Source organism: Castanea sativa, chromosome 4 (genome assembly GCF_040712315.1).
Source record: "Castanea sativa cultivar Marrone di Chiusa Pesio chromosome 4, ASM4071231v1".
Taxonomy (NCBI): domain Eukaryota; kingdom Viridiplantae; phylum Streptophyta; class Magnoliopsida; order Fagales; family Fagaceae; genus Castanea; species Castanea sativa.
In genome coordinates, this window is record NC_134016.1 from 15,091,305 (window position 1) to 15,163,393 (window position 72,089).

The 72,089-nt window shown below is 38.0% G+C and overlaps 2 protein-coding genes and 1 pseudogene across 2 annotated transcripts; 1 reads left to right on the forward strand and 2 right to left on the reverse strand.

Moving 5' to 3' along the window:
- Positions 1 to 18,321: 18,321 nt before the first annotated feature.
- LOC142632491 (uncharacterized) lies at positions 18,322 to 19,027 on the forward strand. The gene is made up of 2 exons (XM_075806880.1): positions 18,322 to 18,462; positions 18,548 to 19,027. The coding sequence occupies exons 1-2, from the start codon at positions 18,322 to 18,324 to the stop codon at positions 19,025 to 19,027; spliced, it is 621 nt and encodes a 206-aa protein (XP_075662995.1).
- Positions 19,028 to 34,334: 15,307 nt separating this feature from the next.
- LOC142632492 (uncharacterized) lies at positions 34,335 to 35,109 on the reverse strand. The gene is made up of 3 exons (XM_075806881.1): positions 34,918 to 35,109; positions 34,430 to 34,832; positions 34,335 to 34,378 (listed from the first exon to the last, which is right to left on the reverse strand). The coding sequence occupies exons 1-3, from the start codon at positions 34,963 to 34,965 to the stop codon at positions 34,335 to 34,337; spliced, it is 495 nt and encodes a 164-aa protein (XP_075662996.1). The 5' UTR covers positions 34,966 to 35,109.
- A 36,549-nt stretch (positions 35,110 to 71,658) lies between these two features.
- Positions 71,659 to 72,089, reverse strand: part of LOC142633110 (uncharacterized) — a 1,408-nt pseudogene continuing 977 nt past the window's right edge.

Sequence of the window (72,089 nt, forward strand, 5' to 3'; positions counted from 1 at the left end):
TCAATAGATAGGGTATTTGTCGAGGTTTATGAAAAACATATTTTCAATTTTGATTTCCATCCAATCTGTGAGTATGTGTTTGGGCTTTCTTTTCTCACAACCCTAAACACATATAAGGATTATTTTAAGGGCTGTCACAGAGAGCAAAATTGCACGTGTGAAGCAAAGTGTTGTTCATGCAAATTGTGACTGAAAAACTAGTTTGCCCTAGTTCATCTTGAAGAAGATGTTGTGTTTGTACACCTTTGTGTTTTGTGACCAAACAACTTCATGATCTTTATCGTGTGATGAATTGAAGAACTTCGCAGCTAACATCCTTCTCAAGTTGGTAATTAAGTTGCATACTGCAATCCTCGTATCTATTGGCTAGTCACGTACTAGGAGCCGTGCAATAAAAGGAGAAATTGTCACTACAAAACAAGTCCAATTGGGTATTGGGGTAAGGGTTCAACTGTAGATTGGTATAAGTTACTAAGATTCCTTTACTTGTAACCACTTGTTTTGATAATAGTGAATTATCAGCAGTGGTGACCTAAAAATCACTCGATGGGGTTTTTGCCTCGGAGGTTTTCTCCATTCGTAAACAAATTACCGTGTCAACTTTATTTTCCATTGCATTATACTTTAGTTGGTGATTTGTTTGTGTTGCCACGTACATTGCATGTTAATTTGATTAATTAATAAACTTGGGTAATTAATCAATTAATTCATCATAAGAAGTCAATACATTTTTGGCCTATCAAGTGGTATCAGAGCAGGTACACTCTAATTAGGTTTTAATCTTTGTTATATGATCCATTGACCCCGTTGTCATGGAAACTCTTGATTGTTTTGATTTGCATGATCTTGTGTTGAATTATGATGATGATATTCAAGATACCTATTGCAAGCTTTATAATTTTTGTAAGAAATCTCTTGAATGTTCTACAAAATTAAAAGCTAATTTTAAGAAGGTCAAACTTGAAAGAGATGAATTGATTTCAAAATTGGATGAAGCAAATAATTTGAATGAGAAATTTAAAAATCAAATTTCATCTCGGGTGGACAAAATTAAGAGTTTGGAAAAGCAACTAGTTGAATATAAAACTGAAGTTGAAAATTTAACTTGTGCCAAACTTGTTGTTGAGCCTAACTCAAAAGAAAAAGATTTTTATATTCCTCCATTTAAAAGGAATAATCAATAGTTGAAGGCTAATATTGCTAGGATACACAAAGGTAAACAATATGATGTTAATACTGAAATTTCTAAACCTATGTCTAAAAATCTGAATTTGTCCCCATTTGTCATCATTTTCATATTGTTGGTTATATTAGGCCAAATTGTCCTAAGTTGAGGTCCCTATCAACCTCTAAGATTAGACCTCCTTCTAGGAAGCAAAGTAGTTCAAAAACTACTCATGTTTGTCACCATTGTGGTGCTTCTGATCACACTCGGCCTAATTGTTTCAAGTTGTTTCCTCATAAGCAAGTGTCAAATAGGTCTCATCCTTTGACTAAAGGCTCTGTACCTATTCTTGGTGAGTTTTTAAAAACTTTGAGCTTTTTAACTCAATTTCAGGAGAATTCTAATTCTTCTATATCTTTTAGTAGACATACTAGGACACGTGCCTTTTCATCTTCACGGCCAAAGACTTGTGCTGTGTGGGTGAGAAAGGAGCCTAAGACTTAATTGTCTTTTCTGTTTGTCCTCTACTTTAATTCTTTCTATCTAAAGTAGGACTCTCTTTGCTTGATTTTTGTATCTAATCATGCTTTCATGCATCTGCATCTTTCTTTCATGCTTTCATGTTGTTTGTCTATTTTTATTTGGTTGTTTAGTCTTTATTTTGTTTGTTTCTCAAAAATAAAAAGAGAAAAATAAGAAAAATACAAAAACAGTGTGTGTTTGTGTACATTGGTACCTGTGTACCTTGAATGGCCAATGAAACAAAGTTTTCTAAACTTTGTATCTTTTGTAGCTTAGATGAGCATCTCTATGCACAACTAAGCAAGTGAGCTTTATGGCTCTTGTTTGTGATGAGTAAGATTAAGTTATCTCTTTCACTTAACACTCGTATCACTCTTTTTGATGGGAAGGACTAAAAAATCTTAAGAGAAAGGCATAAATAACCATCTCACCATTGTTTCCTGCCAATCATGGAACGACATCGATATACTTTGGCATAGCAAAAGTGCAATGTTAAAAAGCTTAACATAAGTGGGTATTTCTTTTCTTTCTTTTATATGCCTATTGTTAGGACATATGTAATTTGATGTTAGGACCATATGTCAACATTTTATATATTGGCTAATCCTTTGACAAAACACACTTTACTTGCAATTGGGTAGATCTAGAATGTGTTTAATACTTCAAGAAACAAGGTTTCAAGTTTAAGTGTTAAAGCCATGTAAGTCTGTTCAAGAATCAAGTAATAAAGTGCTAGATTTTAAATCTCGATAACTAGCTCAACCGCTAGTATCTATCGAGGTTTAAAAGTTGTTAAAGCCTATGGTCCGACAGCTAGCTTGATAGATGGCTATCTATAGAGGTTTATGAAACTCAGTTTTTCAGAACTGTTTTTCATCTAATCCGTGAGTATGTGTTCAGGCTTTCTTTTCTCACAATCCTAAACATATATAAAGATTATTTTAAAGGCCGTCTAGGGTTGTGCTAGTATTGAGAAAAGTCTTGTTCAAGCAAATTATGACTGGAGAAGATATTTGCCCAAGTTCTTCTTTCTCTTGAGAAAGTTGCTATGTTTGTACACTGTAGGGTTTTGTGACTAAGCAACTTCATGATCTTCATCATGCGATGAACAGAAGAACTTTCCAGTCAACATCCTTCTCAAGTTGGTGATCAAGTCACATACTGGGATCCGTGCATCTTTTGGTTAGCCACGTACTAGGAGCCATGTAATACAAGGAGAGATTGTCACTACAGAACAAGTCTAATTGGGTATTAGGGAAAGGGTTCAACTGTAGGTTAGTATAAGGTACTAGGATTCCTTTACTTGTAACTGCTTGTTTTGATAATAGTGGATTCTCAAGAGTGGTGACCTTAAAATCACCCAATGGGGTTTTTGCCTGGGAGGTTTTCCCCATTCGTAAACAAATCACTGTGTCATTTAATTTCCGCTGCATATTTAGTTATTTGGTTATTTGTATGTACTACCACGTACATTGCATGTTAATTTGATTAATTAATTTAATTTGGCTAACTAATCAATTAATCTATCACAAGGGGTCCATAGGTTTTTGGCCTATCAAGTGGTATCAAAGTAGCACACTCTGATTAGGGTTTAATCCTTGCTGTGAGATCTAATGACCCTAGTTGTCATGGCTGCCATTGGCAAGACAAGATCTCTCATTTCAAATACTTCTTGTTTTTCTAATCTCTATTTAATTGAGTGTTTCAGAAAATACAAATCTAAAAGTTATTTGAAAGCCATCATGATAATGATTGAAAAAGATTTTAAAATGACAAGGAAGAAACTAGACTACCTCAAAATGAGAATGTGCAAAGGAGTTCATCTGAGAGGGGTGAAGGTTAAAGGCCTTGGTTGTAAATGGTAGATGAAAGAGAACACCATTCCTATAGATCTGTCATCAAAGCATGAAGTGTGCTTTATGATGAAGTCTGCATTCAAGGTAATGGATACATGCTTGTGGTACCTTGATAGTGGATGCTCGTGACACATGACTAGAGATCGCTTTCTCTTTAAGGTCTTCTAGTCTAAGAAAAGTGGTAATGTCACTTTTGGTGATGAGAGCAAGTCACAGAGTAAAGGAAAGGGAGTCATTTCTTTACTTGGACTGCTAGACATTGCAAATGTGCTATACGTAGAAGGTTTGAGAGTGAACCTGTTGAGCATAAGTCAGATATGTGATCAAGACCTTATGGCGCTTTTTTCTAAAGGAAAATGTCTTGTGCTAGATGAATCTGGAAATAAGCTCATAAGTGGTGTTCACATTTTAGACAATTGTTATGGTCTGGTACCTTGGGTTATTCTTTGGGTTATTCTTCTAAGATCCAAGTTAGATGCTCCGGAGCACATTGAAGTCTTGTGCACAAGATTGCAAATTGAGAAGAGTTTAAAGGTTGATCGAATTTAAAGTGATCATGGCAAAGAATTTGAAAACTCATACATGGAGTCCTTTTGCACTAGATTGGGTATATCTCAAGAATTCTTTGCTCCTATTACTCTTCAGTAGAATGGTGTAGTAGAAAGGAAGAACAGGGTTATTCAGGAGATGGCTAGGGCCATGTTGTATAACAAGGGTGTGGCTAGAAACTTGTGGGGAGAAGCTGTCAACACTCGTGTCATACGGTTAACAGGGTATATTTTAGACCCGGTACCAAAAAGACTCCCTATGAGCTATGGAAGGGATGAAAGTCGAATGTCAAGTATTTCAGAATCTTTGGAAGTACTTGTTTCATTCTCAAGGATAGAGAGAATGTGGGAAAATTTGACTCTTGAAGCGATAAAGGAATATTTTTGGGATACTCCTCCACAAGCAAGGCTTATCAAGTGTACAACAAGAGAACCAAGAAAGTGATGGAAACTGTAAATGTTATTATCGATGAAGCTTTGGACTCCTGTTCTGAGGACGTCAGTGAGGAAATCCCCAAAGAAATTCTTCCTCCCAAGCCCAAGGACATTCAAGAACCTGTTGATCAAGAGCTTGCCTCTCCAAGTACTGCCAGTTCTCCAAGTGTTACAGAAGGTTCAGTAGACAGATCTGCCTCACCTAATTCTGAATCTCGTAAAGAGAAAGGACCTTCCTCTAAAATTCAGTTGAATCATCCTTTTGAAACAATTGTGGAAAATATGAATGAACTTACACTGAGGAAACGCACAGTTGATAAATATGTTGCTAACTTTGTGTCTTATTCTTGCTACTTGTCGCAGGTTGAACCTACCAAGGTTGAGGAAGCACTTCAGGATGAAAGCTAGGTTAAGGCTATGCATGATGAACTGCTTCAATTTCAAAGGAATGATGTCTAGACACTAGTGCCTAGACCAGAGGGTGAGCACATCATTGGCACAAAGTAGATTTTTCGTAATAAGACTGATGAAGAAGGCAATGTGATTCGTAATAAGGCTCGTTTTGAGGCTCAAGGATACTCACAAATGGAAGGAGTGGACTATGATGAGACATTTGCTTCAGTAGCCCGCATGTAGTCCATCAAGATTCTCCTAGCCTTAGCATGCCACTTGAAGTTCAAGCTTTCTCAAATGAATGTCAAGACTGCATTTTTAAATGGGTTCCTTAAAGAAGATGTCTATGTGGCTCAACCAAAAGGATTCATTGATCCCCATTTTCTAGATCTTGTGTTACATCTCAAGAAGGCACTCTATGGTTTAAAGCAAGCCCCTAGAGCTTGGTATGATTGGCTCACACAGTACTTAGTGTCACATGGGTTCACAAGAGGAAAGACTGATTAAACTCTCTTCATCAAAAGGGAATATGACGAGTTGATAGTTGGTCAAGTCTATGTTGATGATATCATCTTTAGGTCAACAAAGGATGAACTTTCTCATGGTTTCTCCAAACTCATGCAGGCTGAGTTCGAGATGAGTATGATTGGAGAGTTAAATCACTTTTGGATTGCAGATTTGTCAGCAAAAGATAGGTATATTCATATCTTAATCTAAATATGCTAGAAATCTTGTGAAAAAGTTTGGTTTGGAATCTTCTAGTTCTATTAGAACCCCTATGAGTCCAAATGTTAAACTCATGGTTGATGTCTTGGGAAAAAGTGTCGATGAATCACTCTGTAGAAGCATGATAGGTAGTCTTCTTTACCTTCCTGCTAGTAAACTTGACATTAGTTACAGTATGGGAGTATGTGCTAGATATCAGGCTAATCCCAAAGAGTCCCATATGACTGCTTTGAAAAGGATCATAAAATATGTCAAAACCACTGTCGACTATGGTGTGTGGTACAGCAAGGACACAAATGATGTCTTGGCCAGGTATTCAGATGCTGATTAGGCTGGGAATGGTGATGATAGGAAGTGTAGTTCGGGGGTTGTTTTTATGTGGGAAATAATCTTGTCTCTTGGATGAGTAAAAAACAGAATTCCTTCTCATTATCCACTACAAAGGCTGAGTACATCACTGCCAGTACTTGTTGCACCAAACTTCTATGGATGTAAAAACTTCTCAATGACTATGGTATTTGTCAAGAACACCTCACTATTTATTGTGGCAATACCAGTGCCATTAGCCTCTCTAAGAATCCGGCTCAACATTCTCAAACCAAAAAAATAGAGATTCGACATCATTTCATTTGTGAGCTTGTTGAAGATTGTACACTTACTCTTGAGTTCATTCACACTAATGATCAGAAGGCTGATTTATTCACTAAACCTCTTGATAGCAAACAGTTTGAATTCCTTCGTTAAAACATCGGTGTTATCTCCATGGAATGTTCTCCTCTTCCCCTCTTCCTTCCTCATGCATTTACATCTAGTTTATATGCATTGCTTTATTTGACATGTTTTTGTTTGATTGTTTTTCTTTTTTCTTTTTATTTATTTTTGTTTTTCATTCATAAAAAAAATTGAAAAATCAGAAAAATAAAAAAACAGTGTGTGTATGTGTACATTGGTACTTGTGTACCTTGAATGGCCAATGAAACAAAGTTTTCTAAACTTTGTATCTCTTGTAGCTTAGATGGGCATCTCTATGCAAAACTAAGCAAGTGAGCTTTGTGGCTCATGTTTGTGATGAGTAAGGTTAAGTCATCTCTTGTACTTAACACTCGTATAACTCTTTTTTTACGGGAAGGACTAGAAAATCCTAAGAGAAAGGTATAAATAACCATCTCACTACTGTTGCCCGCCAATCATGTAATGACATCTATATACTTCAACATAGCAAAAGTGCAATGTCTAAAAGCTTAACAAAATTGGGTATTTCTTTTCTCTCTCTTATATACCCATGCATGATATGCTCAATAAAATTGGGTATTTCTTTTCTCTCTCTTATATACCCATTAATGACATGCATGATATACCCATGCTTGATAGTCTCTATCAAGCAGTTTTGATTGTGTGTGAGTTAAATAGATTTACTCATATCTCAAATCGTCATAACATAGAGACACTTATGCAATCTTGCGATGTTTTCACACACAATACGCAATATTCTTTGCTACTTTTGATACATGTGTAGGTACAATATGATTTGGCCATTACAAGGTTTACATGCGCTAATGTGTGCTCACTAAACTATCTTAACTTGTTTTTGAAATATAAAATTGGTTAAACTTGTTTAGTGTGTGTGTGTGTGTGTGTGTGTGTGTATTTTGGATCTAAATGCATGACATTTTTCTTGGTTGAGAGATGATTTTGAGAGCCTAAAATGTTGGTTGGATTTTTGGTTGAGTAGTATGCTTGATTGCATTCATATTTGTGTTTTTCTCTTCTTTGAAAAACTATTTTTATGCACTCTCGATAGCTATCTCTATCAATCGAGCAACTTTCTGTCTCCTCGATAGCTTCTCAATAGCTACCTCGATCCATCGAGCTTCTTTGCTTTAGAAACCTCTCATTTGATCTTTGATAGCTGGTTCGATAGCTAAAAGGTGCTTTTTAGACCTTGATAGCCCTCGATCGATCGAGGTTTATTCAGTTTCTATATATACACGCCTCGCAATTTCAAATATATCCTCCTCAATCTCTCTCAACTGCTTTGTGTCTTTTCACCTCCCAAACACCTTTCACTCCCTCCAAACTTTATTCTCAAGCTTTCTTCAACCTTAATCTTGTTTTTCTTCACTAGTAGGTCTTTAATCCCTCTCTTCATCAGGCATTTCATATGGTTGACCTAACTTTTGGGATTTTTGGAAAGTTTTGAGATTTTTCAAAATCAATGAAGTTTTTGCTTAATTTTTGGGATGGGTTTTGTCAAAATGATCTTTAAACTTCATGCATTGCATCATATGTGCATTATAACAATGTTTCATGCATTTTCAATGTGTGTTTATTTTGTTGCTATGTTGTGTGTTGTTAAGTTTGAATTGGGCTGAGCCCATGAGGAATTTATATTAGCATGTCACATGTTCATGCATTCTCATGCATACATACCTTCAATTTTATATATTTTGATATATTTGTTGTTTGGTACTTTTCTGATTGTCTCCCTCTCTTTCTCTCTTTCTCTCCCTCTTGCGTTAGTTGCATCATGGCACCTGAATGTCAATCCATTCCTTCTCGGAACCCTCTTCATTCCGGGGCATCTTCTTCTTCTTCTCTTGCTGACCCCACTACTTTTCACATACGGTTCCATGATGAGAAGGCCAAATCGGACTTTTTGGAGAACTTTTCATGATAAGGCATTCATTCGGAACGCCAAGTCATTCTGTCAGATTTTTCTAACACTGACCTACTCATTGTCATTCACAGTAGGGGTTGTGAGTCACTATGTGGCGTCCCAATCATGTGTTGTTTTTTTTTTTCCTGTCTTTATGCAAATGCTTCTTATATTTTATGCAATCTTTTAATTCTATTTCACACTAAGATGCCTTGATGAGTTTTGTTTAAAGTGTTTCAGAAATACAAGTTGTCAAAGTCTTCCTTGCTATGAACTCTCTTCTTGCAAAGTTTTTCAATAGTTTGTGTTAGGATAGATTTTATTGTATTCAACAAGTGAGTATGAGTTGAGTGATTTATGACTTCTCTCATATGTTCATTTTCTTTTTGTGGTTTTGCCATAGATTGCCAAAGGAGGAGATTGTTAGGACATATGTGATTCATGTTAGGAACATATGTCAACATTTTATGTAATTGGCTAATCCTTTGACAAAACGCATTTTGCTTGTATTTGGGTAGATCTAGGATGTGTTTAATGCTTTAAGAAACGAGGTTTCAAGTTCAAGTATTAAAGCCATGAAAGTATGTCCAAGATTTAAGTAATGAAGTGATGGATTTTAAATCTCAACAACTAGCTCGACAGCTAGTGTCTATTGAGGTTTAAAAGCAATCTAAGCACAAAGCCCGATAGCTTCTCTATAGATAAGGTATTTGTCAAGGTTTATGAAAAGTAGATTTTCAGGTCTGATTTTCATTGAATCCATGAGTATGTGATTGAGCTTTCTTTTCTCACAACCCTAAACATATATAAAGATTATTTTAAGGGCCGTCAAAGAGAGCACAATTGCACAAGTGTGAAGCAAAGTGTTGCTCATGCAAATTGTAATTGAAAACCTAGTTTGCTCTAGTTCATCTTGAAGAAGCTGCCGTGTTTGTACATCGTAGGTGTAACACCTCGACCCAACTTTACAGTTAACCTATGTGTTCAAGTTGTTAATTATTATTTGAGTAAATTACTTTCTAAAATCAATATAAGAGTATTTAATAAACATATTATTTTATAATGTCATTGAATAAGAATTGTAAGGACTATAAATAATTGAAATGACTAATTGTATTATAAATATATACTAAGTATAAGTATGTACAAAACTATATTAAGTGGTTAAGTTATTAGATATATAGTTGTTGGTGTTTCATTAAGCGTTTAAGGTAAGGGTTAATATGCAAAGTTATTTTATAGTTTGGACCTTTATAAAATATAAGCTTGTGAGGAGGGTGGAAAGAGAATTTTTTTTTTTTAAAAAAAGTTGCAAAAGGTGAGTCATCAACTCACTTTTTCCTTAGCAAATACGTGTCCCACCTAGTTAATTTCCCTTGATTTCTTTGACTGCATCAGAAGGTTCAGCCCTTATTCTTCTTTCCCTATTCCCTTTTCTTTGTTCCTATCTCTTTCTTCTTCCCTTGTTCTTACACGGCAACACCTCATCCCTTCTTTGACTTTCTTAAAGCAACTAGAAGACTCAAGAAGCTCTCTCCCTCTTTCATAACCACGGGTCCAACACCAAAAGAAAGAAAAGCTCTCAACTCTTCTCTCCCCCTCACACCTACAGGTCCAGTAGCAGGGAAAAAGATTTCTTTCAATTCTTCTCAAGCTTTTGTTCTCAATTCAAAGCTAGAGTCACTCTAGCTCTATCACTCCAAGAGCCATGCTTAGGGTAAGAGGAAAATCTAATTCTTTTAGTCTATCATCCATGTTAAACTTGAGTGATGGTTATATGATTTTGTATATGGGTGTATTGGATTCTAGAGATTGTTGATTGCCCAAATATGAATTGAATCATTGTTATGCTTGCATGTGCTCCTAGATGATAGACTAAGATAAAATCTATTATGGGTAAGTGTTAAAAAGAGTAATAGAGCTAGATAAACTTTATGGAATTTCTATTTGAGTTGTTGAATGCGTAGTTGATTCAGTAATTGAAGCTTGTTGAGACTTAGTTCATGAACTTGTTAAGAGTTGCACTTATTGGTTAACCTATAAATCTTGTAATTTTCTAGGACAGCTATGGGTAAAAGGTTTGTCAAAAATTATTATATGATATGTCTAGTATGTGGGTATTAAATTTCGTGTGAAAATACAATTGTTTGATAGTTGTTTGTGAATTTACAAGAAAATGTTGCAAAGCTGTCACTATGACAGATTTTGTGTTTACACATGGTAAATTATCTATTAAATTGTATACAGTGATATGGATGCTAGGGATATTTCTTATGGATGCTAAGACATATGGTTGTAATGGAAGTGGTCTCACAACATTTGGATTAATATAAAAATAATGGTTTAATTTCTAAGTTGCTTGAAATTCTATCAGGACAATTTGAGCATGTTGATTTTTATGATTTCTAATAAATCATGGCTCTATGCTTTGACTCTGAAATTGATACGGTAATTACTAGACAACCAAAGGAGTGGCTCTGTAAAATTTCATGAGAATTGGATGTGTTTAAATAGCCTATTTGTATTTTACAAATGAGGCATATGCTGCTGAAATGAGCAGTAAACAGTGAATGATAACTCTGTCTTTGAGGATTTAATTCTAAAGTTAGGGTGAATGATTTGAGCTATAATTTAGTATGCCTATCTTTTGGTATGTTTGGATCATAGATTAATTTTGTGTAACTTGATTTGAGGTTTAGTACTCAAAGGAGGGGTTCTAAACCATTCTACCGCTTTTTCATGTTGCTATCTTGTTCAACGTGTTGAGGTAGATGTGTAAATTTATTCTAAGGTATAATTGATAGTAATAAGTTTTAATATTTGGTTTAGGTGCTACCAGTACCCAAGTCTGAACTCCTTCGACTTTAGGCTCTTAGTTCCTCTGCCTTCAGGTAAGGGATAAGTTATATGAACATTTGGTAAGTCATGAGGTTATTTTAAAGTGTATTATGAGTTGAAAGGTTTATGATTAGAGATATGGCATATAATCATGTTTCAAACAAAGATGTGTTTGTGAGTTTTCGAAACCTTATGTATATGATTTGAGCATATTGATGCTATTACTAATTCCATAAACATGATGTTTAAAGAAAACAATGGAAATGCTTTTACTATGAAATGTTATGCAAACTATGAATTTCAGTATGATGTATAAGTATGAAATTTTTTCGAGTTATGTCCTCTAGTTATTTGAATTCGACCAGTAGGGGTTAAATTATTGGCTTTCCATGGAAAATGTTATCTGATTGACCATTAAAAGTGGGACTGGCTCTGTTGTACCCGCCCTTGTTGGTAATAGCCAACTTATGGAGGATGCCAACCTACCCCAATAGTTGAAGATATGTATTATGATGTGATCTCGGGAATACCTGGCATTGTAGGGAATGCTAGATGCCTAGCACAGTGGTGCTAGAAGCCTCCCAAATAAGTATAGATTTATTAGATATAGACTAACCAATATGTTATGAACAACTATATTATTTTAATGATCATGAGAAAATGATTTTGTTTAAATGCATTATGAAAAGTTAAAAGCTCTCATGAAAAGAAGTTTTTGATGAAAAGGAAAGCTGTTCTTTAAAGATAAAAGTTTTTGAAGTTCTATTGTGCTTTAAAGATAAAGAATCTGATGAAAATATTTTAGTGTTCAGTAAAGAAAAAGCTTCTTATGAAAGTACAAGTTTACGTTAAAAAGTTATCAGATATCTGTTCTTTATGAAACGTTAATTTTTATGACTATGAAAGTTATAATATTTTGCGAGAAGAAGTTTATAAAGAAAAGTTTTCGTATTTGTCAAGATGTTTCTAGTTTAAGACAAATTCATATAAGTTAAAATGATTATTTTGTAATTAGAATATATATGTGTGTGTGTGTGTGTGTGTGTGTACATATGTATGTGTGTATGTATATGATTCTAAACAATCAATATTATTTTAGTGACTTTGTAAAAAATGAAAGAAATTCAATTCGGAAGATTTTGGTAATATTATTCTGATAGGAAAAGGGAGAACAATTATTTTCCTATGAGAAGCGTATAAGTTATTGGCCAGAATGGCCAAATACCACAATTTTTAGAAATTTGTAGCAAAAAAAAACTGTTTCAGAACTAAATAGGGAAATGCCACTTTTATGGTACTCGAGTTTAGCAAACTCGAGTACCATTTGGAACTCGAGTTTAAGACACTCAGTTCCTAGAAGTTTTGCCACCGTGGCACTGCTGAGGTGGAAATTGGGCGATTAAAAAAAAATAATGTGGTACTCGAGCTTGGTATACTCGAGTACCATGCAAAACAATACTCGAGTATGCTATGCTCGAGTACCTTTTATAAATAAAATGCTGTTTATTTTCTTTCTAAGATACTCAAGCTCACCAAGCTCGAGTACCTTGTAAATTTTTTTTTTTTTTGGGGGATTATCGACAAATAAACATAAACATAAAATGCTGCTTATTTTATTTCTACAATACTTGAGCGCACTAAGCTCGAGTACCTTGTAACTTTTTTTTTTTTTTTTTTTGGATTATCGACAAATAAACATAAACATAAAATGTTGTTTATCTTATTTTTACAGTACTCGAGCTCGGCAAGCTCGAGTACCTTGTAACTTTTTTTTTTTTTGGGATTATCGACAAATAAACATAAATATAAAATGCTGTTTATTTTATTTTTACAGTACCCCAGCTCACTAAGCTTAAGTACCTTGTAACTTTTCTTTTCTTTTCTTTTTTTGGGATTATCGACAAATAAGCATAAATATAAAAATAAGCAGTTTTTTTATGTTTTTATTTATTTAAATAGAAGCATTGTAAAATATAGAGATTTTCATTTCAAAATATGAATTTAATTTCTACATTAAGTAAAACTGTTCACTGTTTTCTCATAAAAATTGTTCACTGTTTTTTGCATAAATGATTTCTAGCATTCTGCATAAAATTATTTTCTGTTCAGTATTATTTAAAAAATTGTTAGCTCTCTTTTCTGCGTAAATTATTTTCTGTTCCATATTTAAAAAATTGTTCGCTATTTTCTCATAAAACACCTAGTGAAATTGTGTTTTCTAAATTTAAACGCCAAAGCTAAATACTTTTTCATGTTTGAATTTCACAATAATAGAATCTATTTTTTTGCATTGATAAAATCTGTTTCTACATTAATAAAATTTGCTCTCTGTGCATCATGTTTACTGTATATTCAAATCTGCTTACAACATTTATAAAATCTTTTTTTCGCAATAAGTAAAACTGTTCACTGTTTTCTCATAAAAATTGTTCACTGTTTTTTGCATAAACTATTTCTAGCATTCTGCATAAAATTATTTTCTGTTCAACATTATTTAAAAAATTGTTCACTCTCTTTTCTGCGTAAATTATTTTCTATTCACTATTTTAAAATTGTTTGCTGTTGTAAACACAAAATTTCCCAATTGCAGAAAATCAAACAATTGAAAAGAAATATGGTTTGCAAATATAAGTTTGTATTGATGAATAATGAATACAATCTCTATTTCGATTCTTTTACAAAAGAATACCCTCTAATTCTATCTTCATTAATTTTGACTCGAACAAGAAATCTTCTTGACTTTAGTTGGAAGATGGATTGAGCGGTCTCCACAACAAATCTCTAGCTTTAAGCTTAATAGAGATTTATTGTTCTTCAAGTCTTCGAATGTGAAGGCTTTTGAGTTGAAGTTCTTCAGGGCTTTAGAGGCTTGATCCGTTGAGCTTCAAAGATTTAGGGTTTGTTGAAGTTTATGAAGGCTATTTGTAGCTTAATTCCAATAGAAATTCCAAGAACTTCTTTGAATGTTCTTCGTGTGTTCTTGAGGCAGAATTTCTCCAGAGTTTTGACGTCTTAGAAAAATTCCTAAAATGAGAGGGGATGTCCTCTATTTATAGTGGTTGTAGAGGATAAACTCCACTTTAAGTTGATATGCTTGAAAGTATGTAGTAGACTTTTGATTGGCCTAAATTCTTCTTAGAGATAATTATCTCTATTTATCAATATCATATTTTGATAAAGATAGTAATCAACAAAGATAAATTATTATCTCTATTTAATTTATTTTAATAAAGATAATTATCTATCAATTTTGAATAGAAAATTTATTTTTATTTATTTATTTTAATAAAGATAATTATCCATAAATTTTGAATATGAAATTTATCTTTATCTTGTAGGCCAAATGACATGTGGCAAATTTTGATATGCCAGTGTGATGCCAATTTGGATGACACGTGTCATCATCTAATTTAATTAATTTAATGACATTAATTTAGAATTTGCCACTAAATTTTGATGTGGCATTTTATAATTGGCTTAAAATTTTGCCTCTTACAACTGTTTTCTCATAAAACACCTAGTGAAATCATGTTTTCTAAATTTAAACGTCAAATCTAAATACTTTTTCATGTTTGAATTTCATAATAATCGAATCTATTTTTCTGCATTGATAAAATCTGTTTCTACATTAATAAAATTTGCTCTCTGCACATCATGTTTACTGTATATTCGAATCTGCTTACAACATTCGTAAAATCATTTTTTTTTTTTGCACTAAGTAAAACTATTCACTGTTTTCTCATAAAAATTGTTCACTGTTTTCTGCATAAACTATTTCTAGCATTCTGCATAAAATTATTTTCTGTTCAGCATTATTTAAAAAAATGTTCACTCTCTTTTCTGCGTAAATTATTTTCTGTTCACTATTTAAAAAATTGTTCGTTGTTTTCTCATAAAACACCTAGTAAAATCGTGTTTTCTAAATTTAAATGCCAAATCTGAATGCTTTTCATGTTTGAATTTCACAATAATTGAATCTATTTTTCTGCATTTATAAAATCTATTTCTACATTAATCAAATTTTCTCTCTACACATCAAGTTTACTATATATTCAAATCTACTTACTGCATTCATAAAATCTTTTTTTCGCATTAAGTAAAACTGTTCACTATTTTTTCATTAAAATTGTTCACTGTTTCTGCATAAACTGTTTTTAGCTTTGGCACAGTTATTGCTCTTAAATGGTTTTTGTGTTTTTTTAAATATGTAACCGTATGAATAATGGAAAAACTCCATGAATGAAAAATGAGTGATTCATATAAATCACCTAATGGTAAGTGCCTCGAATAATTCGAATTTGTAAAAAAGTTCGAATTAGTTGAATGTAGAAATTCGAAAAAAATCGATGGAAAATCAATGAATGTACCAAAATCGTGAAGGTGTACATAAGATGTACAAATAGTCTAGACTTGTTGAGAAAGTACAAATCTATTTTTACAGGGATGCATACACCTCCCATTGTAGTCTTTTAAAGCTGGCTAGCTTGCAAATTGTGCTGTAACTTCTTTTATACTCATGGCCTGGGTACCTAATCATTAGTATTGAACAACTGCATTGTACAAACACTAGGAATTGCACATTTTTAATTACATTACTATGCCATTCTCATAATTTTTTTAAAGTATTTTTCATGTGTATTATTTTCATACTAAGTGATGATGCCAAGAAAATCAGTAGGTTGGATGCTTCGGACTAGAAAGGACTATGCTTCGGACTAGAAAGGACTACTGGATCTTTCTACGGCCTGAAAAAGAAAGAAAAGCGTATCAAAGGCGACCGGGGCTGCCGGCCAAAAGTCCTCCGATGGCAAAGTTAGTTTTTTCCTCTAAGTTATTTGAGTTCCAACTTTTTTGGAGTCAAAACTGAACATACCTTGGGTTTGTCTGAAACAGCCTTTATATAGTGTTATCATAGGCGGTTACCAAAATTGGAACTTCTCCTGGCTTCAAAGAGAGATAGAAATCAAACGTAACTTGCATAACCGTCTGGAAGTTATGCTCTTGTTTCACAACGGATACCTGGCGGTTACGCGTGGGATAAGGGATTATCATATCTCATTTGGAGATTTTCCTAAGTGTGACAACCTCGTCCTTGAGTTCCTCAGTTGGGCGTGCTTTGTTTCGCACGCGGGGGCTGCCTCGTCTAACGGGTGAATTTGCTCAAGACGAGGATGTCGACACTGCGGACGAGTGCATCACTCTGATGGTGCGTACCTCGTCTTGAGCTCTTCTTCCCTGGACGAGGCACTTGTAGGTAAGTTTCTGAGGGTGTTTATGGTAGTAGGTGGGCTATGGACGACCTTTATGGACGACTTGGAGATAGGCTATATTATTCCCCTATCAGTTGCCCCCCGTTCTAAGGTCGTCCAAAGTTCTTTTGTTTCTTCGACTCGTTTCAACACATTATTTCACGTGTCTCAAAGTAAGGGACGAGGTTGCCAAGGCTTCATATTATGTCACGTGTCATTACTTACTCGGGTTAACCGTTGTGTGGGTTAGGGTTTTCGAGGAGGTTGCCACGTGGTTCTTCTGATTGGTCATTGCGTTATGGGTTTTACTTTTCAACGCCTATAAATAGTGGATTTCCTCCCCTACCCTCCTCATTCTTAAAATTCTCTCGTTTGACATCTCTCGTCCATCGCCTCGTCTAGGAGTATTCCAGCGTCCTTTAGTTTTCTTCGTCTAGAGCCAGGTATTTTCTCTACGCTCGTTTTAGGCTTCCCTTACATTTCCAAAATGTCCGAAAGTTTTTCTTCGTCTAGCAATAGCGTTGATAGGGAGATCGATGAATATCGTAACACAACTAGCTATAGTGGCTCTAGTAGTGACAGCAGTAGGAGTAGTGGTAACACCTCAGACGAGTATGTTTACGGGGTTCTGGGGTTCCACTTAGAAGTTTTCCGGGAAGAATTTAGGACGAGGGTAGCATGCGGGTCTAGGGCTGGTCCTTCTAGCGCGCCCTCGTCCACTAGAAGGGACGAGGTTGAGGCTGTATACGGCTGCGGCATTTGTTGGGGTTCCGACCAAGACGGACGAGAGAAAACTAACGTCCCTTAGGAGTTGGTACCAAATCCCGGACGAGCTAAATCCTAGATTGGCCGTCCGTGATGAGTGGTGTTGCCAACCTCATTTTGGCATTGGGGTTTATGAAGCCTATCTTCTAGGGGGTCTTAGGCTGCCTCTCAATGCTTTTGCCGGGGAGTTGCTTACTAGGTTAGGTATAGGTTTATGTCAATTAAATCCTAATGCATGGAGACTAGTTGTTTCTATGCAAATTTTGTGGAGAGAGGTTTTCGAAGGGGTTGTCCTCTTACCGTGGACGAGTTCCTTTTTTGCTATAAACCCTGCGAAATTAGTCAATCTCGTGGCTTTTATCAATTCACGGCGGGGAGAAAAGGCTGTAGGATAATTAAATCTTTGGTCACCTCGGATAGGAGTTGGAAGACGGAGTTCTTCTTCGTCTCGGAGTTTTGGGCGGGACGCCTGGCGATGTGGGCGGGGATTCATTTCCCCCATATACGGGAGATTTAGGGAACCTTCGTCTGAAGGTATGCTCACCACTACGTAGCATCGCCTTCATTACATATCTTTATGGGCTAATTTCTTCGTCCTTGTTGCGAGGTGTTAGGAGGCCGTCGTTGAGCCGGTTCCATCTAGGACGCGTCCGAAGCTCGTCTTCACCCGAGAGAGGGACTTCCACTCTTTGGTTACCTTGCGGCGTCTTGCAACTTGGGGACTTGGCCCGGCGCCCACTCCGTATCCCTTACCCCACGAGTTTACATTCCGCCGACGGTTGTTCTCGTTTTGCCTTTCCTCTCCTTTTTTTTTTTTTTTTTTTTTTTTTTTTTTTTTTTACTTATAATTATTATTATTTATTTTAGGGTTGGCTACCATAAAGTAAAAAAAATGAAAATGGGTCTTGGACGAGCGTGGCAAGCAAGACAACGAAACTAGGGCTCGTCCTTGTTGGCGATAAGAGGAGCTGTCAAAGGCCATCAACCTTGAAAACCTCCCCGGCGGGAGAGCCAAGCACGAGAAAGTCGTCCAAGGTGGGGTCGTCTCTCCCGCTGTCCTGTTCCTCCTCCACCACCGTCAGTCCCAATCTTCGACGTGGAGTCGTACGAGCCTGCTCCCACTCCACCGTCCAAGACCGGCGTTCTGCCTCGTCCCAACCTCCCGTTGATGTTGTGCCCAACACTGCTCGAGAGTGAGGGCTTGGCTTGGGAGAGGTTCCAACAGGCAGTGTCTGACGAGGACGTGGCTGCATGCTACAACATGTCCTTGACGGATTTTGAACACTCGGGTGTCCACGATCTTTTCAAGGTAATGGATACAAATTTGTTCTCGTCGTTAGCTTTTCATGCTTGTTTACTTTGCTTGATACAAAAATTCTTATTTGTTTGTGCAGGCCATGTCCAAGTTTATAGCTGCGTCTAGGCAGGCTACTGAGTTGGACAGGACGAGGCTGCTGTTGGAGAGGAGGATCAAGGAGGTTAAGGATGAGTGCAAAAGCTGGGCTGAGACGGCTGCTGAGGCTAAGGACGCAGCCAAGGATTTGCTAAACCTCGTCGAGGAGTTAAAGGCTGATGTAGTGGAAAAGGACTCTCGTCTTGACCACTTTCAGAAAAAGACCGACGAGCTTAGCAATTCCCTTGTGAGGGCTAAGGACGAGGCTGTGGAGGAGTTCAGGGCTTCGAAGCAGTTTACGGACCTTCTGGACGCCAACTATGCGGCTGGATTTGAAGACTTTCGCATGGAGGCGAAAGAAAAGTTTCCAGAAGTTGACTTCAGTCCTATCGTCCTTCAACTTGGAGGTGCTGCTAGTTCTTTTCTTCGGACTAGCTGCGAAGATGTCAATGTTGAAGACGATGCCTCTACCAAGCTGTGAAGACGACCCTAATGCCCGATGCCCGTTTTAAAATTTTAATAATTTTTTTAATTTTTTTTTTCCTGTCTCTATTTTTTTTTTTTTTTTTTTTTTTTTTTTTTTTTTAAATGTATAAGAGTACATTTATTTCGTCCTGAGCACTTTTGACGGCTTTATAAACAATGCCTTTCAAGGCTTACTTTTCAAGGGTTTTTGGACGGTGGTCGTTCACCCTTTTATTGTTTAATGAATGCTTACTTTCAGTTATTATCATTGTTGTTCCATGGACGAGTGTATGTATTTTTATTCAATTGCCTTTTAAGCAATGTTTCCCAGTGTTGGGTGATTGTTTACATGATGCCCTTATGGACGATTGTATTTAGGACGATCATATGCTCGCCGTTAGAACGCAGGTGTTAAGGCCTACTTCCCTTCTTAGACGAGTATGCCCTGGCTAAGGAAAACTTGGACGAGCATGTCTTAACTTTGTTGCTTTATCCTCATTCTTTTAAGGAAAGCTTGGACGAATATGCCTTAGCATTTTTGCTTTACCCTCGTTCTTTTTAAGGAAAGCTTGGACGAGCATGCCTTAGCATTTTTGCTCTTTTTTAAGGAAAGCTTGGACGAGCATGCCTTAGCATTTTTGCTCTTTTTTAAGGAAAGCTTGGACGAGCATGCCTTAGCATTTTTGCTCTTTTTTAAGGAAAGCTTGGACGAGCATGCCTTAGCATTTTTGCTTTATCCTCATTCTTTTTTGGACGAGCATGCCTCAGAGCTTAGACGGGTTTGTATTCGTCCAGAGCTTTTATTTGTCAAAGGCTTTTTCCTCGTCCGTGGATATTATCAGGGAAACTGGAATTCAAGTATATAAGAAATCCAAACCATATTATTACATGAACATTGTTCACGAACTTGGCACACGCTTATAAGCTAGTGCCTTATTAAGATATCAAGTACATAGCATCGTCTTTCATAAACTAGTACGCAAGTAGTGCAAGAGTTTAAGAACTAGTGCACTTTTATTCATAACACGCTATAATAATAGTAAAAGCACAAATAAATATAAGCAAACACGCAAACGACAAGCGTAGTTTTGCCAGCGACTTCCTTCGTCCTGCTCATCAACGATAGTACTTTCGCGGATGTTCCACGTTCCAAGGATGTTCTAACTTCCGTCCATCCGGGGCTTCCGGGTAGTAGGACCCCTGCCTTTTGCAATTGATTACTTTGTAGGGTCCTTCCCAATTGGGTCCCAGTTTTCCATGAGCTGGGTTCTGGTCGCCAAGGAGACCCTTTTGAGGACAAGGTCCCCGACAACGAACCGTACGGGCCTTACCATGGCGTCATCTTTGTACGGCCATGAGATTTTTGTATCTTCTTGTCCTTTGCTCCGCATCCATTCTTACCTCATCAATAAGATCGAGGTCAAGTCGAAGTTGTTCCCCGTTGTCTTTCTCCTGGTACTTCATCACTCGATGGCTTGCCATATGGACCTCTGCCGGTATAACAGCTTCACTCCCATAGGCTAGCTTAAAAGGGGTCTCTCTGTCGGAGTTCGTGCGGTCGTCCTATAGGCCCACGAGAACACCGGGTAGCTCGTACGGCCATATCCCTTTTGCCCCCTCAAGCCGAGTCTTGATGATTTTCAGCGGGGATCGGTTTGCTACTTCCGCTTGCCCATTTGCTGTGGATGGGAGGGTGAAGAATAGTGATTCTTGATTCCAAAATGATTGCGAAATCACGAAGGGTGCGTTGTCAAATTGACGTCCGTTGTCGGATACTAATACCACAGGTACTCCGAACTGCATAGGATATTCTTCCATACAAAATTCTTCACGTTCTGTGAGTGATTGCTGCAAGAGGCTCGGCTTCTACCCATTTGGTAAAGTAATCTATCCCTACCACCAAAAACTTCATTTGCCGGACTCCTATTGGAAAAGGACCCGGGATATCCGGTCCCCCTTGTGCGAAGGGCCATGGGGCTGTCATTGGGGTACGATACTCGACGGTTGTCTAGGTACATTGCTATAACGGCGGCATTGGTCACATACCTTGACATAGGCTTTAGCGATGCACTGCATTGTTGGCCAATAGTAGCTGCACGGACGATCTTATGGACGAGAGACCTTGCCTGAATGATTTCCACGGGATCCTTCATGAACCTCCCTTAGAACATAGTTTGACTCGTCGGGAGCCGGGCATCTTAAGTAGGGGTGAGAAAAGCCTCGCTTGTACAACAACTCATTTATGATGACATACTTGGCCGACGACCCTTAACTTTCTCGCTTCATCCTTGTCTTCTGGAAGCCTCCCCTCTTTGAGATAGATTATTATTGGACTCATCCAATTTTCTCCTCCTCCTATCTGCTGTATGTCAGGGATGTCTATGCTCGGCATGTACTGAACGTCGTCAAACTCGTCTATGACTCCTGCCGAGGCGGCTTTTGCCAAGGCGTCTGCTTCAGCGTTCTCCTCCCTGGGAAGTTGAATAAAACTTATGGTTGAAAATTTCCGGGCAAGGCGTTTCACTTTATTAAGATACTTCTTCATTCGATCTTCTTTGACATCACACATCCCATTTACTTGGTTAATGACCAGTTGAGAGTCTCCTCTGATTGTTAACGACTCCGCCCCTAAGGACTTGGCCAATTCCAACCCCTTGAGTAGAGCCTCGTACTCAGCTTCATTGTTGGTAGTTGGATACGCGGACGGACCGCATACTCCGGCTTGTCACCCTCGGGGGACTTCGGTACAATTCCAACCCCACTGCATACATTGTTGACGATCCGACTACATTTACTACCCACATCTCATTTCCTTCGTCCTTGCTCGGGTCGTCCGGCGGGGGTGAATTCTGCAATGAAATCTACCAACGCTTGCGCTTTTATTGTACTCCTCGGGAGGTACACGACATCGAACTCGGCGAGCTCAACGGCCCATTGTACCGGCCGTCCGGCGGCTTCCAACCTGCTCATCGCCTTTTTTATGGGATGGTACGTCGGGACGTTGATGACGTGTGCTGAAAATAATGTCTCGGCTTCCTAGAAGCCGTGACTAACGCGAAGGCTAGTTTCTCCATCATCGGGTATCGTCCTTCGCCCCTCTCGTCGCGTGGCTTGTGTAATAGACCGGCCTCTGGACTCTTCCCTCTTCTGCGATCAACGGCGAGCTTCTTGCGTGTGGGGACAACGCCAAGTACAAGTACAACTCTTCCCCGGGTATAGACGGACTCAACAATGGGGCCGTCATTAGATACGCCTTCGGGTCTTGGAAGGCCTTTTGACACTCGTCCGTCCATTCAAAAGCCTTCACGAGGACCTTAAAGAAAGGTAAACATTTGTCGGTAGCTTTCGATACAAACTGTTGAGGTCTGCGACTCGTCCATTAAGAGTCTGGACTTCCTTGAGTTTTCTCGGTGTCTACATGTTCAGTATCGCCTTGATTTTATCCGGATTCGCCTCAATTCCCTGTGCGACACCATAAACCCCAAGAACTTACCCGACGAAACTCCGAAAGCACACTTGCTCGGATTTAACTTCATGTGGTACCGTCGCAAGGTGTCAAAAGTCTCTTGAAGGTCTTCAAGATGTTTATCCTCGTCTGGCTCTTCACCGGCATGTCATCCACATAAACCTCCACATTTCGCCCGATTTGAGGACGGAACATATGGTTAACCGGCCTTTGGTAGGTCGCCTGCGTTCTTCAAACCGAAGGGCATAACCTTGTAGCAATACAACCCTTGGCTTGTGACGAATGAGGTCTTCTCACGATCCGCTTCATTCATCGAGATCTGGTTGTACCACGAGAAAGCGTCCATGAAGCTAAGTATCTTGTGACTGCCGTCGAGTCCACTAGCTTGGTCAATGCGTGGCAATGGGTAGCTATCCTTGGGGCAAGCTTTGTTGAGATCGGTGAAGTCGACGCACATCCGCCACTTGCCATTGGCTTTTCGACCATGACTACGTTCGCCAACCGGTCTGGGTAGTGAACTTCTCGGATAAACTTCGCGGCGACCAACTTCGCACCTCTTCCTTAACGGCATTATCTCGCTCGGGAGCAAAAATTCTTCTCTTCTGACGCACTGGTTTCGAATAGGGACACACATTCAGGCTGTGGGTAATGACGTTTGGATCAATTCCAGGCATGTCCTCATGACTCCATGCGAAGACATCGAGGTTTTTCCTCAGAAACCGGACCAAAGCGTGCTTCGCCCCCTCTTCCATGCTCGCCCCAACTCTGGTAGACTTCTCGGGCTGGTCATCGTCCAAAGGGACGTCCTCTAATGCTTCAGTGGGCTCAGCCACAACCCTTTTTCCGTCTATGCTCATCGTACGCATATGCTCGTCCATGGCCGGCATGGCTAGGTAGCATTCTGCGGCGGCCAGCTGGTCTCCTTGTACCTGGCCTACTCCGTGCTCGGTCGGGAATTTAATGGACAAGTGGTAGGTAGAGGTTACCGCTTTCCAGCTGTTCAAAGTTGGCCTTCCAATTATTGCATTGTATGACGATGCACAATCAACAACAAGGAAATTCACCTCTTTGGTTATCTGCTGCGGATACGTCCCGACGACTACTGGCAACATGATGGTGCCCACGGGTTGCACCTTCATTCCTCCGAATCCTACCAACGACGAGTTCAGCGGTCGAAGCCGATCTCGTCCTAGCTTCATTTGTTGGAACGCGGGGTAGTAGAGAATGTACGCGAGTTGCCATTGTCTATCAATACCCTCCTGGTCATGTAGTCGAGAGATGAGTAGGGTGATGACTATCGCGTCATCGTGTGGATGGTGAATTCGTCTGCCTCCTCGTCCGTGAAAGTAACGGCTGTTGGTCAACCTCCCTCGTCCTAGTAGGTCGTTCAAGCTGTTGGATGTTCTGCACCACCCTCAGGTACGTCTTTCTTGATTTGGACGACTGCACCGTCGAGCTTCCTCCTATAATTACCCTTATTTCTCCAAGTGGAGGGCGTGATGATTCTTCCACCTTGGCCTTCATTTTCTCATCTCTCTGGTCTCGTCCAAGGAAGTTCCTCAATTTCCCCTGTCTAATGAGATTTTCTATCTGTTGCTTCAAGTCAAAGCACTCGTCTGTATCATGCCCATGGTCCCTATGAAAAAGTCAGTACTTGCTCCTGTTACTCTTTTTGTGGTATCCCTTCATTTTGTATGGCCACTTCAAGGACGGATCATCCTTGATCTGCATAAGGACCTGCTCTAACGGCATAGTCAGGGGCGTGTATTGCTGATTCCTTGCAGAGGAACTGGCCTTCTTACCATCCTTATCTTTTCTCTCGTCTACCCGAACCTTCTTCGGACGAGGTCCCTGGTCCTGGTAGCGATGGTGGCCCACCTCCGAGCGCTCTGCCCTTTTTCTTTTCTTGGCTATGATGGCGTCTTCGGCATTCATAAAATTCTGGGCTGAATGGACAAGCTCGGCCATAGTCTGCGGTTCCTGCTCATAGAGCTTATGAATAAACAAGTCAGAATTGACCCCATTGTGGAAAGCGGCTAGCAATAGCTTGTCATCCATCTCGTCCACCGTTAAGGCTTCTCTGTTAAAACGGGTGATAAAAGATCGCAAACTCTCATTGTCCCCTTGCTCTATGGTCAGCAGGCTAGAGGAGGAACGCTTGTGACGCTGTCCTCCAATGAAGTTGTTGACAAACAGCTTACTCAGTTCTTCAAATGATCCCACTGAGTTTGGGGGAATCTTGCTGAACCACACTCGCGCTGATCCCTTGAGTGTGGTGGGAAAAGCTCTGCACATGATCTCGTCTGGGACCCCCTGCAGATGCATGGTCGTCTTGAAAGTTGCAATGTGATCGCAGGGGTCGCGATTTCCATCGTACGAGTCTAGAGAAGGCATTTTGAACTTCGGGGGTAGAGGGTGACCGCTGATGGAGGCTGTGAAAGGGGAGTCCGTTCGGTGGACCATATCATCTACTGGGTTTGTTCGCCTCATGATTTCCCTCATTTCATCCATGGCTTTTCTCATCTGGTCCATTTCTTTTTCCAAGTGCGGCACCCTTCTTGAAGCGGTACCCCTTGTTTGATCTTCAGACTCTACATTCTCCCCTCCTCCTTCCTGACTTGGGGCCCTTCCCTCCATGTGTACTTGACGCTGCCTCCTGAAGTTGATCTCCTTATTCAATTCCTGGTTCTGACGCGTCAGTTCTGCCATAGCGGCAGCCATGGATTGTATGTGCTGCATAGAAGGCGGTGGCACTACAGGTGCTGATCTGCGATCACGAAGGGGATTGCTGGAAGCATCCCTACTCTCCTGGTGGCCTGGGCTAGTAGCCCTTGATCTTGTTCGAACCATTCAACCTTTTGTCTGGGATAGAATAACAAGTTTACCGTTTTTTCCCACAGACGGCGCCAACTGATGATGCCAAGAAAATCAGTAGGTTGGATGCTTCGGACTAGAAAGGACTATGCTTCGGACTAGAAAGGACTAATGGATCTTTCTACGGCCTGAAAAAGAAAGAAAAGCGTATCAAAGGCGACCGGGGCTGCCGGCCAAAAGTCCTCCGATGGCAAAGTTAGTTTTTTCCTCTAAGTTATTTGAGTTCCAACTTTTTGGAGTCAAAACTGAACATACCTTGGGTTTGTCTGAAACGACCTTTATATAGTGTTGTCATAGGCGGTTACCAGAATTGGAACTTCTCCTGGCTTCAAGGAGAGATAGAAATCAAACGTAACTTGCATAACCGTCTGGAAGTTATGCTCTTGTTTCACAACGGATACCTGGCGGTTACGCGTGGGATAAGGGATTATCATATCTCATTTGGAGATTTTCCTAAGTGTGACACCCTCGTCCTTGAGTTCCTCAGTTGGGCGTGCTTTGTTTCGCACGCGGGGGCTGCCTCGTCTAACGGGTGAATTTGCTCAAGACGAGGATGTCGACACTCTGGACGAGTGCATCACTCTGATGGTGCGTACCTCGTCTTGAGCTCTTCTTCCCTGGACGAGGCACTTGTAGGTAAGTTTCTGAGGGTGTTTATGGTAGTAGGTGGGCTATGGATGACCTTTATGGACGACTTGGAGATAGGCTATATTATTCCCCTATCACTAAGCTACATTGTATTTCTACAAAATTTAATGCAATACAAGTGCTAAATGTCTCTTTTAGATTTCTACTGCCTATTGCTTCCATGCTTTATAAACCAAAAGATTTTCTAGCTGATTGCTGAATGGGGAACAATACACAATATCTGGTCCAATCAGAGTTCGCTCACATAGGCTTAATATATGCAATAATCTTCCAATCAAAAGTACAAGTTGACATTAGAACGTACCATTAGTAGAGGAAAGTCAAATAAATTTGAAACAAGAGGTATAGAAAAAGTCATGTTCCTTTAGCAATTTTATGAAACAAAGTCTAACAAGATACATAGCTATAGTTAATACTGAATTAAATAAACTGTCTATTACACATGAACAAGAACTTGGAGACAATGTCACTTTGCAAGAAATAGAAGTGGTATCAACTAAAAACATAACAAAAGTGAAATGTCCTACAATATTTAAAAGATTTTTTTTTTTAAAGATTTTTGTTTTTCATAAAAAAAAAAAAAAGATATTTGTTTTGTGATGCGTTTGGATGGCTATAAAACTATCTATCATTTTGCCATTTTGGAAGGAGTGTAATAGAATGATTATATATATATATATATATATAAGGATTCGTTCAAAATTTAAATTGAAAGAAATGAATCAAATGATACCCTTAAAGTGTGGATGAAATGTTTTATAATGCTTAAATTTATAAAAGATACTAGGGAAAGTTCCATGCATTGCATGGCTTTAATCCTGAATTTTCTTTATATATATATTTTTGAGAAATTATAACTAAATGAGTTATTATTACATAATTTTAGAATTATTTTCTAACTAAATGTCAAAAATGGGTTAAGTGTCAAAAATTAAACCATGGGTGGGTAAGTTAAATTTGAGACAAATCATAGGTGGGTAAAGTGTAATTCCCAAAAAAAGAAAAAAAAAGAAAGAAAAAATAGTGGGTTCAAAGGACTAAAAAACCACAATCTATTAGTTCTACTAAGGTGAGTTTGGTTCAGCTTTTTCAAACAGTTCTTTTGGAAAAATTGGAAGTTTAAAAAAGTGCAATATGAAATTGAGTTTTTTTTTTTTTTAAATTTTTTTTTTAGCAGTATGTTTGGTAAAAACTATCAAAAAATGCTTTTTGACAAAGTTGAGTGTTTGACTAATACTTATAAAAGTGGCGGTTTGAGTTGTAAATTACCAAAAAAGACAAGATATATATATATATTGATAGGGGAATAATATAGCCTATCTCCAAGTCGTCCATAAAGGTCGTCCATAGCCCACCTACTACCATAAACACCCTCAGAAACTTACCTACAAGTGCCTCGTCCAGGGAAGAAGAGCTCAAGACGAGGTACGCACCATCAGAGTGATGCACTCGTCCAGAGTGTCGACATCCTCGTCTTGAGCAAATTCACCCGTTAGACGAGGCAGCCCCCGCGTGCGAAACAAAGCACGCCCAACTGAGGAACTCAAGGACGAGGTTGTCACACTTAGGAAAATCTCCAAATGAGATATGATAATCCCTTATCCCACGCGTAACCGCCAGGTATCCGTTGTGAAACAAGAGCATAACTTCCAGACGGTTATGCAAGTTACATTTGATTTCTATCTCTCCTTGAAGCCAGGAGAAGTTCCAATTTTGGTAACCGCCTATGATAACACTATATAAAGGCTGTTTCAGACAAACCCAAGGTATGTTCAGTTTTGACTCCAAAAAAGTTGGAACTCAAATAACTTAGAGGAAAAAACTAACTTTGCCATCGGAGGACTTTTGGCCGGCAGCCCCGGTCGCCTTTGATACGCTTTTCTTTCTTTTTCAGGCCGTAGAAAGATCCAGTAGTCCTTTCTAGTCCGAAGCATAGTCCTTTCTAGTCCGAAGCATCCAACCTACTGATTTTCTTGGCATCATCAGTTGGCGCCGTCTGTGGGAAAAAACGGTAAACTTGTTATTCTATCCCAGACAAAAGGTTGAATGGTTCGAACAAGATCAAGGGCTACTAGCCCGAGCCACGGGAGAGTAGGGATGCTTCCGGCAATCCCCGCCGTGATCGCGAGATCGGCACGTAGTGCCACCGCCTTCTATGCAGCACATACAATCCATGGCTGCCGCTATGGCAGAGCGACGCGTCGAGAACCGGGGAATTGAATAAGGAGATCAACTTCGGGAGGCGGCGTCAAGTACACATGGAGGGAAGGGCCCCAAGTCAGGAAGGAGGAGGGGAGAATGTAGAGTCTGAAGATCAAACAAGGGGTACCGCTTCAAGAAGGGTGCCGCACTTGGAAAAAGAAATGGACCAGATGAGAAAAGCCATGGATGAAATGAGGGAAAACATGAGGCGAACAAACCCAGTAGATGATATGGTCCACCGAACAGACTCCCCATTCACAGCCTCCATCGGCGGTCACCCTCTACCCCGAAGTTCAAAATGCCTTCTCTAGACTCGTACGATGGAAATCGCGACCCCTGCGATCACATTGCAACTTTCAAGACGACCATGCATCTGCGGGGGTCCCGGACGAGATCATGTGCGAGCTTTTCCCACCACACTCAAGGGATCGGCGCGAGTGTGGTTCGGCAAGATTCCCCCAAACTCGGTGGGATCATTTGAAGAGCTGAGTAAGGCTGTTTGTCAACAACTTCATTGGAGGACGGCGTCACAAGCGTTCCTCCTCTAGCCTGTGACCATAGAGCAAGGGGACAATGAGAGTTTGCGATCTTTTATCACCCGTTTTAACGGAGAAGCCTTAACGGTGGACGAGATGGATGACAAGCTATTGCTAGCCGCTTTCCACAATGGGGTCAATTCGACTTGTTTATTCATAAGCTCTATGAGCGGGAACCGCGAGACTATGGCCGAGCTTGTCCATTCAGCCCGAGAATTTTATGAATGCCGAAGACGCCATCATAGCCAAGAAAAGAAAAAGGGCGAGAGCGCTCGGAGGTGGGCCACCATCGCTACCGGGACCGGGGACCTCGTCCGAAGAAGGTTCGGGTAGACGAGAGAAAAGATAAGGATGGTAAGAAGGCCGGTTCACTGCAAGGAATCAGCAATACACGCCCACGACTATGCCGTTAGAGCAGGTCCTTATGCGGATCAAGGATGATCCGTCCTTGAAGTGGCCGGACAAAATGAAGGGAGACCCCGACAAGCGTAACGGGAGCAAGTCTTGCCGTTTTCATAGGGACCATGGGCATGATACGGACGAGTGCTTTGACTTGAAGCAACGGATAGAAAATCTCATTAGACAGGGGAAATTGAGGAACTTCCTTGGACGAGACCGAGAGAGATGAGAAAATGAAGGCCAAGGTGGAAGAATCATCACGCCCTCCACTTGGAGAAATAAGGGTAATTATAGGAGGAAGCTCGACGGTGCGGTCGTCCAAATCAAGAAAGACGTGCACGAGGGTGGTGCGAGAACATCCAACAGTTTGAACGACCTACTAGGACGAGGGAGGTTGACCAACAGCCGTTACTTTCACGGACGAGGAGGCGGGACGAATTCACCATCCACACGATGACGCGATAGTCATCACCCTACTCATCTCGACTACATGACCGGGAGGGTATTGATAGACAATGGCGGCTCTGCGGACATTCTCTACTACCCCGCGTTCCAACAAATGAAGCTAGGACGAGATCGGCTTCGACCGGTGAACTCGTCGTTGGTAGGATTCGGAGGAATGAAGGTGCAACTGTGGGCACCATCATGTTGCCGGTAGTCGTCGGGACGTATCCGCGGCAGATAACCAAAGAGGTGAATTTCCTTGTTGTTGATTGTGCATCGTCATACAATGCAATAATTGGAAGGCCAACTTTGAACAGTGGAAAGCGGTAACCTCTACCTACCACTTGTCCATTAAATTCCCGACCGAGCACGGAGTAGGCCGGGTACAAGGAGACCAGTGGCCGCCGAGAATGCTACCTAGCCATGCTGGCCATGGACGAGCATATGCGGACAATGAGCATAGACGGAAAAAGGGTTGTGGTGAGCCCACTGAAGCATTAGAGGACGTCCCTTTGGACGATGACCAGCCCGAGAAGTCTACCAGAGTTGGGGCGAGCATGGAAGAGGGGGCGAAGCACGCTTTGGTCCGGTTTCTGAGGAAAAACCTCGATGTCTTCGCATGGAGTCATGAGGACATGCCTGGAATTGATCCAAACGTCATTACCCACCGCCTGAATGTGTGTCCCTATTCGAAACCAGTGCGTCAGAAGAGAAGAATTTTTGCTCCCGAGCGAGATAATGCCGTTAAGGAAGAGGTGCAGAAGTTGGTCGCCGCGAAGTTTATCCGAGAAGTTCACTACCCAGACTGGTTGGCGAACGTAGTCATGGTCAGAAAAGCCAATGGCAAGTGGCGGATGTGCGTCGACTTCACTGATCTCAACAAAGCTTGCCCCAAGGATAGCTACCCATTGCCACGCATTGACCAGTTAGTGGACTCGACGGCAGGTCACAAGATACTTAGCTTCATGGACGCTTTCTCAGGGTACAACCAGATTCAGATGAATGAAGCGGATCTGGAGAAGACCTCATTCGTCACAAGCCAAGGGTTGTATTGCTACAAGGTTATGCCCTTCGGTTTGAAGAACGCGAGGGCGACCTACCAAAGGCTGGTTAACCATATGTTCCGTCCTCAAATCGGGCGAAATGTGGAGGTTTATGTGGATGACATCGGTGAAGAGCCGGGACGAGGATAAACATCTTGAAGACCTTCAAGAGACTTTTGACACATTGCGACGGTACCACATGAAGTTAAATCCGAGCAAGTGTGCTTTCGGAGTTTCGTCGGGTAAGTTCTTGGGGTTTATGGTGTCGCACGGGGAATTGAGGCGAATCCGGATAAAATCCGGGCGATGCCGAACATGGAGCCACCGAGAAATATCAAGGAAGTCCGGTCTCTTGCGGGACGAGTCGCCGCCCTCAACGAGGTTTGTATCGAAAGCTGCTGACAAATGTTTACCTTTCTTTAAGGTCCTCAGGAAGGCTTTTGAATGGACGGACGAGTGTCAAAAGGCCTTCCAAGACCTGAAGGCGTATCTAATGACGGCCCCATTGTTGAGTCCGTCTATACCTGGGGAAGAGTTGTACTTGTACTTGGCAGTGTCCCCACACGCAGTAAGCTCAGCGTTGATCAGAGAAGAGGGAAGAGTCCGAGAGGCCGGTCTATTACACAAGCCACGCGACGAGAGGGGCGGAAGGACGATACCCGATGATGGAGAAACTAGCCTTCGCGTTAGTCACGGCTTCTAGGAAGCCGAGACATAATTTTCAGGCACACGTCATCAACGTGCGACGGACCATCCCATAAAAAAGGCGATGAGCGAGGTTGGAAGCTGGCCGGACGGCTGGTACAGTGGGCCGTTGAGCTCAGCGAGTTCGATGTCAGGTACCTCCCGAGGAGTACAATAAAAGCGCAAGCGTTGGTAGATTTCATTGCAGAATTCACCCCCAGTCAGGACGACCTGAGCAAGGACGAAGGAAATGAGATGTGGGTAGTAAATGTAGACGGATCGTCCACATTGTATGCAGGTGGGGTTGGAATTGTACTGAAGTCCCCTGAGGGTGACAAGCTGGAGTATGCGGTCCGTCTGCAGTATCCAACTACCAACAATGAAGCTGAGTACGAGGCTCTACTCAAGGGGTTGGAATTGGCCAAGTCCTTAGGGGCGGAGTCGTTAACAATCAGAGGAGACTCTCAACTGGTCATTAACCAAGTAAATGGGATGTGTGATGTCAAAGAAGATCGAATGAAGAAGTATCTTAATAAAGTGAAACGCCTTGCCCGGAAATTTTCAACCATAAGTTTTATTCAACTTCCCAGGGAGGAGAACGCTGAAGCAGACGCCTTGGCAAAAGCCGCCTCGGCAGGAGTCATAGACGAGTTTGACGACGTTCAGTACATGCCGAGCATAGACATCCCTGACATACAGCAGATAGGAGGAGGAGAAAATTGGATGAGTCCAATAATAATCTATCTCAAAGAGGGGAGGCTTCCAGAAGACAAGGATGAAGCGAGAAAGTTAAGGGTCAGGTCGGCCAAGTATGTCATCATAAATGAGTTGTTGTACAAGCGAGGCTTTTCTCAGCCCTACTTAAGATGCCTGGCTCCTGACGAGTCAAACTATGTTCTAAGGGAGGTTCATGAAGGATCCTGTGGAAATCATTCAGGGGCAAGGTCTCTCGTCCATAAGATCGTCCGTGCAGGCTACTATTGGCCAACAATGCAGGCAGACGCTAAAGCCTATGTCAAGGTATGTGACCAATGCCAGCGTTATAGCAATGTACCTAGACAGCCGTCAGAGTATCAGACCCCAATGACAGCCCCATGGCCCTTCGCACAGTGGGGACTGGATATCCTGGGTCCTTTTCCAATAGGAGTCCGGCAAATGAAGTTTTTGGTGGTAGGGATAGATTACTTTACCAAATGGGTAGAAGCTGAGCCTCTTGCAGCAATCACTCGGCGAACGTGAAGAATTTTGTATGGAAGAATATCCTATGCAGGTACGGAGTACCAAGGGTATTAGTATCTGACAACGGACGTCAATTTGACAACGCACCCTTCAGGGATTTCTGCAATCATTTTGGAATCAAGAATCACTATTCTTCACCCTCCCATCCACAGGCAAATGGGCAAGCGGAAGTAGCAAACCGATCCCTGCTGAAAATCATCAAGACTCGGCTTGAGGGGGCAAAAGGGATATGGCCAGACGAGCTACCTGGTGTTCTGTGGGCCTATAGGACGACTGCACGAACTCCGACAGGAGAGACCCCTTTTAAGCTAGCCTATGGGAGTGAAGCTGTTATACCGGCAGAGGTCCATATGGCAAGCCATCGAGTGATGAAGTACCAGGAGAAAGACAACGGGGAACAACTTCGCCTTGACCTCGATCTTATTGATGAGGTAAGAATGGATGCGGAGCAAAGGACAGCAAGATACAAAAATCTCATGGCCAGACAGCATGACGCCATGGTAAGGCCCAGACGGTTCAGTGTCGGGGACCTTGTCCTCAAAAGGGTCTCCTTGGCGACCGGGAACCCAGCTCATGGAAAGCGGGACCCAATTGGGAAGGACCCTACAAAGTAATCAATTGCAAAAGGCAGGGGTCCTACTACACCGGAAGCCCTGGATGGACGGAAGTTAGAACATCCTTGGAACGTGGAACATCTGCGAAAGTACTATCAGTGATGAGCAGGGACGAAGGAAGTCAGTGGCAAAACTACAGTTGTCGTTTGCGTGTTTGCTTATATTTATTTGTGCTTTTACTATTATTATAGCGTGTTATGAATAAAAGTGCACTAGTTCTTAAACTCTTGCACTACTTGCAGACTAGTTTATGAAAGACGATGCTATGTACTTGATATCTTAATAAGGCACTAGCTTATAAGCGTGTGCCAAGTTCGTGAACAATGTTCATGTAATAATATGGTTTGGATTTCTTATATACTTGAATTCCAGTTTCCCTGATAATATCCACGGACGAGGAAAAAGCCTTTGACAAATAAAAGCTCTGGACGAATACAAACCCGTCTAAGCTCTGAGGCATGCTCGTCCAAAAAAGAATGAGGATAAAGCAAAAATGCTAAGGCATGCTCGTCCAAGCTTTCCTTAAAAAAGAGCAAAAATGCTAAGGCATGCTCATCCAAGCTTTCCTTAAAAAAGAGCAAAAATGCTAAGGCATGCTCGTCCAAGCTTTCCTTAAAAAAGAGCAAAAATGCTAAGGCATGCTCGTCCAAGCTTTCCTTAAAAAGAACGAGGGTAAAGCAAAAATGCTAAGGCATATTCGTCCAAGCTTTCCTTAAAAGAATGAGGATAAAGCAACAAAGTTAAGACATGCTCGTCCAAGTTTTCCTTAGCCAGGGCCTACTCGTCTAAGAAGGGAAGTAGGCCTTAACACCTGCGTTCTAACGGCGAGCATATGATCGTCCTAAATACAATCGTCCATAAGGGCATCATGTAAACAATCACCCAACACTGGGAAACATTGCTTAAAAGGCAATTGAATAAAAATACATACACTCGTCCATGGAACAACAATGATGATAACTGAAAGTAAGCATTCATTAAACAATAAAAGGGTGAACGACCACCGTCCAAAAACCCTTGAAAAGCAAGCCTTGAAAGGCATTGTTTATAAAGCCGTCAAAAGTGCTCAGGACGAAATAAATGTACTCTTATACATTTTTAAAAAAAAAAAAAAAAAAAAAAGAGAGACAGGAAGAAAACACTTAAACAAATGATGAAAATTTTCAAACGGGCATCAGGCATTAGGGTCGTCTTCAGCAGGCTTGGTAGAGGCATCGTCTTCAACATTGACATCTTCAGAGCTAGTCTGAAGAAAAGAACTAGCAGCACCTCCAAGTTGAAGGACGATAGGACTGAAGTCAACTTCTGGAAACTTTTCTTTCGCCTCCATGCGAAAGTCTTCAAATCCAGCCGCATAGTTGGCGTCCAGAAGGTCCGTAAGCGCCGAAGCCCCGAACTCCTCCACAGCCTCGTCCTTAGCCCTCACAAGGGAATTGCTAAGCTCGTCGGTCTTTTTCTGAAAGTGGTCAAGACGAGAGTCCTTTTCCACTACATCAGCCTTTAACTCCTCGACGAGGTTTAGCAAATCCTTGGCTGCGTCCTTAGCCTCAGCAGCCGTCTCAGCCCAGCTTTTGCACTCATCCTTAACCTCCTTGATCCTCCTCTCCAACAGCAGCCTCGTCCTGTCCAACTCAGTAGCCTGCCTAGACGCAGCTATAAACTTGGACATGGCCTGCACAAACAAATAAGAATTTTTGTATCAAGCAAAGTAAACAAGCATGAAAAGCTAACGACGAGAACAAATTTGTATCCATTACCTTGAAAAGATCGTGGACACCCGAGTGTTCAAAATCCGTCAAGGACATGTTGTAGCATGCAGCCACGTCCTCGTCAGACACTGCCTGTTGGAACCTCTCCCAAGCCAAGCCCTCACTCTCGAGCAGGTTGGGCACAACATCAACGGGAGGTTGGGACGGGGCAGGAACGCTGGTCTTGGACGGTGGAGTGGGAGCAGGCTCAGACGACTCCACGTCGAAGATTGGGACGGACGGTGGTGGAGGAGGAACAGGGACAGCAGGAGAGACGACCCCAGCCTTGGTAGACTTTCTGTGCTTGGCTCTCCTGCTGGGGAGGTTTTCAAGGTTGATGGCCTTTGACAGGCTCCTCTTATCGCCAACAGAAGGACGAGCCCTAGTTTCAGTGTCTTGCTTGCCACGCTCGTCCACGACCCCTTTGCCTTTGTTTTCCTTCATGGTAGCCATCCCTAAAATAAATAATAATAATTATAAATAAAAAAATTAAAAAAAAAAAAAAAAAAAAAACAAAGGGAGAGGAAAGGCAAGACGAGAACTCACGTCGGCGGACTGTAATCTCGTGGGCTAAGGCTTCAGGAGAGGGCTCGGGGCCAAGTCCCCAAGTTGCAAGACGCTGCAAGGTAACCAAAGAGTGGAAGTCCCTCTCTGGGTGAAGACGAGCTTTCTGGACACGTCCTAGATGGAATTTGCTCAACGACGGCCTCCTAACACCTGCAACAAGGACGAAGAAATTAGCCCAGAAAGATATGTAATGAAGGCGATGCTACAGTAGTGGTGAGCATACCTTCAGGACGAAGGTTCCCTAAATCTCCTGTATATGGGGGAAATGAATCCCTGCCCACATCAGCAGGGCGTCCTGCCCAAAAACCTGAGACGAAGAAGAACTCCGTCTTCCAACTCCTATCTGAGGTGACCAAAGATTTAATTATCCTACAGTCTTTTCTCCTGGCTGTGAATTGATAAAAGCCACGAGATTGACTAATTTCAGAGGGTTTATAGCAAAAAAGGAACTCGTCCACGGTAAGAGGACAGTCCCCTTCGAAAACCTCTCTCCACAAAATTTGCATAGAAACAACTAGTCTCCATGCATTAGGATTTAATTGACATAAACCTATACCTAACCTAGTAAGCAACTCCCTGGCAAAAGCATTGAGAGGCAGCCTAAGACCCCCTAGAAGATAGGCTTCATAAACCCCAATGCCAAAATGAGGTTGGCAACACCACTCATCACGGACGGCCAATCTAGGATTTAGCTCGTCCGGGATTTGGTACCAACTCCTAAGGGACGTTAGTTTTCTCTCGTCTGTCTTGGCTGGAACCCCAACAGCGCAGCTGTATACAGTCTCAACCTCGTCCCTTCTAGTGGACGAGGGCGCGCTAGAAGGACCAGCCCTAGACCCAGATGCTACCCTCGTCCTAAATTCTTCCTGGAAAACTTCTAAGGGAACCCCAGGAACCCCAGAAACATACTCGTCTGAGGTGTTACCACTACTCCTACTGCTGTCACTACTAGAGCCACTATAGCTAGTTGTGTTACGATATTCATCGATCTCCCTATCAACGCTATTGCTAGACGAAGAAAAACTTTCGGACATTTTGGAAATGTAAGGGAAGCCTAAAACGAGCGTAGAGAAAATACCTGGCTCTAGACGAAGAAAACTAAAGGACGCTGGAATACTCCTAGACGAGGCGATGGACGAGAGATGTCAAACGAGAGAATTTTAAGAATGAGGAGGGTAGGGGAGGAAATCCACTATTTATAGGCGTTGAAAAGTAAAACCCAGAACGCAATGACCAATCAGGAAGAACCACGTGGCAACCTCCTCGAAAACCCTAACCCACACAACGGTTAACCCGAGTAAGTAATGACACGTGACATAATATGAAGCCTTGGCAACCTCGTCCCTTACTTTGAGACACGTGAAATAATGTGTTGAAACGAGTCGAAGAAACAAAAGAACTTTGGACGACCTTAGAACGGGGGGCAACTGATAGGGGAATAATATAGCCTATCTCCAAGTCGTCCATAAAGGTCGTCCATAGCCCACCTACTACCATAAACACCCTCAGAAACTTACCTACAAGTGCCTCGTCCAGGGAAGAAGAGCTCAAGACGAGGTACGCACCATCAGAGTGATGCACTCGTCCAGAGTGTCGACATCCTCGTCTTGAGCAAATTCACCCGTTAGACGAGGCAGCCCCCGCGTGCGAAACAAAGCACGCCCAACTGAGGAACTCAAGGACGAGGTTGTCACACTTAGGAAAATCTCCAAATGAGATATGATAATCCCTTATCCCACGCGTAACCGCCAGGTATCCGTTGTGAAACAAGAGCATAACTTCCAGACGGTTATGCAAGTTACGTTTGATTTCTATCTCTCCTTGAAGCCAGGAGAAGTTCCAATTTTGGTAACCGCCTATGATAACACTATATAAAGGCTGTTTCAGACAAACCCAAGGTATGTTCAGTTTTGACTCCAAAAAAGTTGGAACTCAAATAACTTAGAGGAAAAAACTAACTTTGCCATCGGAGGACTTTTGGCCGGCAGCCCCGGTCGCCTTTGATACGCTTTTCTTTCTTTTTCAGGCCGTAGAAAGATCCAGTAGTCCTTTCTAGTCCGAAGCATAGTCCTTTCTAGTCCGAAGCATCCAACCTACTGATTTTCTTGGCATCATCATATATATATATATATATATATATATATATATGTTTTTTAATTACCTCTCTTAATGCAAGTTATGGACAAAATATTTTTTTAAATATTTCACAATAAAGTCTACATGACCAGCTGCAATTCAGATTAGTTTATTTCCCAAAGTCATCCAAGAAGTAGCCGCACAGATTGGAGGACTTAATTATATAAAGATCACTATCTTAAGTACTCTTCCTACTTGGGACAGTAGTTATTATATGGAAGCTTGGCCAGCACACATTTTGGTTCTTATTCATGATTAAGGTTGTATCCTTGAATACAACTGCTATACAGGAGATACTTATTTACCACTTGATGATCCGGATGCTCTGGCTCAAGATGGTCTGATTTCATGAGTAATAAGATTTATAAGATATAGAAAGAATTAGATGAGGCTTCTACTTATATAGTTACACAAACAAGATAATCGTATATGGTCCAATACCTTCAGCAAGGAGGCTATTTGGGAAAAGAAAGATTGTTAAGGATCCTAGAATGATACAGATTGAAAGACAGACAGATAGATCACTATTCACTGGCGATTGATAACTATTCACTGGTGACAAATCACTATTTCACCGAGGACAGATCATTATTCACCAGCATGCGTGAATAGCTTTCAGAGAAATCAAGACAGTCCAAACAGATGCAAACAGATGTTCAAAAGTTACTACTGTTTACTAGCATGGGTAAAATGAGATCTGATAGATTCCCGAGATCTGAAAGATTCCCAGACAGATACAGACAGACTATTACTCATCAGTACTAATTTCCAAACCACCGACAGATTAACTTGAGTTAAATTTACCTACTTAGGTTACTTTACCATGGTTCATTTCACCTATAAAAGAGACGCACTACGAAGACAGAAGACAAGTTTCTAAGTTTCTAAGATTCTAAGCTTTTAAGTTCCAAGTTTTAGAAAGCCTTTTGAAATAGCCTTCCCTCTCCCTTAGAAAGACTTTTGAACTCTCTCCCCATCTTGTAATCTTGTAACCTTTCTCTTCAGACAGTTTTATTTTCAAGCTTGTATCAAAGACAGCAATTTGTTTTCAAGTTTTTCAAAGACTAAAGTTTTTATTCAAGTAAGATTTTACTAGTTTCTGTTTTCATATTCCATACTTCATTTTTACCTTATTTTGAATATATTTATTTTGCTATTTACTTCTTTATTATCTATTTTATCATTGTTTCTGCTTCCATATTACTGCTGTGCTCTCTCCTGGGTAGTCCTTGGTATTAGAGCATTTGGATCAAAAAGCACCTAATGAATAGTGAATAATTTATGCAGAAAACATGATGTAGCACCAACTGTGGCATGAGTAGTTTTTTGAAAACACGTCACTAGCCCGCTGCTGTAGCACCAATTGTAGTCATACGAACCACATGTGCCAACAAACGCCACTGTTTCACACGTGCTGCTCAACAGCTCGGCACGATTTCACACATTGTCTAGTCATATCATCCACATTCATGAGAATACTTAAATATATGAATAATCATACCCTGGTGCCAGGGACATAGCACTATGTCAATTAAATATGATGCTTTGTTCAAGAACACTGCAACTATCGCCCACATCTTCAAATCTCACTGTGACATTGGGAACATTTAAAATCCTATTCATGTAGTGTTTTTCCAGCCTGTATTGACATGACAAGCCCTAATAATTGAAATTATAATGCTTAGAACATGAAATGAGGTTATAAATGCACCACAATAGTGATCTTATTTCTACCCCCAATAATTTCATAGATTGACTAAGCTATGAGTTACAACACCTCAACATCAAATTGTACAATGCGAAACAAGTTTAAATCTACTTCAACAAATGGATTATCACAAGTTCCAGCAGATCAACAACTACAAATATACACAAACCACTATGGAGGGAAATGGGTTGGAAAGAAGAGTGATTTCCTTAATATGCCAATATACACGTACGAGAGTCTTGGAAGTGTCGGGCACATCATGGTCGGCAAACCTACAAAACTAAGTACAGATACCATCGCAATAGCGTTCATCGTAGCAGAACCACCATGGTCAATCCTATATGAGAAGAGGTGTGTGTTGGAGGTGTATTGTCAATGGCATGAGTTACGAGTTCCTAAGGCAAGCTCAGCTGAGTTACCTAGAGATGAACCTGCCAACATACTTGTTCGTCTTGAACAAGAGAACAATCAAATGCAAAGGCGATTAGACCATTTTCATGCAATCCAAAAAGCTAGAAAGCATCTAAAGGGGAAGGCGCAAGAGTGAGCCATCAAGTCTATTAATGAAGTCACTGCGTTAGATGATGAAAGAGATATTTCAGTCTTCTCAGATTCAAGTAATGATGATTTCCAAAAATTTCTACCTACGAACATTAGACATTGTTGTTAATGTTTACACGTTGTGTGCAATACAAAATGCTATTGTTAATGTCTGACAACTGATGATTATGTACATTCAACTTTTGCAAATCTAAAGATTAACTATTCATTTATTTTGGCTAAGTTTATATGAAATCACTTGCTCATTTTTTCCCTGCTGTTCTTTGTTGCTACATATGATTCTTGTGCTTTGATTGAACAATGTCCTTGGCTTTGTAATGTAGGAAACACCTTAGAAAGTGAAATGCCTCCAGTTAGATATGTTGATGTTTCCAATATTCTGTTTGTGTAATTTGAAATGTTACACACATAACACTTATCACCCAAATTAGATTTATTGTACATTACTTATTGAGCCCTGACCAGAAGTACCCATGTGCTATTACTTCTAACCAATAGTCACAGATTATGGGAAGAGCGTTTCGACTAGCATCCTTGAAAATGACTAAAGATAGTAAATGGTTCTACATGTGCTGCTTAACAGCTCGGTACTATTGAGCCCTAACCAGAAGTACCCATCCACACTAACATGAATACACAGATATGCAACCCTTTGTAGTGCAACATTTTCAAGGATGGAGAGCATCCTTGGAAAGTTTGTACATCAATTTTGGGGGTGAGCTGCCCACCATTGCTACATTGATGTTCGCAGTGCTACATGTGCTACTCAACGATTTGGTACGTTCTTTGATTTTCCATTGAGTTTACACAATTTTGTTCATTCAAAAATTTTGAAATTTTCATCAAATCAAGATGATCAGTACATTAGTAAATAGTTTTAAATTTAATTTTCACAATTTTGTACATTTGACAACCTCAAATTTGGAAACAAATTTGGATGATCTATAAATCTAATGTAATCAATTTTCCATTGAGTTTACTCAATTTGGTATGTTCTTCAATTTTCATTTGAATTTTCACGATTTTACACACAACGAATTCGAATTTTTCAACAAATTCGTATTATCTGTACATCTAATGTACACTATTTTTCCTTGAGCTTTCACAGTTTTGTACATTCAACGAATTCAAATTTTTAAACAAATTCATACAATTTGTATATCTAACGTACATACTTTTCCATTGAATTTTCATTATTTTGTACTTTCAATGAAGTCAAATTTCTCAACAAGTCTAGACTATCTGTACATCTTATGTACACCTTCATGATTTGGTACGTTCATTGATTTTCCATTGATTTTTCCTGAATTTCTACATTCAACTAATTCGAACTTTTTTACAAATTTGAATTATTTGAGGCACTTACCATTAGGTGATTTATACGAATCACTCATTTTTCTTTCATGCAGTTTGTCCATTATTCATATGGTTACATATTTAAAAAAAATACAAAAACCATTTAAGTGCAATAACCGCGCCAATGCTAAAACAATTTATGCAAAAAACAATGAACAATTTTTATGAGAAAATAGTGAACAATTTTACTTAATGCAAAAAAAAGATTTTATGAATGCAGTAAACGGGTTTGAATATACAGTAAACATGATGTGCAGAGTGCAAATTTTATTAATGTAAAAACAGATTTTATCAATGCAGAAAAATAAATTCAATTATTGTGATATTCAAACATGAAAAAGCATTCAGATTTGACATTTAAATTTGGAAAACACGATTTCACTTGATGTTTTATGAGAAAAAAAGCAAACAATTTTTTAAATAGTGAACAGAAAATAATTTTACGCAGAATGCCAGAAATAGTTTATGCAGAAAACAGTGAACAATTTTTATGAAAAAACAGTGAACAATTTTACTTAATGCAAAAAAAAGATTTTATGAATGCAATAAGCAGATTTGAATATACAGTAAACATAATGTGCAGAGAGCAAATTTTATTAATGTAGAAACATATTTTATCAATGCAGAAAAATAAATTCGATTATTGTGAAATTCAAACATGAAAAAACATTCAGATTTGACATTTAAATTTAGAAAACACGATTTCACTGGGTGTTTTATTAGAAAACAGCGAACAATTTTTTAAATAGTAAACAGAAAATAATTTACGCAGAAAAGAGAGTGAACAATTTTTTTAAATAATGCTGAACATAAAATATTTTTATGCAGAATGCTAAAAATAGTTTATGCAGAAAATAATGAACAATTTTTATGAGAAAACAATAAATAGTTTTACTTAATGTAGAAATTAAATTCATATTCTGAAATGAAAATCACTATGTTTTACAATGCTTCTATTTAAATAAATAAAAACATAAAAAAGCTGCTTATTTTTATATTTATGCTTATTTGTCAATAATCCCAAAAAAAAGAAAAGAAAAGAAAAGTTACAAGGTACTCAAGCTTAGTGAGCTAGGGTACTGTAGAAATAAAATAAGCAGTATTTTATGTTTATGTTTATTTGTCGATAATCCCAAAACCAAAAAAAAAAGTTACAAGGTACTTGAGCTTGGTGAGCTCGAGTATTGTAGAAATAAGATAAACATCATTTTATGTTTATGTTTATTTGTCGATAATCCAACAAAAAAAAAAGTTACAAGGTACTCGAGCTTAGTGAGCTCGAGTACTGTAGAAATAAAATAAGCAGCATTTTATGTTTATGTTTATTTGTCGATAATCCAAAAAAAAAAAAAAAGTTACAAGGTACTCGAGCTTGGTGAGCTCGAGTACTGTAGAAATAAAATAAACAGCATTTTATTTATAAAAGATTGCTATTTGCGACGAAACTTTTTCGACGATTACAAAAAGCCGTCGTAAAAACTAGCTTTTTCAACGGCAAGTCTCTTCCATCGACAATAACTCGTCAAATATCAACACCTTTGTGATGGCAAAATGAGTCTGTCGAAAATGCCAATTATTTTTGTCAAAAATGTGATTTTTTTTGGAGGGAAATGTTCCCGCCTTACTTTTTATGACGGCATAAAAATGTTTGTCGCTAGTAAGGTATTATTTATGACAACTAAACAAAGAACCATCGAAACTATTAGCACTTGTGATGGCTTTGGTACATCAAAAATACATAATATATATTTTTTATGGTGTTAGTATTTGCGACAAACAATCTTCCATTGTAAATATAAAAGATGGTATTATTTACGATGACAAAATAAACACCGTCGGCACTATTAACACTTGTGACGGCCTTTGTGCATCGAAAATACAAAAATATATTTTTTTTTGATGTTATTATTTGCGACAAACATGATTCCATCGTAAATATAAAAAAGGGTATTAGCAACAGACATGAAGCCATCGAAAATGGTAAAATATTTGGAGGGAAAATTCCCCCCTTACTTTTCACATTTGTGATACACATTTATCCATCGCAATTGATTAATTTTTTTTTTCTAATTGAGATTGTATTTATGACAAACATGCTGACTGTCGTAAATAGTTAATTTGCTTTGAAAAAAAGAAGGTATACTTTATAATTTGGTAGCAATTTTTTTTTCTTTACCGCCACCCCTCCCTCCTACCCCCACCCCTCTCAAAATTTAGAATTTGGCAGCAAAAAATTTAAAATTTAGATCATTAAAAAAACAAATTATACTTTAAAATTTTATAATTGACCCTTACAAATTTGTTGAAAAAAATTCAAAAAATAAAATAAAGTTGGTACAACAATGGGAACAAACCCATCTTCTTAACAACAAAAAAAAAGGTTAAAAAACCCAAAAATATAGGAAATTCCTTTCAGGTAAACATATCCCTAATTAAAAAAAAAAAAAAAAAGCCCAGATTTGTCTTCCTTTACAAATCCCTAATTCTCAGTACCAAAACCAAAAAATAGAAAAATAAAAAACACAATGCTGTCTTACAAATACTCTCTTGTGCCGTCAGTATCTTTGCTTATCTCAACATCATCGTTCTCCATACTTGCCAGAATCCAATTGCCTTGCTGAGCCACTGCTATCACTTTCTTTCACTGTCTTTGTCTACACTTTAGTTTTTTGTCCAGTTCTAACTTATCTGCACAGGTTAAACGAATCCACCGAATAGAGATAAAGTGATAGTGGATGGTTGTAAATGGCTGAAATTTTTTTTGATTAAAATAATATATTTGAATGAATGGTTGGTTTTTGTTGTGGATATATAATAATATAATATTAGTTAGAGACTTATGACTATTCCTTTGTCCATCAAACTGCAAGGAGACTAGAATCTTATAATAATAGTATTATAATAATAGTGCTTGTATGTGAAACCTGAAACTATAGGGGAGACTTGATGAATAGTACTATTGACCACTTTTCTATAATATAAGCATTTGTTGAAGCTTTAATAATAGTATAATAATAATATAATATTGATTAGTGTACCGTTTGAACAATTTTTTGTCTGTGAAACTACAAGGGAGACTTGATGAATAGTATTATTGACCAGCAAGGTCAAAATGGCCAAATACCACAATTTTTCAGAAATTTGTAGCAAAAAAACACTGTTTCGGAACTAAATAGGGAAATACCACTTTTCTGGAACTCGAGTTCCAAATGGTACTCGAGTTTATGAAACTCGAGTTCCTCATTAGTTCCACCATCGTGGCACTGCTGAGCTAGAATTTATGTGATTAAAAAAAATAATGTGGTACTCGAGCTTGGTAAACTCGAGTTCCAGGCAACACAGTACTCGAGTATACCAAGCTCAAGTACCTATTATAAAAAAAATTTATGTTTATGTTTATTTTTATGGTACTCGAGCTCACCAAGCTCGAGTACCTTGTAAGGAACTCGAGTGTATTAAACTCGGGTTCCTTATAACTTTTTTTTTTGGGGAAATCGACAAATAAACATAAACATAAACATAACAATAAGTAGCTTTTTATGTTTTTATTTATTTAAATAGAAGCATTGTAAGATATAGAGATTTTAATTTCAAAATATGAATTAATTTTCCTATTTAATTAAAATTGTTCATTGTTTTCTCATAAAAATTGTTCACTGTTTTTTGCATAAGCTATTTCTAGCATTTTGCATAAAATTATTTTATGTTCAGCATTATTTAAAAAATTGTTCACTCTCTTTTCTGCATGAATTATTCTCTATTCACTAATTAAAAAATTGTTCACCGTTTTCTCATAAAACACCTAGTGAAATCGTGTTTGCTAAATTTAAACGTCAATCTGGATGCTTTTTCATGTTTGAATTTCACAATAATCGAATCTATTTTTCTGCATTGATAAAATATATTTCTGCATTAATAAAATTTTCTCTCTACACATCATGTTTACTGTATATTTGAATTTGCTTACTACATTCATAAAATTTGTTTTTTGCATTAATTAAAACTATTCATTGTTTTCTCATAAAAATTGTTCACTGTTTTCTACATAAACTGTTTAGAGCATTTTGCATAAAATTATTTTTGTTTAGCATTATTTAAAAAAATTGTTCTCTTTCTTTTCTGCATAAATTATTCTTTGTTCATTGCATAAATTGTCCACTATCACATAGATAGAATCATGGTAGAATTTGTAAAGTTTTTGAATCCAGTTACCTTGATCGCTACTCTTATACCACTACTCAGCAAGAGCACAAAGGTGTACAAAAAAAAGTTTGTTTTATTATATATGCTTTAAATTTTAAAGTTGATTTTCTTATAAAACATTTTAAAAGGACTTTACAAAAGGACATTGACAGAAAGGCTTTGGAATTACATCTTGTTAACACCAGTGCATTTATTGTAGCATCTGGTTGTCAACTCCCTAGCAAGGAGGTTGGAGATTCAAGCTCCACAAAGACAAAATCATAGTCTCATAAAAGCTATCTTATGGGAACAAGCTTTTCAAAGCTCCATCCTAAGATTTAGCAAAAAACAAGACTTGCCATTAGAACCTTTCCCCTTGAAATCCCACAAAAACAAGACTTGCCATAACAAGTTCTTATGATAGATGGATGTACATTTTCAAAGTATTAGTCTCTACAACATTTATCAGAATAGAAGACATGACAGATGATATATGGCTATCTCATAAAGCTATATGGTATGAAAGTTTTGGAGAAGCAGATAGAGTTCATGAAGGAACAGGAGACAAATAAAATCCCTATATGGGATTACTTATCTATACGAAGACAGAAGATCTAGTAATTCGTGATACTTTATGGTTATTAGAAATGCTAAAAGCAGGGTTTATCAGCAAATTAATCATAACTTTTGGAATTCAGATTAGTTTATTTCCCAAAGTCATCCAAGAAATAGCCGCATAGATTGGAGAACTTAATTATATGAAGATCACTATCTGGAATACTCTTCCAACTTGGGATAGTAGTTATTATATGGAAGCTCAGCCAGCACACATTTTGGTTCTTATTCATGATTGGAGTTGTATCCTTGAATGCAACTAGTATATAGGAGATACTTATTTACCACTTAATGATCTGGATGCTTTGGCTCAAGAATGGTCTAATTTCATGAGTAATAAGATTTATGAGATACAAAAAGAATTAGATAAAGGCTTCTACTTATATAGTTACACAAACAGGATAGCTGTATATGGTCCAATACCTTCAACAAGGAGGCTATTTGGGAAAAGAAAGATTGTTAAGGATCCTAGAATGATACAGATTGAAAGACAGACAAATAGATCACTATTCACTGGCGACAAATCACTATTCACTGGCAACAAATCACTATTTCTCTTGCGACAGATCACTATTCACCAGAACGCGTGAATAGCTTCCAGACAAATCAAGTTAGTCTAGACAGATATAGACAGATGTTCAAAAGTTACTATTGTTTACTAGCATGCATAAAAAGAGATCTGATGGATTCCCGAGATGTGAAAGATTTCGAGACAGACGCAGACGGACTATTAATCATTAGTACTAATTTCCATACCACCGACAGATTAACTTGAGTTAAATTTACCTACTCAGGTTACTTTACCATGGTTCATTTCACCTATAAAAAAGACGAACTATGAAGACAGAAGACAAGTTTCTAAGTTTCTAAGATTCTAAGCTTTTAAGTTCCAAGTTTGAGAAAGCCTTTTGTAATAGCCTTCCCTCTCCCTCAAAAAGACTTTTGTACTCTCTCCCCCTCAGAAAGACTTTTATCAAAGACTGAAGTTTTTATTCAAGTAAGATTTTACTAGTTTTTGTTTTCATATTCCATACTCCATTTTAACCTTATTTTGAATATATCTATTTTTCTATTTACTCTCTTTTTTTTAAAAATCTTTTTTATCATTTTTTATGCTTCCATATTACTGTTGTGCTCTCTCCTGGGTAGTCATTGGTATTAGAGCATCTGGATCATAAAACACCTAATGAACAGTAAATAATTTATGCAGAAAATACAGTGAACAATGTTTCAAATAATGCTGAACATAAAATAATTTTATGCAAAATGCTAAAAATAGTGAACAATTTTTATGAGAAAATAGTAAACAATTTTAATTAATGCAAACAACAGATTTTATGAATGCAGTAAGCAAATTTGAATATATTGTAAGCATGATGTAACACCAACTATGGAATGAGTAGTTTTTTGAAGACACGTCACCAGCCCGCTGCTATAGCACCAACTGTAGTCATACGAACCACATGAGAAATAGTTTTAATGAATAGCTTTTATGAGAAAACAATGAATAGTTTTAATTAATGTAAAACAGATTTATGAGAAAATAGTGAACAATTTATGCAGTGAACAGAGAATAATTTATGTAGAAAAGAGAATAAACAATTTTTTAAATAATGCTGAACATAAAATAATTTTATGTAGAATGCTAGAAATAGTTTATGCAGAAAACAGTGAACAATTTTTATGAGAAAACAATGAACAATTTTAATTAATGTAGAAAACAGATTTTATGAATGCAGTAAGTAGATTCGAATATACAATAAACATGATGTTTAGAGAGAAAATTTTATTAATGTAGAAATAGATTTTATGAACCATTAGGGAGCTCTAACTTTGTTATCCAATCAAACAAAGCCTTAGGGACTCTGACCATGGCCTCCAATCGCTACTGTCAACCATTTTTTTCTTCTTACTTCTAGACCCCTTGAGATTCGTGTCACTACGCCACCCTCGCAGTACCATGCCTACCTTCCCACAAAGAGAAAATATAGTTTAGATTGTGCATATGGTTATACACTCATAATAGTGGCTTATTGTTTTATCCTAATTTTCCACATTACATGCTTCGAAGTTGGTTAAGAGGCAAAGGATATAACAAATCTGATATTGAAAGACTTTAAAGAAACAAAATATTTGGTCAAGAACCTGCTTCGAAGTTGTATGTGAAAACTTAAAATCCAAGCTACCACCTTTATTTGATCAGGTGGATGTAGTTTTTTTTTTTTTTTTGGCTGGTTGGTAATTTATGTTGCTTGTGACAACTTATTTAAGTACAGGAACAATGCTGCTCAATTTTTTATTTTGGTGGTTCTTTGGTCTAGATTTCCTGTCATGTATTTCATGGCATAGATTTTTGGATAAACCCAAAAATGTTTAACTTTTTAGATAAACTAAATAAGGAGTAGTAATAATAATAAAATGTAACAAAGGGAGATTTTCATTACATTGCAATTCATTGTATTCAAATCATCTCTAACTTCTACTCATTTTGTCACACTTGTTCTATACTTCTACATGGTAGACTGTAGGTGAAGTAGAAAAAATAGTGAGTTTATTAGAAAGTGATAAACAACCAATCATAGTCTATCATTATTGGATAATTTTGACAAAGTGTGTATCAAAATAGATTTTATAAATGCAAAAAAATAGATTCCATTATTGTGAAATTTAAACATGAAAAAGCATTCAAATTTGACTTTTAAATTTAAAAAACACATTTTCACTAGGTGTTTTATGAGAAAATAGTGAACAATTTATGCAGTGAACAGAGAATAATTTATGCAAAAAATAGAGAGAGCAATTTTTTTAAATAATGCTGAACAGAAATAATTTTATGCAAAATGCTAGAAACAGTTTATGCAAAAAACAGTGAACAATTTTTATGAGAAAACAATGAATAGTTTCAATTAATGCAGAAAGCAAATTTTATGAATGTAGTAAGCAGATTCGAATATACAATAAACATAATGTGCAGACAACAAATTTTATTAATGTAGAAATTGATTTTATCAATGCAAAAAAATAGATTCGATTATTGTGAAATTCAAACGTGAAAACGCATTCAGATTGGCGTTTAAATTTAGAAAGCACGATTTCACTAGGTGTTTTATGAGAAAACAATTAACAATTTTTTAAATAGTGAACAGAGACTAATTTACGCAAAAAAGAGAGTGAACAATTTTTTAAATAATGTTGAACAAAAAATAATTTTATGCAGAATGCTAGAAATAGTTTATGCAAAAAACAGTGAACAATTTTTATGAGAAAACAATGAACAGTTTTAATTAATGTAGAAATTAATTCATATTTTGAAATTAAAATCTCTATATTTTACAATGCTTATATTTAAATAAATAAAAACATAAAAAGCTACTTATTGTTATGTTTATGTTTATGTTTATTTGTCAATTACCCAAAAAAAAAAAAAGTTATAAGGAACTCGAGTTTAATAAACTCGAGTTCCTTACAAGGTACTCGAGCTTGGTAAGCTCGAGTACCACAAAAATAAACATAAACATAAATTATTTTATAATAGGTACTCGAGCCTGGTATACTCAAGTATTGTGTTGCATGGAACTCGAGTTTACCAAGCTCGAGTACCACATTATTTTTTTTTAATCGCATAAATTCCAACTTAGCAGTGCCACGGTGGCAGAACTGATGAGGAACTCGAGTTTCATAAACTTGAGTTCCAGAAAAGTGGTATTTCCATATTTAGTTCCAAAACAGTGTTTTTTTGCTACAAATTTCAAAAAATTGTGGTATTTGGCCATTTTGGCCTAAGTTATTAGTATGAATAGTATAAATACTATACATGGAAAGCTGTTCTCCTATTCGAATATTAAGAAAATGAAATGATTTAATTTACATGCATTCTTATTAAATTCTTGTGTATCTTATCCTTACTGAGCTGTGTAGCTCACCCCTTCCACTTTTTCAGTCAATAGGTTTTATTTTGGAGCAGAGTGAGCCTTAGTCGTGTTTTGGAAGGAGCTGATTTTAGTTTTAAAAGTATAGATCCCAAATTAGCAATTTGATGTTTAGCGTTGTAGTATGGTGTATTTTAGGATCTAATGAAAGTTGTGTACCTTGAAGTATTAAGAGATGTATTATGTGAAATTTAAAATTTGAGTAACTGGTGGATTATGTTGCTCTTTGAGTACAATGTAGATGCTCTAAATGTCAAGTGAAAAGTTATATTAGTTAGGTAAAGAAACAAGAATGAAAGGAAAGAGGGAAGTTGTTGTAAAAGCTTTTGTTAAAAGTTGAGTTGGTTCTTGTTAATATCAGGTTTAAGCTTGATATTAGCATGTCGGTCATGCTCTAAATTCTGAAGTATAGGTTTTGGATGTGACAGTAGGGTTTTGTGACCAAGCAACTTCATGATCTTTATTGTGTAATGAATTGAAAAACTTTGCAGCCAATATCCTTCTTAAGTTGGTGATCAAGTCGCGTACTAGAATCCGCGCATCTATTGGTTAGTCACGTACTGGGAGCCGTGCAATAAAAGGAGAGATTGTCACTACAGAACAAGTCCAATTGGATATTGGGGTAAGGGTTCAACTGTAGGTTGGTATAAGGTACTGAGATTCTTTTACTTCTAATTGCTTGTTATGATAATAATGAATTCTCAAGAGTGGTGACCTGAAAATCACTCGGTGGGGTTTTTGCCTCAAAGGTTTCCCCAATTTGTAAACAAATCACCATGTCAACTTTATTTTCCGTTGCATTATACTTTAGTTGGTGATTTTTATTTGCTACCACGTACATTGCATGTTAATTTGATTAATTAATAAACTTGGGTAATTAATCAAACAATGGGTCAATACATTTTTGGCCTATCACCAATGATAACCCATAAAGATGTTTTTGTTTTTGATTAAAGTTGCTCTTACTTTGTTGCAATTATTCTTTCTATTTAAGTAAAATGAGAAGAGGATGAGTTCCCAAAGTCCTTTTGGAATGAATTTTCAACCTGAGAGTGTGTTTTTAAAAGCTTTGTCGTTTGAGACACCATCTACAGCTTTATTCTAGTTCTATAAATAGAACGAGTAACATTTAGCAATAGAACAAGCGGTGGAAAATGAGCATCAAAGCACATGCAGCTAAATTCATTAAATTTTCTTTTAAAAATGCAATAAAATTGCACATCATATATTCATTATCATTACCAAAGACACAAACACACACATCCAAAAAAGATAGGAAGTTAAAGAAAAAAAATTCGTAAAACTTCACCTTACATGCTTTACTTCACGTATAACCACAACTAAAGGAAAAGACATTATAATTCAATAATGCAAAGCTTTTATCAGCAACATTAACCTATTTGGTATGCAGTACATCTTTCTAAACCTGTTGCAGTTACTTGTGTATCTCCACAAAAGAAGTTACGACCTCCAACAACAATTGCCACTTGGGATATGACAAAAAATAAGTACATTACATGTAAAAACTCAAACCATCAGCAAAAATCCCATGTTGCAAAGAATAATCATGCAAAAATTAATACCTCTACACCAAGGCAGCAAGCAATTGCAACATCTCTCGCAATCAACCTAACAAAAAAAAATTAATTTAAGTTACAACATAGATAATATATTAAGATGGGAGCATTTTCTTGACCAAAAATCTTTGTCCATGCTCATGCCATTAAAATTTCCAAACGACAACAAACCTTTGGGTCAATATTGTTAGGGTCACTACCAGCAAGAGCAACACCACTAACTTTGAAGACTACTCTTCGTCATCTACGATTTGACATTGGTTTTGATTTAACGTTGTTTATTAGACACACAGGACCAGGCATTGCAATTACAAATTTGCAATGTTAAATATTAGTATTGATACACCATGTTAAATATGCTGGTATGGATATGGAAATGAAAATATAAAGTATAGAAATAATAACACACAAGGATTACATGGTTCAGCCTAACGGCCTACATCCATGGAGGAAATCCTAAAGGATTACATCAATAATATATTAGAATGTAGTACAAATCTTGTGTTACAATGAATCATAATAGGTATATATATATATATATATATATATATATATATATATATATATATATATATTATATATATATAGTAGACTAAATCCTAGACTAATAGACTTCTAATACAAGTAGGAGACTTGGCTTGCACACAAAGTAGAATTAGGCTTAGGCTTATGCAAATGGACTAATATATCTCTAACACCCCCTCTCAAACTCAAGATGGAAGCTTGATAAAACCTTGAGATTTGATAAGGATAAGAAGATCCCTTAAATGAAGTTTGGCTATGTGATGGTGGTTTGAGGAAGGCAATGGTCTTGTAGTGTTGATGCGACTTCTAATGGTGGCATAACTGTACTAGAGAGTTTTGACAGCAGCAGTGGAAAACCAAAAAAGATGAATGCACCGAAGAAACACTGAGGAAGATAAAGATTGCTCTTAATACACCGTAAGGACAGAAAACCATGGCCACAGGAAGGTGGCTCTGATACCATGTTAAATATTAGTATTGATACATCATGTTGAATATGCTAGTATGGATACGAAAGCGAAAGTATAAAGTATAGAACACAATAACACATAAGGGTTACGTGGTTCAGCCTAACGGCTTACATCCACGGAGGAAACCCTAAAGGGCTATATCAATAATATATTAGAGTGTAATACAATTCCTGGGTTACAATGAACCATAATATGTGTATATATAGTAGATTAAACCCTAAGCAATAGACTTCTAATACAAGTAGGAGACTTGGCCTGCAGACAAAGTAGAATTAGGCTTGGGCTTATGCAAATGGGCTAATATATTTCTAACATGCAATAGCAAATTTGATATAATATATAGAGAGTATTAAAATGGTACCACTAACCTTATGATGTTCATAAAGGCAAATGCACACATATAGCTCTTTATTCAAATTGACGTAATTAATATATAAACTAGGAAACCAATATTCAAGATAAGAGACGGAGATAGAGAAACCCAAACTTACCACAAGCCAATGCTTCTTGTGAAGAGCATAAGCTAATAATAATTTGCATTGATAATGCATTGAACAATAAAATTTGTAGCTCAATCTCGTAATCAATAATAATCAGGGACCATTCATGTCATAATGTAGCTCAAAGCATAGCCAACTATCAATATTTAGAATTAGGATCGGCTATAAAGAATTTATAAACAATACAATCAACTTCTTTCCTTTTTTTTTTTTTTCTATTTTAAAAAGAATTGTTTGTAGCTTAATACTCAATCAACTCCTTTAAAAAAATGGATTATTTATCAATCAAGAATAACAAAGGAAAGAACAACATATGACTGTTTTGACCAATTAACCACATAATTGAATTTAAATGTTCTTGGCAAAGACAACACCTTTTGTACTGCATTGGTCAATGCAGCCACATAGTTAAATTTCATTGGGAAATATATGGTACCACACCTAAGGAATTATACCTAGGTTTTTTACTAATTAGAATCATATTTGGGAAATCACAACAAATGCCACGAAATTCCAATCAATCTTCAATTGAAACTAAGTAGCTTAATAATTGGCTCCTCTCTTATTCTCTCCAACAACACAAATTTCAAGTAAACCAGAATTTTGCAATCTTCAATTTAAAAATTTAAGTAAATCTTGATTTTTTTTACCTAAGTAATTCTCTAATAGATTTCCATAAATTTTTTTTATTATAAAAATAGAGAATTTCTCTATAGTTTTTTTTCTATACAAACAAACAAATCCTAATCGTATTCCATAACAATCCAATACTTAATATATATACATACTTTACAACGCATAAACCCTAGTGCACAAAATCCACACACACCACAACATACAAAAATAAAAAACCAATTGCAAATCCACAGCTAAACATTTCCTTAATGACCCAAAATCAAATAAAAAGTGCGCAAGTGGGAGAGGAAAAGAGAGAATTAGGAGCCCAAGGGCAGATAAAGTTAGATTAAGATTGATTTTGAACAACAATGAACAGATTTTTTGTGAAATAAAATTAAAAAAAAATTTAGAGGAGAAAATATACCGTTGGTAACATATGAGGCAGCTAATGGAGGGGAGGAGTTCGACGGCTGATAAGCATACAATTTATTATTATTTATATATTTTTTTGTTTCATTGAACATCTTATTAATCAAGAACTTTCTTATGGAAAAAATTTCTTTCTTACAATTAAAAAAAAATCATTAAAAAAACCCTTAAGAATTTTGTTATATTTAGTTTTACCCCCCCAGGAAAAATTCCTAACTCCGCCACTGACTCTAGCTTTAAGTTGAGAGCAAGAACTAGAAAAGAATTGAAGGAGACTCCCTTCTTGCTGCTGGACTTGTGGGTCGATGGCAGTGTGGATCGAAGGGAGGTGATGGTGGCCAATGGAGGAGGTAAGGGCGGTAGCAGTGTGGGGAGAGTGAGGGGAGAGAGAGAGAGAGTTGCAAAGTGTGGGGAGAGAGAGGCACCATTTGAGAGAGAAAGAGGATGAAAAAACCCAAATCTAAATGTGTTAAGTGATGAGTTACCACAAATAATAATAATAATAATAATAATAATAATAATAATACTAATAAAAAACCAAGACAAAAGGTTTTAGGTCATTTTAAAGAAGAAAAAGAGTTTTTAATGTGAACCCTATAGCGGCGATTTTGAAACCGCTGTAATAGGTCTTCAATATGAGTTAACCAATAGCAGCAGTTTTAAAACCGCCATAATAGGTCATTTAAAGAAGGGAAAGAACTTTTAGTATAAACCCTATAACGGTGTTTTTAAAACCACCATAGTAGGTCATTTAAAGAAGAAAAAGAGTTTTTAATGTAAACCCTATAGCGGCGGTTTTGAAACCATTGTAATAGGTCATTTAAAGTAGGAAAAGAGTTTTTAATGTAAACCCTATAGCGATAGTTTTGAAACTGCTGTAATAGGTCATCTATATGAGCAAACCTATAGTGGCCATTCTAAAACCGCCGTAATAGGTCATTTAAAGAAGAAAAAGAGTTTTTAATGTGAACCCTATAGTGGTAGTTTGAAAACCGCTGTAATAGGTCTTCAATATGCAAACCTATAGCAAATTTGGTAGTGGCGGTTTTAAAGAATAGGTCTTAAATAGTTGTAATAGGTCATTTAAAGAAGAAGAATGTTCTTAATGTAAATCTGATAGCGGTGGTTTTAAAAGCACTGTAATAGATATTTGATATAAGCAAACCTATAGCGACAGTTTCAAAACCGCTGTCATAGGTGTTCAATATGAGCAAACCTATAGCAATGGTTTTAAAACCGTTGTAATAGGTCTTCAATATGAGCAACCCTATAGGGGCGGTTTTAAAATCACAGTAATAGGTCATTTAAAATTAAAAAAATATAATATAATATTAATGTTACAATAATTATTAAAAAATGTGATAATTAAGTGGAAATAATTATTATAATTTAAAACCTATAGCGGCAGTTTCTAAACCGCCAAAATAGGTATTCATAATGAAGAAGCCTATAATGATGGTTTCGAAACCGTTGGAATAGGTATTTAAGTTAAGAAGTCTATAGTAGCAGTTTTAAAACTGCCAGAATAGGCTATTTACAAAAAATAAAAATAAAAATTATAATTTCAACCCTATAGTAGCAATTTTAAAACACTGTAATAACTCTACCTATTGTGGTAGTTTCGTAAAGTGCCACAGTAGGGTATCTATACTAGTGATTTAAAAAGCGTTGGATTTAAACTACAGTAATAGGTTAACCTATTATGGCGCTTTCTAAAAGTGTTGTTTTAGGTCTCCTATAGAGAAGGTTTTCAAAACCACAGGGAAAAAAATGTTGGTGTAAGATGAGTTTTTTGTAGTGTGACCTTAAGTGGATAAATTAATAAAGTTTAAATCATAGAGTGAAAATATTAATATGGGCCTAACCGCAAGTAGGTTTATTGTAATTACTCCAATTGATTTATCAATAAATAATCTAGTCCTCCAAACAATAGTTTTTGGCTATGCCCATGCCTAACTCCAAAATTCGGAAAAAGATCCCCCATAGAGCTTGTATAGGGAAAGTATGACCCACTTTTACATAAACTGTTTGGTTATAGATTGACCCTAGTTAAACTAGGTAATTGCCCAAGTTGATTAATTAGTTCAAATTTGATAGGCCAAAAACGTATTGTCCCCTTATGATGGATTAATTGATTAATCAGCCAAGTTTAATTAACTAACTAATTTAACATGCAAATGCATGGTAGCACAAACAAATCACCAATAAACTAAAGTGCAACGGAAAATAAATTTGACACGGGTGATTTGTTTACGAAAGGGGAAAACCACCAAGGCAAACACCCCACCAGGTGATTTTAAGGTCACCACTCTCGAGAATCCACTATTATCACAACAAGCGGTTACAAGTAAAGGAATCCCAGTACCTTATACTAACCTACAGTTGAAACCTTACCCTAATATCCAATTATGCTTATTCTGTAGTGACAATCTTTCCTTTTGATGCACGGCTCCCAATACGTGATTAACCAATTGCGCGAATCTCAGTACACGACTTTAATCACCAACTTAAGAAAGATGTTGCCTGCAAAGTTCTTCAGTTCATCCTCACATGTAGAGATAGGTGAATAAAACATACATCATCACATATATATATTTAAGATAAGCATCATGTATGTAAAAATGGTCACAAGACCTAGGTACAAGAACAATGTATCTCCAACAAAGAAAGAAAAGAAAAGATAAAAGTAATCCTTACTACAGCCCTCAAAAACAAACAAACACTCCCCCTAACAAAAATCTCCTATATCCTAACTCTCCCCCTAAGAATGACTACTCTCATATCCAAAAAGACTCCCAATTTTTTGTCACGAGTGACAAAGGGTAAGAGTGTTAAGTAGACATCTCGACAGAACTGGAAAAGCTAGCATCTCCATCCTCATCATCATCATCGTCGCTGGAACCACCCTCGGGTGTCTCGGATGCCTCGAGAGGAGGAGAGGGAGACTCCACAAAACCACCAAGACGAGCTTGTCGTCTAGTAATATGGCCAACACGGGTGTTCACCTAATACAACTCAGTAGAAAGTGTATCAAGGCGAGCATCCATGCACTAAAGCTGTACCATGATTGCATCCAAAGTCACACCTCTTGCTGAAGTAGAGGGAGCGAAGGTAGAATAAGCTGAAGGAGTGGGAGGAGTTGCTGAATCGGACCACCTCGAATGAAACTGCGCCTCGCTCCATTTAACGGTAGCATAGTCAATGGCACACATAATGGAGAAATGGTTGAAAGAGGGAAAAGGAACAGAAAAATGACATAAAATCCTTGTGATAGTAGAAGGAAAGATGAGCTTATCATGGGTCATCGTATGCCTATACACATATATGATAGAAATAATGAAGTGTGAAGGAAAGTCTATAGAAAGATCCTCAAGAAGGGATAACAAGAAAACGAGCATGAAACTTAGTGATAAAGTTGTAGTGAGAGAGAGGATACAAAACAAAAGTCATCACCATGTTCAAGAATCTAGGACCTTTAGCAAAAGGTCGACATGATGTAAACTGACACTCACCCCAATCAGCTGGGTGCTCATAGAAAGCGGAGATCATCTCGTATTTGGACACAGTCCATAGACGCTTACAATCGGGGTAGTCAGGATGCGCAACCCTTAGAACACGAAGCACATCGAATACCAACTTCGATGTGACTACTATGGGCGTACCTCGAACCCGAGTATGAAAGAGAGGTACTGAAGTATCAGTTCCATGCATGTTGGAGTAGAACTCCTGGATAAGCATCGAAGGACCAGTGATCGAGACATCACATAATGACTCCCATTCCCGACTGTAAATGACATTGGGAAGGTCAGTGTCAGTGAAATCCGACAAAATAACTTGGAGTTCCGAATGAACACCTCATTTAGAAAAGCTTTCCGAAAAGTCCTTTTGGGCTTTCTCATCACGAAACCGAACAAAAGAAGGGTTCTGGGGCGAAGCAAACTTACGTTTTAGTGCCATTGACACACTAACGCAAACTAGAGAGAAATGGGGAAGAAAGAAACACTAAAAAAGTCCCAACACATTTCAAACATAACAAGTATATTGAAAGGAAAGAACGAATGTATGAAAAATGCATGAACATGTGACATGCAATATAAAAGACATCATGGGCTCAACCCAATCAAATCCTACTAGCACATAATCAAATTGCACACATCTAAATGCATGATAATACAATTATAATGCTCATAGAATGCAATGTATGAGATTTGAAACTCGGTTAGGTAAAAACCCATCCCAAAAATTTCACAAAACTCAAAAATTTTGAAAAAACCCCAAAAATTTTCAAAAACTCAAAACCTGGGTATGAATGCATGAAAAGATCATGAAGAAGGAGAGAAAGAGAGATCATACCAAGTGATTTGAAGTAAGAAAGGCTAAAAATCATGTAGGTTAAAGGTTTTGAGAGAGAAGAGAGTGATTGGGAGATGAACAGGCGACAACAGATCGAGAGAGATCGAGAGAATGAAGAGCAGATCGTGTTGAAACATATATATAGAACCTTAGTAAATCTTGACAGATAGAGGTATCGAGAGGTATCAAGACAGGTGTCGAGGTAGGTGTCGAGAACATAGGCGTTGACAGATGAAGCTATCGAGGAGGTGTTGAGGAACAAAACATCAGACACGAATAAAAGAAGCTCAATCGATCCACTAGCTGTCGAGAAGCTATCGAAAGGCAAGGAGATTTCTCGATCGATCCACTAGTTGTCGAGAAGCTATCGAGATGATAAGAAACAGCTTAAGATCTCGATATATAAGCCAGGTGTCAAGAAGGTGTTGAGATGGCTTAAAACCAGTTTTTCAAGAAGGGAAAAACATAGATATGAATGCAATCAAACATGCAACTTAGCCAAAGATCCAACCAACATTTTAACCTCTCGAAAACATCTCTCAACAATAAAAAGTTAAGCATTTAGATCCCAAAAACACACACACACAGACAACAAGTCTAACCAATTTTATATTTCAAAAACAAGTTAAGACAGTTTAGTGAGCATACATCAACACATGTAAATCTTGTGATGGCCAAATCACATTGTACCTATACATGTATCAAGAGTAGCAAAGAATATTGCGTGTTGTGTGTGAAAAACATTGCATAAGTGTCTCAATGTTATGACGATTTGAGATATGAGAAAGTCACTTTAACTCACACACAATCATAACTGTTTGATGGTGACTATCACCTTTGAAGTACATCCTATAACTCTCACATCTCCTAGAAAACATGCTTGCAATCATATTTTAAAGCATTTTGTTCTTTTTGCTTTTATTTTCTTTGCATATTTTCTTTTTATTAAGCAAATCATGCATGGGTATATAAGAGAGAGAAAAGAAAAACCCAATTATGTTAAGCTTTTTGAAATTGCACTTTTGCTATGTCGAAGCATACAGATGTCATAGACATTGCACTTTTGCTATGCCGAAGCATACAGATGCCATGTCATGATTGGTGAGTAACAGTGGTGAGATGGTTATTTATGCCTTTCTCTTAGGATTTTCTAGTCCTTCTTGTCAAAAAGAGTGATACGAGTGTTAAGTACAAGAGATCACTTAACCTTACTCATCACAAATAAAGAGCCACAAAGCTCACTTACTTAGTTGTGCATAGGGATGCTTATTTAAGCTACAAACGATACAAAGTTTAGAAAACTCTGTTTCAATGGCCATTTTAAGGTTCACAAGAACCAATGTACACATACACACACTGTTTTTGTATTTTTCTAAATTTTTCAATTTTTTTATTTTTGAACCAAAACAAAATAACTAAAACTAAAAAACTAACAACCAAAAACATGTAAGCCAAAACAAAGCAATGCATAAAACTAGACTAACTCAAAACATAAAAGCAAAACACACAAGTAATGCAAAATCAAAAATAGATGGAGAGAGAGAAAAAGTGATTAGATCACTTGGAACCCTTTTCCTTCCACACCTTGGAAGAACCTTTCCTTTTCGCAAACCCTTGAATCAGCAGTGAGGAGGAAGAATTGATACTGTTCAAGTTTGAAAGGAACATGAGGGCTTTGAGAAGATCTCTGAGAGGAGCAAATGAGGAAGGAAACTGATTCTGGTTTCCCAACGCTAACATGTTGTTGCTATTTTGAGTGGCTAACCACTTATAGCAATTTGGTCAAATATGACTAGCTGCTCCATAGTGATGACAAAGATGCTGCTTCTTTTGTTTAGGCCTTTGAGAGTTCCTCTTCTTAGCCTTAGGGTTTTTAACTTCCTTATTATCCTGCATAGGGGGTGCTTTTAAGATAGATTTACCGTTGTCTATGTTCTTACTAGCTAATTCAGTTTTAACATTATTGTTTACATTTTCAACATTATTACTAGGAGGAACAAAAATAGTAGAACTAGAAGAAGTAATATTAGAGGAAGAGAAATCATACCCTAAACCTGTTTGATCTAAAGCAAAAATTCTGAAAACTAAGCATCTCTTTGAGTTTAGCGCTTGAAGTCCTTTCCAGCTGAGCTCTAACTTGGAATAATTCTGCCTCAAGCTTCTTAGTTTTCTCAGCCAAGAAGTTATTCTCAAACCTCGGTGCTCCAATACTTTGGTTTGCTTCATCAAACTTGTGGAAAGCTCTTCACGTTTAAGCTCCATATCACTGAGCTTCTTGGTGGTCAACCTATATAGCTTCTAGTGCTTTTCTAAAAGCTTGTATAACTTAGCATAGGCTAAGTGAATGTCATCTTGATCATCCATCTTCTCAAACTTGGATTCCACCAATTCCTCTTCTTCATCCACATTTTCAACAATCCCCTCAGTAGGATTAACTATGGCAGTGAAAGCATTTAAGATTCTGTCAACCTCATTGTAGGAATCATCTTCAGGCTCGGTGTCGCTTAGCGTAACAGCAAGTGCCTTGCTTTTCCCAATTGTCTTGAGATATGTTGGGCACTCTTGTTTCATGTGTCACAAGCCTTGGCACCCAAAGCACTTAGGTCCTGTAGGAACAGTGTACTGACCACCATCCCTAGCATCCTTCTACCCTTTGTCTTGGCCCTTGAACTGAGAAGAACTAGATTACCTACGGTCCTTGTTAAAGCCTTTTCCATTGGCATTCTTCATAAACTTCTTGAATTGCCTAGTGATGTAGGACTTCATCTTAGAATCTTCATCATCTGAAAACTCTTCTGTCTCACTGCTTTTGGCCTTCAGTGCCATACTCTTGCTCTTGCTAGACTTTCCGATTCTAGTGAAACTTAACTCATAGGTCTGTAGATTTTCAACCAACTTTGTCAAAGGAATTTTATCAATATTCTTTTATTCCTCAATCGTAATGATCTTGGCATGGAATCTTTTGGGTAGAGATCTGAGCACCTTTCTCACAATCTTGGGTTCTAGGATAGTTTCTCCAAGATTAAAGGCAAAGTTCACTATATCTTTGAGTTTGGCATAGAACTCATCAAATGACTCATCCTTCTCCATCTTTATCTCTTCGAAGCTGTTAGGACATGTGTGTTTCACTTGTTAAGAACATATGTCATTCATTTTATGTAATTGGCTAATCTTTTGACAAAACACACTTTACTTGTAATTGGGTAGATTTAGGATGTGTTTAATGCTTCAAGAAACTATGTTTCAAGATCAAGTGTTGAAGTCATTAAGTCTGTCCAAGAAATAAGCTGAAAAAGTGCAAGTTTATTAAAATTCGACAGCTAGCATGTGTCGAGGTTTAAAGAGTTGTTCCAGCCCCGTGGCTCGACAGCTGCTCGACAGCATCTTGATACCTCTATTTGTCGAGGTTTAAGAAAAATAGATTTTAAGTTTTGTTTTGATTCCAATCTGTGGATGTGTCTTTGGGCTTTCTTTTCTCCTAACCCTAGAAATATAAAAGGATTATTTTAAGGGCCGTAAAAGTGGACACAAGTTGCACAAGCATTGAGAAATCCTTGTTCAAGCAAGCTGTGACTAGAGAAAAAGTTCTTGCCCTAGTTCAGCTCTCTTGTGAAGAATTTGTTGTGTAATATGCACCGTAGGGTTTTGTAACCAAGCATCTTCTTGATCTTCATCGTGTGGATGAATTGAAGAACTTTGCAGCCAACAATCTTCTCTAGTTGGTGATTGAAGTCGCGTATTGAGATCTGCGCAATTGGTTGGTCACGTACTTAGAAGCCATGCATTGAAAGGAGAGATTGTCACTACAGAACAAGTCCAATTGGGTATTAGGGTAAGGGTTAACTATAGGTTGGTAAGGTACTTGGGATTCCTTTACGTGTAACCACTTGTTGTGATAATAGTGGAATTTCAAGAGTGGTAACCTTAAAATCACCCAGTGGGGTTTTTGCCGTATAGGTTTTCCCTATTTGTAAACAAATCACCGTGTCATTTAATTTCCACTGCATACTTAGTTTAATTGGTGATTTGTTTGTGCTACCACGCGCTTTGCATGTTAATTTGATTAATTAATAACTTGGCTAATTAATCAACTTAATTCATCACAAGGGGTCAATATGTTTTTGGCCTATCAAGTGGTATCAGAGCAGGCATACTCTGATTAGGGTTAATCTTTGTGTGTGATCCGTTGATCCCTATTTGTCATGGATAGAGGCCAGTCTCTTATTATCCCTCCATTGTTTGATGGTACTAACTATGCATACTGGAAAGTACGCATGAGAGCTTTCTTATAGTCACTAGATGAGAAGGTATGGCAAGCTGTGGAGATAGGCTGGACCAAGCCTAAAGAAGCGCTGGTTGATTGGGATGATGCTAAGATTAAGGCAGCAAACTTCAATAGCAGAGCATTGAATGCCTTATTCAGTGCAATCACATATAAGGAGTTCAAGAAGATATCCTCCACTGAAACTGCTAAGGAAGCATAGACCATCCTCCAAATAACCTATGAGGGAACAAAGGCTGTGAAAGATTTGAAGTTACAGAGGCTCACTATAAGCTTGGAAGAAACTAATATGGAGGAGGATGAGTCGTTCGATGAGTTCTATGCCAAGCTCAAGGACATAGTAAACTTAGTTTTCAATCTTGGGGAAACCATTCCTAAACCTAAGATTGTAAGAAAAATGCTTAGATCTCTACTTGAGAGATTCCATGCCAAGATCATGGCGATAGAGGAATCAAAGGATATTGACAAGATTCCATTGACTGAGCTAGTTAATAATCTGGAAACCTATGTGCTAGGGTTGACAAGAATTGGCAAGTCAGGTAAAGGCAAAAGCATGGCATTGAAGGCCAAGAGCAGTGAGACAGATGATTCTTCAGACAATGAAGATTCCAAGATGAAGTCCTACATCACCAGGCAATTCAAGAAATTCATGAAAAATGCCAATGGAAAGGGTTTCAACAAGAACCGTAGGCAATCCAGTTCTTCTCAGTTCAAGAGCCAAGATAAAAGGAAGAAGAATGCTAGGGATGACGGTCAATACACTGTTCCCACAGGACCTAAGTGCTTCGGGTGTCCCACATACCTCAAGAGCATTGGGAAGAGCAAGGCACTAGCTGTTACTCTGAGTGACACTGAGCCTGAGGATGATTCCAACAATGAGGATGACGGAATTTTGAATGCCTTCACTGCTACTATTAATCCTACTGAAGGGATTATTGAAGATGTGGATGAAGAAGAGGAATTGGTGGAATCCAAGTTTGAAAAGATGGATGATCAAGATGATATCCATACAACTAAGGAAAAACTGTACAAGCTTTTTGAGAAGCATGATAAACTCTATAGGTTGGCCACCAAGAAGCTCAGTGATGTGGAACTTAACCATGAGGAGCTTTCCACTAAGTTTGATGAAGCCAATCAGACTATTGGGGTACTGAGATTTGAGAACAATTTCTTGGCTAAGAAGACCAAGAAGCTTGAAGCAGAGCTGTTTCAAGTTAGAGCTCAATTGGAAAGGACATCAAGTGCGAAGTTGGATGAGATGCTCAGCATTTAGAAATCTGCTTTTGATCGAATCGGTTTGGGGTATGAATTCACTTCCTCTAATAGTACGTCTGCTAGTATTACTGTTTTTGTTCCTCTTGCTAATAACTTTAAAATTGAGAAAAATGATGTTAAAACTGAATTAGCCAGTGAGAACCTAGACAAGGATAAATCCATCATAGGAGCATCCCCTAAGCTTGAGAAGAAAGAAACTAAAAACCCTAGGACCAAGAAGGCTAACTCTCAAAAGCCTAGCCAGAAGAAGCAGCATCTCTGTCATCATTATGGTATTGCTGGTCATACTCGACCAAATTGCTATAAGTGGTTAGCCACTCAACAGAGCAATGGCACGATAGCATCTAGGAACCAGAATTAGCTTCAAACCTTTCTTGCTCCTCTTGGAGTTCTTCTCAAAGCCCTCATGTGCCTTTCGAACTTGAATAATTTCAATTCTTCCCCCTTATCACCGGTTCAAGGGTTTGCAAAAAGAAAAGGTTCTTCCAAGGTGTGGAAGGAAAATGGTTCCAAGTGATTTATTCACTTTTTCTCTCTCTCCCCTTATTGTTTTTGTTTTTGCATTACTTGTGTGTTTTCCTTTACTGTTTTTGAGTCAGTCTAGTTTTATGCATTGTTTTGCTTTAATTAACATGTTTTTGTTTGCTTACTTTCAGTTTTTGTTTTATGTTGTTTTTCAGATAAAAAAAATGAAAAATTGAAAAATACAAAAACAGTGTGTGTTTGTGTACATCGGTTCTTGTGAACCTTAAAATGGCCTTTGAAACAGAGTTTTCTAAGCTTTATATCTTTTGTAGCTTAGATGAGCATTCTTATGCACAACTAAGTAAGTGAGCTTTGTGGCTCTTTGTTTGTGAAGAGTAAGGTTAAGTGATATCTTGTACTTAACACTCGTATCACTCTTTTTGACGGGTAGGACTAGAAAATCCTAAGAGAAAGGCATTAACAACCATCTCACCACTATTACCAGCCAATCATGACATGACATTTGTATACTTCAGCATAGCAAAAGTGCAATTTCAATGACATCTGTATGTTTCGGCATAGTAAAAGTGCAATGTCAAAAAGCCTAACATAATTGGGTATTTCTTTTCTCTCCTTTGTATACCCATGCATGGTTTGCTTAATAAAAAGAAAATATGCAAAGAAAATAAAAGAAAAAAGAACAAAAATGCTTTAAATATGATTGCAAGCGTGTTTTCTAGGAGATATGAGAGTTATAGGATGTACCTCAAAGGTGATAGTCCCCATCAAATAGTTATGATTGTGTGTGAGTTAAAGTGATTTTCTCATGTCTCAAATCGTCATAATATAGAGATACTTATGCAATCTTACGATGTTTTCACACACAACACGCAATATTCTTTATTACTTTTGATACATGTGCAGGTACAATGTGATTTGGCCATCACAAGGTTTACATGTGTTGATGTATACTCACTAAATTGTCTTGACTTGTTTTTAAAATATAAAATTGGTTAGACTTGTTTAGTGTGTGTGTGTGTGTGTTATGGGATCCATGTGCTTAAAATTGTTGTTGAGAGATGATTTTGAGAGTCTAATATGTTGATTGGATCATTGATTGAGTTGTATGCGTGATTGCATTCATGTCTATGTTTTTCCTTTCTTGAAAAACTGCTTTTAAAAGCTCGCTCGACACTTCCCCGATACCTGGCTGTCTGTCGAGCTTTCTAGCTTTTTCTTGTTGCAATCTCAATAGCTTCTTGACACTAGGTGGATCGATTGAGAAATCTTCTGTCCTCTGGATAGCTTCTTGACAGCTACTGGATTGATCGAGCTTCTATTCTCGTGTCTGTGCTTTGTTCTCGACACCTTCTCGATAGCTCTATCTATTGACGATGTTTTGCTTAACACCTTCCTCGACAGATGTCTCGACACCTCTCGACACCTCTCGACACCTGTATCTATCGAGATTTACTGAACCTCTATTTAAAGGCTCTGTGTGATCCGGCTCCTCATTTCTCTTGATCTCTCTCTCGATAGCTCTGTCTTTTCACTCCAAACCTCTCTCTCTCTCACTCCAAACCTCTACCCAAGGTTTCCTCAAGCTTGTTCAAGTTTTTTCTCACTTGGTAAGCGTCTAATCTTCTTCATTTACATGCATTTCATGTTTTGAAACATAGTTTTTGAGGTTCTTGAAAAATTTTGGGGTTTTTCAAAATTAATGAGTATTGTTGCAATCTTTAGGAAGGATTTTGTTGATTTGATCTTAAATACTGCATGCATTGCATCACATTCGCATTTTAATAATATCCTCATGCATTTAGATGTGTGCAAATTGTTTGTGTGCTGGTAGGTTTGGATTTGGCTGAGCCCATGATGCTTTTTATATTGCATGTCACATGTTCATGCATTTCCCATGCATACGTTCTCTCTTTTCTATATACTTGTTATATTTTCATTGCTTTGGAACTTCTCTGAGTGTTTCTTTCTTTCCCCCTCTCTTTCTGTTTACGTTAGTAGTGTCTATGACACCAAAACGTAAGTCCATTCCGTCCCAGAACCCTATTCATTCTAGGGCCTCTTCGTCCTCTGATCCTACTCCCCTTTCTGTTCGGTTTCGTGATGAGAAAGCCCATCAGGACTTCTAACTTTTCTAAACGAGGTGTTCATTCGGAACGTTAAGTTATTCTGGCGGACTTCACCGACACTGGCCTACCCGATGTCTTTCACAGTCGGGGTTGGGAGTCACTATGTGACGTTCCGGTCATTTGTCCTTCCATACTGATTTAGGAGTTTTACTCCAACATGCATGGATTTGATTCTTTTGTACCTCTGTTTTTCACTCGCATTTGAGGTACGTGCTTTTCTATCACACCGCAACTTGTTGCGAATGTGCTTCGGGTTCTTAGGATAGAGCATCCTAACTACCCAAGTTGTGAGAGTATGAGGACTGTGTCCAAAGATGAGATGATCATCGCTTTCTGTGAGCGCCCTTCTGATTGGGGTGAGCATCAGTTTACACTAGTCGGCTTTTTGCTAAAGGTCCTCGTTTCTTGAACATGGTGATGACTTTTGTGTTGTACCCACTCTCTTACTATAACTCTATCACAAAGCCTTATGCTCGGTTTTTGTTGTCTCTTCTTGAGCATCTCACTATAGACTTTCCTTTACATTTTATTCTTTCTATCATCGATGTCTATAGGGATACGGCTACTCGTGATGTGCTCATCTTTCCTTCCGCTATCACGAGGATTTTACGCCATTTTTCCATCCCTTTTCCCGTGTTTGACCCATTTCATATCATGTGTACCATAGACGCCGCTACCGTAAAACGTAATGAGGCGAAATTTAGGTTGCGACAGACGGTTTTAATAGCTCATTCCTCCCGTCCGACTCCATCTAGATCTGCTCGAGTCTCATCTGCTCCCTCCTCTTCTACGAGTGAAGTGTCACTAGGAGACATCATGGCATAGCTTCAGCACATGGATGCTTGCCTAGATACACTCTCTACAGAATTGTATCAAGTGAATGTTCATGTTGGTCACATTGCTCGGCGACAGGCGACCATGGGTGGTTTTACTCCTGAGGTTTCTCCTCCTCCACCTTCTGTGGCTTCTGTGTCTGAGGATGATGATAGTGATGATGATGATGCTTCGGATGATGATGATGGAGAGCTCTACCGATAAGATGTCTACTTGACACTCTACCCTTTGTCACTCGTGACAAAAAGGGAGAGTAGTTTTAGTTTTGGGTTATGAGAGTAGTCATACTTAGGGTGAGAGCTTGAATAGGAAATTTTTGATCGAGGGGGTGTTGATGTTTTGAGGGATGTAGTGAGGATTACTTGTATCTTTTTCTTTTCTCTACTTTAGATACATTTTTCTTCTTGTATCTAGGTCTTGTGACCATAAATGACATACATTGGACTTATCTTCTTTATATGTTGATGTATGTTTCTTTCACCTACCCTTACATGTGTTGTTTCTTTTCTATCTTTATACACATGATTCTTATTACTTGTATGCAATCTATTATTTCTGTTTCACACTAAGATGCCTTCATGAGTTTTGTTTAAAGTGTTTCAGAAATACAGGTTGTCAAAGTTCACTTGCCATAAACTCTCTTCTTGCAAAGTTTTTCAAGAGTTTATGTTAGGATAGATTTTATTGTATTCAACAAGTGACTATGAGTTGAGTGTTTTATAACTTTTCTCATATGTTCATTTGTTAGTTGTGGTTTTGTCACGGATTGCCAAAGGCGGAGATTGTTAGGACATGTGTGTTTCACTTGTTAAGAACATATATCATTCATTTTATGGAATTGGCTAATCCTTTGACAAAACGGATTTTACTTGTAATTGGGTAGATTTAGGATGTGTTTAATGCTTCAAGAAACTGTGTTTCAAGATCAAGTGTTGAAGTCATCAAGTCTGTCCAAGAAACAAGCTGAAAAGTGCAAGTTAATTAAAGCTCAACAGCTAGCATGTGTCGAGGTTTAAAAAGCTGTTCCAGCCCCGTGGCTCGACAGCTACTCGACAGCATCTCGATACCTCTATCTGTCGAGGTTTAAGAAAAACAGATTTTGAGTTCTGTTTTGATTCCAATCCATGGATGTGTCTTTGGTCCTTCTTTTCTCCTAACCCTAGACATATAAAAGGATTATTTTAAGGGCTGTAAAAGTGGACACAAGTTGCATAAGCATTGAGAAATCCTTTTTCAAGCAAGTTGTGACCAGAGAAAAAGTTCTTGCGCTAGTTCATCTCTCTTGTGAAGAAGTTGCTGTGTAATATGCACCGTAGGTTTTTGTAACCAAGCATCTTTTTGATCTTCATCGTATGGATGAATTGAAGAACTTTGCAGCCAACAATCTTCTCTAGTTGGTGATTGAAGTCGCATACTGGGATTCACGCAATTAGTTAGTCACGTACTTGGGAGCCGTGCATTGAAAGGAGAGATTGTCACTACAGAACAAAGCCAATTGGGTATTGGGGTAAGGGTTCAATTGTAGGTTGGTAAGGTACTCGGAATTCCTTTACTTGTAACCGCTTGTTGTGATAATTGTGGAATTTCGGGAGTGGTGACCTTAAAATCACTCAGTGGAGTTTTAGCCGTGTAGGTTTTCGCCATTCGTAAATAAATCACCGTGTCATTTAATTTTCACTGCATACTTAGTTTAATTGGTGATTTGTTTGTGCTACCATGCGCTTTGCATATTAATTTGATTAATTAATAATTGGCTAATTAATCAACTTAATTCATCACAATGGGTCAATACGTTTTTGGCCTATCAGAAGCTTGTAGTGAGTCTCTGTAGCTTCGAATCCTTGACAGCCTTTGTTCCCTCATAGGTTGTCTAGAGGATGGTCCATGCTTCCTTTGCAATTTCAGTGGATGATATCTTCTTGAACTCCTTATTCGTGACTACACTGAACAACACATTCAATGCCCTGTTATTGAAGTTTGCCGCCTTGATCTTGGCCTCATTCCAATCGGCCGGCGCTTCCTTTGGCTTGGTTCAACCAATCTCTACAGCTTGCCACACCTTCTCATCTAGAGACTACAAAAAAACTCTCATGCGTACTTTCCCGTATGCATAATTAGTTCTATCAAATAAAGGAGGGATAATAAGAGATTGCCCTCTATCCATGACAAACAGGGGTTAATGGATCACACACAAGGATTAAACCCTAATAAGAGTGTGCCCGCTCTGATACCACTTGATAGGCCGAAAACGTATTAACCCTTTGTGATGGATTAATTGATTAATTAGCCAAGTTTAATTAATTAACCAATTTAACATGCAAACGCGTGGTAGCAAAAAAAAATTCACCAATAAACTAAAGTGCAGCGGAAAATAATTTGACACTGGTTTTGTTTATGAATGGGGAAAACCACTAAGGTAAAAACTCCACCGGGTAATTTTAAGGTCACCATTCCTGAGAATCCACTATTATCACAACAAGCGGTTACAAGTAAAGGAATCTCAGTACCTTATACTAACCTACAATTGAACCCTTACCCCAATACCTAATTGGACTTGTTCTATAGTGACAATCTCTCATTTTAATGCACGGCTCCCAGTACGTGACTAACTGATTGCGCGGATCCTAGTATGCGACTTCAATCACCAACTTAAGAAAGATGTTGGTTGCAAACTTTTTCAGTTCATCCTCACAATGAAGAACAAGAAGATACTTGGAAACAAAACCCTATGGTGCACAAACACAGCAGCTTCTTCACAAAAAGATGAACTAGGGCAAACTTTGTCTCCGGTCACAAATTGCTTGAACAGACTTTGCTCGATACTTGTGCAACATGTGTCTATTTTGACAGCCCTTAAAATAATCCCTTTTATATGTCTAGGGTTATGAGAAAAGAAGGTCCAAAGACAAATCCACAGATTGGAATCAAAACAGATCTAAAAATCTGTTTTTCTTAAACTTCGACAGCTAGAGGTGTCGAGATGCTGTCGAGCAGTTGTAGAGCCTTGGAGCTGGAATAGCTTCTTAAGCTCGAAAGATGCTAGCTGTCGAGCTTTAATGACAGACACTTCTTCAACTTGTTTCTTGAACAGACTTGCATGGCTTTAACACTTGATCTTGAAACCTTGTTTCTTGAAGTATTAAAAACATCCTAGATCTACCCAAATACAAGTAAAGTATGTTTTGTCAAAGGATTAGTCAATTACATAAAAGAACGACATATGTTTTTAACAAGTGAACCACATATGTCCTAACAAAATTAGATGCAAAACCAAATAAAGAACAATGAAATTACCAAATTAAGTTAAGTGCACCAGAAAATAAGTTTAACATGGTGATTTGTTCATGTGGGGAAAACCCTTATAGAAAAAACTCTACAAGAGAATTTCAAGTTATCACTCCCAAAAAATCTACTAACAAAAATAGAGGTTACCTACCTAGTATAAGGAATCTTATAGTAAAACCTAGTGATGTAAAAGGAAGCTTAGCTCCAATCCCTCAATTGGAATACTTTTTCCAAAAAGACTTCTCCTTTGTATGAATTTCCTATTTGTGACTAACACCACAACAATTGCTTGATTGTTATAGTTTGGTTCAAAACCCTAAGCGCACAAAATGTCACAACAACTCCTAGTATTCGTGTGTCTTTTGTGTTTGTGGTGATGGCCACAAAATATCCCTTTTATATGTTTTAGAATCCTAGTGCATGAATTCTAAGATGGACCAAGTCATCGTGGGCTGAAGTAGAAATTACTGTTTAGTTTTCTCGAATATCAATAAATTGAGTGGTGTCAAGCCAAGTATCAAGATTTATTTATTCTCGATAGATCAACATGCATCGAAAGGTATCAAAGTCTTGTTTTTCAACTTTTCTTGAGTAGTTTCTTGTGCAGTCTTGTATCTTCAATTCATACTTATTAGTCACTTGTTATTCATGAACACACTTATAACAAAAACTCAAGGTACATGAAAAGTATGGTTTGACTCAAATATGCCAATACATAAAAAATATGACTCTTACATAAGCCAAGGCTATAAGAAAGGACAAGTGTTCCTTAGAAAAATTTAAGGCACATCTCTTAACTTTGTTTGTTTTAACTTTTCAAGAGCAAAGAAAACTAGAAAATATCAATGGCACATAAAGGGAAGCTACCAAATTAGTATATTATTATTAAGTGTTACAATATTTTATGCAACAATCACAAACAACTCCCGTTCCCTCTTTCCCCAATCCCATACATTGTTTTTACAATGAAATTCAAAGAAACAAAACTAAAGCCTAACTTTTCCGGCAAGCATAAAGCTCTTAAAGATGACTGATCTAACCAATGTAGGTGCTCCCCAAGCACTCTCAAATTCTTTAACCACACTTTCTGATAATAAATCAACACCTTGGTCCTTAGCCATAGTTACTGAAGACCATGACCTTAAAATCGTCAACAAGTTCTCTAATGAGAGCTCCATTGACATATCTAGTTGTCGTGGTTCCCCCTCACATCCTAAACCAACACTTTCGAAGGGAAATGGAAGTGGCTTAGAAACATTATTTCCGTATGGTGTTTTTAGGTCCAGATAGGGAATATTGGAGTCACGAAAACGCTTTATTAAGGGATCAAAAATGGGGCTAACTACTATGTCAAAATAGCCCCAAAC

Bases quoted from the DNA above. Each gene is read 5' to 3' on its own strand.
- LOC142632491 (XM_075806880.1), top strand. From the start codon at position 18,322: ATGTTGTGCCCAACACTGCTCGAGAGTGAGGGCTTGGCTTGGGAGAGG. The intron at 18,463-18,547 runs GTAATGGATACA...TTGTTTGTGCAG, and splicing joins GTGTCCACGATCTTTTCAAG to GCCATGTCCAAGTTTATAGC.
- LOC142632492 (XM_075806881.1), bottom strand. From the start codon at position 34,965: ATGTCCTTGACGGATTTTGAACACTCGGGTGTCCACGATCTTTTCAAG. The intron at 34,833-34,917 runs GTAATGGATACA...TTGTTTGTGCAG, and splicing joins GTGTCCACGATCTTTTCAAG to GCCATGTCCAAGTTTATAGC. The intron at 34,379-34,429 runs GTGCTGCTAGTT...TCAATGTTGAAG, and splicing joins TATCGTCCTTCAACTTGGAG to ACGATGCCTCTACCAAGCCT.